The sequence below is a fragment of the Cebidichthys violaceus genome, unplaced genomic scaffold (assembly GCF_023349555.1).
Source record: "Cebidichthys violaceus isolate CVI_PGR_0920_01 unplaced genomic scaffold, fCebVio1.0.p SCAF_10, whole genome shotgun sequence".
Classification (NCBI taxonomy): domain Eukaryota; kingdom Metazoa; phylum Chordata; class Actinopteri; order Perciformes; family Stichaeidae; genus Cebidichthys; species Cebidichthys violaceus.
Window position 1 is genome coordinate 9,659,594 of NW_027176263.1, and position 60,948 is coordinate 9,720,541.

The 60,948-nt window shown below is 42.9% G+C and overlaps 2 protein-coding genes across 12 annotated transcripts; both read right to left on the reverse strand.

Moving 5' to 3' along the window:
• Positions 1–17,547: 17,547 nt before the first annotated feature.
• Positions 17,548–20,452, reverse strand: ly6pge (lymphocyte antigen 6 family member pge). Its single transcript, XM_068717912.1, has 3 exons — positions 20,392–20,452; positions 18,480–18,596; positions 17,548–17,923 (listed from the first exon to the last, which is right to left on the reverse strand). Exons 1-3 carry the CDS (start codon positions 20,450–20,452, stop codon positions 17,730–17,732), a joined length of 372 nt encoding a protein of 123 aa, XP_068574013.1. The 3' UTR covers positions 17,548–17,729.
• A 1,309-nt stretch (positions 20,453–21,761) lies between these two features.
• On the reverse strand, positions 21,762–60,157 carry tacc2 (transforming, acidic coiled-coil containing protein 2). Of its 11 annotated transcripts, none has more exons than XM_068724886.1 (21): positions 53,621–60,156; positions 51,783–52,784; positions 47,427–47,714; positions 36,232–36,338; positions 34,358–35,765; positions 34,118–34,153; positions 32,421–32,478; positions 32,093–32,300; positions 31,627–31,676; positions 31,400–31,509; positions 30,950–31,103; positions 30,410–30,556; positions 29,970–30,062; positions 29,043–29,102; positions 26,186–26,326; positions 26,005–26,081; positions 24,891–24,934; positions 23,406–23,566; positions 23,176–23,282; positions 22,815–22,935; positions 21,762–22,707 (listed from the first exon to the last, which is right to left on the reverse strand). In XM_068724886.1, exons 1-21 carry the CDS (start codon positions 59,716–59,718, stop codon positions 22,642–22,644), a joined length of 10,536 nt encoding a protein of 3,511 aa, XP_068580987.1. In that variant the 5' UTR covers positions 59,719–60,156; the 3' UTR covers positions 21,762–22,641. The 11 variants fall into 11 exon arrangements, with proteins under 11 accessions (XP_068580987.1, XP_068580986.1, XP_068580990.1 ...); XM_068724885.1 differs by having other exon boundaries at positions 34,358–35,768; positions 53,621–60,155; XM_068724889.1 differs by having other exon boundaries at positions 30,021–30,062; positions 34,358–35,768; positions 53,621–60,154.
• Between the last annotated feature and the right edge of the window lie 791 nt (positions 60,158–60,948).

The window sequence follows — 60,948 nt, forward strand, 5'->3', positions numbered from 1 at the left end:
TGTGTACATCACTTGCAGCTGGTGAAGGTGGAGCTCATTTTAACTACTTTATACACTGCATGGTAGTTTAATCTAAAATAATACATCATAATTTATTAGTTGATTATGTAAAAAAATAAATTAAAAGTACAATATTTGCCTCTCAAATGTACTGGAGTTGAAGTATACAGTAGAAGAAAAAAGAATACTCAAGCAAAGGACAAGTAACTTAAATTGTACTGTACAGTACAATACTTGAGTAACTGTACTTAGTTACTTTCCACCACCGGTCTCCGCTGGACAATGCTGTGACTTCCTGTGTGTTTCCATAATGACATTGTTACACAGCACTGTTGACGCAGGAACTCAGAAAAAGAAAGTGCTGCTTTCTTTATATCAGGTCTGCTTTTTAACGACAGCAGCACAACGGAGGCATTCGGGAGGAATGCGCATATCAGACAAACAGTCTATATGAAGAGCGGATAATATTTGTTTACAGCCTAAAACTACCAGATGATCAGTGGGCATTTGTGTGTCTGAACCCTGCCCCAGTGTGCCACAGACCCGTTGGTCAATCATACTGTGCGGGCTGGCACGAGGATCTGAAAGTCCCTCTTGTTTGTCACATATTGACCCACTTTGCCTGACAGCTTACAAATCAGAGCCTGTGTGTGTGTGTTTGGGTGTGTGTGTGTCTTTACACACCCTCCAGCGCCACCTCCCCTCATGGAGCTCCCCAAGAGGCTTCCAGGGCCATACCTCATTTGCACTCATCACAGCAACTTGGGACTGGGTTGACAGGCTCATTTTCCCCACTCTGCATGGAGCAGCACAGCAGCAATGCCGAGGAACAACCAGGCACCCAGAGTGGTTTTATAATTAGCTACTTGCTCTCTGCCACTAATGTACATGGAGCAGGAGCCTCCCTTCGAGTGTGTATGGTTGGTTGGTTGGTCGGCAGGCACTCATGTGCGAGCCAGCGCTGATGATAATATGTAGGTGTATGGCGGTATATGTTGACTGAGGTCACAGTGACAGGCTGGAGTGAGGTGTGGAAAGCGTTCGCAGTCTCACCTCTCAGCGGGTGAGAATTGTGCCTGGGGCTAGTGGCTGATTGCTTTGATGTGAATTGATTGCGTTTCACTTGGCTCTGAGGTGCACAGACCACAGGTATGGCCCTGGTCTTGTTGTCACACGGTCAGTCCGGCTTGAGTTAGCCACCATCTCCCCAAGGGTCTAGAGGGCCGGGGGCAGATGTAGCTGTTGGTACATATGGGGAGTGAGAACTCCGCTGCAGGCTGCATCTCTAGGTAATGCCTCGAGATAAAAGAGAATGGTCCTAGCAAGGAAGTGAAAATTAAAAAAGGGAGAAAATGTCTCTCGGAAGAGGTTAGCAAGGGCACTTCCTCAATCCCTGAAAGAAATGTCCCTTCAATGTCAGTGAATAGAACAAAAGTAAGCTTGCATTACACATGAATTAGATAAACTCAAGTAGGGTAAGTGAAAACCATAATCTGCCGTTTTCATCGTTTTATCCTTAGTTTTTAACATTGAAGCCTTTTGTTGCTAGCTATTCAACATCAGTTATATTATTGCATTCATAAAAACAAGTTCATACTTGCTGGCCCTGGATGTTATGAAGCCACACAGGACTACAATGTGCACAGTGTCTCATCTCATCTCATTCTGCTTCCCTACCACCTCGATGTTGGGTTTTTTCTCCTGCCTCCGTACGACAGACAGCATCTGTTGTTCTGCCGCGCTCATACAGCGGATAGAGTTGTGTAGAGTGGAAAGGTGGAAATGGAGCGATCAATTAGATTTTAACAAATTACTTTCTGTGTGTTAGCCAGCAGCTGTTAAAATCGGTCAACCTTAGCACACTCCCCTCTCTAAAGGGAACGGAGAGGGCTTGTCTGCACTGCCTGCTGTATCATGGCAAACTGTAGAGAAAGTCAGCTGTGGCCTCGGGCGGGAGTGTGCTACACGTAGCGTGGCTGCGGACGGAGATGGAGGGACAAAGAGTGGAGGATGGAGGTGGGTCAGTTGGACCCCAGGGGCCCCTGGTGGAGATGATGCGGGGAGTGAGGGCCAGGAGATGGGCATGCTACATATGGAGGTCCATAGCTACCTCAGGCAAAGGCCGGCCAGGCCATTTGTTCACTTCCTCTGCTCTTAAATATATAAATTAAATATATCCCACTGTATCTATTACATACTTGCGCACTCACAGGCATAGACACACAGCACATGCAGAAAAAGGTGTGCATGCAGAGGCTCAAACTCACTTCACAAAAGGACAGACCTACTTTTAGTCCTACGAGTAATGCCAGTCTTTCAGGGCACAGACAACTCAGCGATTCAGCTCCCTAAATGGTGTAGTTTTATGGTGAAGTGCTACTAATGGCTCAGCAGAACATCTTAAAAGGCCACTTAAAAGCGAGCAGCCCCATAAACTGCGTGACACACAGCAGTGAGACCTGACCACACAATACTCATTTTAGTTTAGACTGAATGCATGGTGTGTGTCTGTGTGTCTGTGTGTGTGTGTGTGTGTGTGTGTGTGTGTGTGTGTGTGTGTGTGTGTGTGTGTGTGTGTGTGTGTTGGAGACATGAAGAGAGAGAGAGCGAGAACAGATACACGGGCGGTGTATGAGGTGTGAGTGGCAACACCATTTCACTTGCTTTGTATCGTCACCTCTGGCTTCGCTCAGGGCATATTTTCCGATAGCTAGCAGATTGGAAATAGGCGACAACGTTTGGATGTGTGATGATGATAGAAGAAGTTATTCACACCTCGGATACATAGATCGATCCATAACAGATCAGATACATATTCTGTATTTTCTGGTAGGAAAACACATAGCACTTACAAAACTACTTTTTCCCTGTTGCAATTCAGAGCAGTAGTCAATAGTTAAAACAGTAGAAAAGAACTACATCTTTCCAACTGCACAGGCCCTGTAATCACCGAGCACATTAGAGCAGAAAGCCTCTACTTATGGCAAGTACAGTAAAATGGCAGAGAGGTTGGCGGAGTCTACCATTAAGTCTTGATAAGATGGATGGTTGCCATGTGAACCCTCACGGAGTTGGATGAAATAAATAAAATCTGTCTCTTAATCCTGACATCGTTTCATGGAGAAAATAAGAACAAATTCTTGTAGCTCTGATCAAGTGATGTTATATGCGGATATTGTTTTGCGGATGATGTCTGGAGAGTCATGAGGACCCCAATCAGACCGAGACACGTCACTAGAAATGTGTCACCCACAAAACCATTGTTTTTCCTATGGTGCCTGCCGCATAAAAGTTCAAATATTCACAACTTTTGAGCGCCAGGCCACTAGTAAATGTCACACTTTGCCCAGGCAGCCAATCAAATCGAGGCGGGCTCTACTACTTAACCACTGCTTTCCTGTTTTGATGCTAGTAGATGTTGAAGGAACAGCAGACGAAAGGTTTTTAATTACGATGAACTATATATATTTTCTCCTCATCCCACAGCAGAGCAACAGCAAGAGCTCGATGTCTGTTTGAATCCATTTTTCACCGTTAGGCCCAGGCTCATCAGCTGTGATGAGTGAAAACCATTATGTAACTATATAACTTCACTATATTTGTGGTAAAGTGGTATATTTTGTACAACTGTAGTTGGATGAATATCAGCCGAATGTTTCCTACATTTGTGTGACTCGTTTTTACCAGTTGAACACATAAGAAAATGTTTTTAGTTTGTTTCCTTTCTTTTATTAAATGTGCATGACTGACAGATGAATTTTTCATCCGGGCATTTCCAAACACCCAAATTAATAGCAAGCTTAAAACGGATTGGATTCTGCCTTTCTGCCCACAGAGTAGTAGCAGTGGCAAAGAGAGGACATCCGCACAACAAACACTGCAGCTCTGACTCATCCTGATAAAGCAAAAATGTAATTTTGCTTATGATGAGAGTTACTCTCCAAATTAATTTCCACAGCAATTAATCTTGATGCCTCACCTATGAGATGCATTGTGCTCTTTGGGAGAGGTGATAAAATGCAAAATAATTGATTATTTAATATATTTTTGTAATGACTAAGCTGTAATAGTTCTTTCGTTTTAATGGAGTTTTTCCATCATGAATGGCCTATGTTGTCTGTGATGTTCAATAGCCTGTGGGCTCTCAGATATTTAATAAATATCCCTTTATTGTGCTTTACGCCATAGGTGAAGTATTGCCTCTTGTGCCTTTCATATCCCCCTCCCATTCAATCACCTACCCCAAGCCCCATAACCCCATAGAGGAGCATTTCTTAATTAAACCTTTATTTATCTACTTGATTGGTATATAAGAGGGGACAGGGTTAAGTCCACCATTCTCTATCTCATATTGGGACTTGACTGGTTTCAGTCCCGAGGGAATAGGTCTTTATAATTTCAACATCAAGCCCACGGAGTGCTATACTTTGCATAGGGTTGTGAGATAGGGGCTTAATGAGAAGGAGGTGAGACGGCCAGTCTTCCTGTGAAGGGATGGAAACTAATGAGATGGGATTTGTGAAACAGAGGAAGGAGTAAAAGATGGAACTGAGGAAAATGATAAAAATATTTTTTACCTTCTGGATGAAGTCATGCAAAGATGTATTGGTCTGGGGCTGAATCATGGTGCCTTTACATTAGCATACTATGGAAGAAAAGCCAGCTGTATTGCTTTAAACATTGTATTTCAGTGGGGCTGTGAGACCAAAAACAATTACATTAAAAGGAGGAAATAACACATTTTTTGAAGGTGAACAAAACAAAATTTCAAATTGAAATATTTGCTCTACACTTCATTTAGAACTCTTTGCAATTATATGAAATATGCATCAAAAGTCACCACTTACTGTCTCGGTAGTCAGCATTTTGTTGTTGGGGTCAGTTATAAAACTGTACTACTGCTCCCCAGTTTGCCAAATTTCACCCCAATTTATTTTAGCTTGACCATCAGTGACGGGTCAAGGCTAGTCTACAGGAGATAGATAAAAAAATCTTTTACAGAAGCTAGCCGAATCAAATGCATAAACAAAAAGATTTCTGAAGGCAGAATTCAGCAAATTAGCTTGTCAGTGGTGGAAGACAATCTAGTTTTGTGCTTAAGTATCAGTTCTATTATTGAACAATATTCCTTAAAAGTCCTGCATTCAAACTATTTAAAGAATAGTTTATATATATTTTTATAATTTGGGATTTTATTGAAGTGGAGTTGTATGAGGTACCTGTAGTTAGTGTATTGCCAGCAGTCGATCAGCACGCACCCAGTTAGGTAAAACATACATTTTAGGTACCCAAAAGAAAGGCTGACCCGTAAAAATCCATATCAGTTTAAGTGTTCAATATATTTAGAATATTTTCGAATGGAGAACTGAACTGAAAGTAAAACGTATCTATTCTGTTTTGTTTAGTAGGCCTAATAGTAACTTGTGTTTGATTGTGTGAGGGACTGATAAATCATGACTAAACCTAAATATTCACTGGTGATTACGAGTGTCTACAGATTGCCAGCAGCTGTCAACATCTCTGAAACTGCTCATTCTGCAAACAAATGTCCAAATTTGGAATCAGTGCATCATACAAAAGCACCTACTTTAAAAGGCATGAACATCCTTTGCTTGAAGCTAAAGCTCCATGTCAGCAGTGCAGTGACATTTCATTCAAAGCTTAGTACCTGAGAGTGTCAAATTTGACACATTAATTAAGATTTAATTTTTGAAAAAAAAAAAAAAGTTAAAAAATGCAAATTAACACATAATTCAATGATATGTTATGGGCACATTTGAGGCTAAGTGACTATGTTCAATTTAAAAAATGTCTGAATAGTCCTATTTTGAAATATTAGGATTTGATTGATTTCTAATGCCACCTTTCGTATTTCTATTCAATGCACACAGGGAGCATGCAGTGGGCCGAACTGCTGAGGCAGCTGATAATTCTGTAGGTTCCTCACTACCAGCGGCTCCTTTTGCATTTCATATATTCATATGAGCCACTGGTGGTATACAAATATTGATAGAGCAGCTATAAATACTCAAAATTCTAAATTTGAATTACTCATTGTGAAGTATATTGAATTGGGTCTGAAAATGTGTTTTTTGGATATGTTTTGTGCTGCTCCAACCATGTGCCATGCTCCACTTTGGACTTATTGTATTTTACTGCAACATCAGTGTCAAATAGAGAGTAGAAAAAATAACTGCAACTAGTGGGAGAGAAAAATGTTCTTGGTGAGTAATTTAAAAGTTAAATCATCATTAAATCCCACAGAGCACAAAGCTGCGGCTGCACTGCTCTCTGCAGATTGTTAACGTGCTTTTCTTCTAGCCACATCTCTCAGTAGTTGTGTTGCAGTTACAGCTGACCTGCTGTCACATCAAAGAGTGAAAAGGGGTGCAACTTTTTTTATCCTACATTACAACCTGTGATATAACTATATGTTCCTATATTCTCTTCTTTAAATACGGTCAATGTCCAAATCATGATTTTTTATTTATTTACTTCATTTTTGCATGTATATTCAATTGATTCTGTTCAAACCCAGTATTTATGCAAAATTGCAGATAAAGATCAGGCTACACTAATATTACTAGTATTAACGTATTTGTAGAATTCAATTCCAGTATTGTTTGCATAGTAATGAACCGCTGGTCTGGTGTTTCTGGTATAGGTACGGGTGAGCATGTGACAAAGTAATGTTCCAGGTGTTCTGATGATTCACATGTACTAAATCAATTAGTCTTAAGATGTTATGTTGTGACAAATTTAATTCCTGTAGCTAAAATATTGGAAGAGAATAACAATATAGGTAATATTTACCATTGTTTTGTGATCATAAATGGGATATGACATGAAAGTTTGATTGTGTTTAAATGTTTTATATTTTTTAAAGAAATGTATACAACTTACAACTCTCCAATGCAAACAAGTTTCATAAATAGATTCACTGTGTAATATCAGCCGAAACCACAAAGGTGAATACTGACATGACAATGTATTAAAGGTTGAGTCAGTCATTTTGTGAACCAAATACTTTAAGTTTTAATAATTTCAGCTCATAGTTTGTGGCATAAAAGATAAGCATCTTGTGCAGGTTTCACCTGATTCTTTGTCAACAGCATGCATCTTTTTTACTAATGTGTTTACACAATTTGCTCCAACAGAATAAGAAAACTCAATCTTAAACAATATGTTTATATTAACACTAACTTAAATCTTTGTGTCTGTCTGAGTTCACAATGTTTTAAACTGTTCTTTATTTAAGTGTTTATTCATGACTGAAAATGAAAACAAAACACATCTGAAGGGCAGTTTTAATGAAACAAGTTTTCAAATGTTTCATATGTTGAAGACAAACTGAACATTTCAGTACAACTTGTTCTTAAATGTTCAACTCAACAATGTCCATTCTTTCCCTCAAAATAATTAAATCATTCCAAAATGTTTTTAAGATAAGTGTATAGAGAGCCAGCACGGCGCTCCCCGCTGCAGTCTGGAATAATGTTGCACGCTGTCAAGCTACAATTACGCACAGCAGATCTGCTGGTTGCATTTCGAGCAACCAGATGATGACTTGTACATTATTAAAACATGAATTATGTACTCTGTGGTGGATCGTCTGATTCATTGAGAGTATTCCCTGAACAAACCATTTCCAAACAGGTTCCGTACATATTGTCTGTAACTGCTCAGCCCCTGGAGGCCAAGATGAGAAACTGCATTACACCTTAAAATAAACGCCAAGTAACCTCTCATTAAACATTCCTTTATCCCTCCTCAACCACCCACCCCAACAACCCTCCTCAACCCCCCACAGAGAACAGCTTAGGTCATTACAGTCTGCTGTCAAAACCTGTGACCGCTCCGCGTTGGAGCCGCCAGGATTAAGGGCTGTGAAAACAAGAACAAGGAGGGAAAGGAGGTGAAAGCTGACAGAGGGAGCAAGGCCTTAAATATTTTCTCTTTCTTCCCTTCTTTTTTCCCCTGCCAGTTGACCGCGTGCTGATTCTTGCAGCTACTTTGCAGCGGACTGCACTAATGTGAAGGGATATGAAGTCACATGGAAAACACGGAGAAGGAGGCTGGTGCGCCGAAAGTGAGGAGCAAGCAACTCATGACTGCCGAGTCGAACTATCGCTGCTCCTTACAATATCCTACGCTATGTGCTTTACCTTTGGAAAAACAACTAAATGAGAATGTATTAAGCGGTCAGCAGGAGCCTGAGACAAAATATATTTTCTGAGATAAAACTCCCTGCTTTTATTTTGACCTGTTTTGTATATATAAATGGACCCCAATGAATGAAATACGTTTTGTACTATTTGGTTAATTGATTCTGACTTTTGATTTATCCGTATAAACTGTCCGAATGCAACAGACCTCATAAATCTGGTGATCCATGCGGGTTAAGACAAGACTTTTGACAACTGAGATCCGGAAGGCAATGGAGCAAGATGTTTAAGTTACCATCTTGAAGACCTTTGCTTCGTTGTCTTTGACGGCACCAAAAGGTGCAAAAGGGCACCAAAGAGTTTCTTTCATACCCACCTGGGCATTTTCTTATGCTATTGTATATCTCTTCTTTTTTGTTTTGTTTTATTAAATGCACAAAATAAAGACCCAAAGAACCACCAACGACGATAAGCGTTAATTGTAGCTGTGTTTTTGGATCTCACTTCCCAATTCCTTGACCTCCTTCCAAAAGTTGAATTTGTTTCTTTTTCTTCAGGTGTTGTTGTCCATAGTCATCATTGCTTTTTTGTTTGTTTGTTCGACCATAGTATCCATTTACTTGCATTGCTAGCAGGAACCAAAAAAAAAAAAAAAAAACAGTACGTCTCTTCACACTCAAGCCAGTTGAAGAGCGAGTCTGTTGCATTAGCCCCGCCTACCATCTCTGGCGAATCATCGACTGATGAGTGATTGAAAATGTGTCAATAATTGAGCACCAATTTCCCAGGAATGTTGCCACAGACACCCAGTTCATAAAGCTGCAAATGCAACGGCTTTCATCAGTGAGCCACGAGCTCAGTCACCATTGTGTTAACTCAGTCAGCGATAGTGAGTATTCAGACCCTTATTTCAATGAAAAACTTTGACATTATCGCTTAAGGAGGTATGTGTGGGGGCGCATACAGTTATGCATGTTTGGGTTTTACGTGCATTCAGAAATTGTCAATGTTGACAACAGCAGCAAATTGCATTCTGAATCAGACACGTAGGGGTTGATGGGTTGAGGCAGCACTCTTGCATCAGACCTGTGTGCGTGTGTTTCTCTTGCTGTATATATGTGATGTTATCTGAAAAACGAGATCAAGCCATGCAGGTGTCAGCAGGCGCGAGGAGAATATTTGACTTTATCTCAACCGTTTATTTCCATGTTGACGCCATAAGGAATTTTCAATTTCAGCCCAACAAAAGATCATCCTCTGCCTTTCCCTTCTAATGGATAAAAGACAATATTCCCTTTTCAAAAACACCGTCCTAACTGCATTAATATGCTCTCCATATTAAAATCGGCTCTGGGAAAACTGGACAGCACAAAGCTGAATCCTGACTTCCATTACACACTAACATTAATTTGAAATGAGTGTACAATCATGTTTCTGTTTGGACCTGCTGTCCTGTGGAGCGGGCCTGTTTGGTGTTTTATTTACAGTCACCCTCGTGCCCAGAACTCTCTTAATCCTCCGTTTGTGTTCAAACACCTTAGCTGGATGCTCTGCGTCAGTCTGTCTCCACGCTGGCTGCTGTGAGCCGTCTGTGCAGCTGGCTGCCAGTGGAGCCGATCTGGCAGGCAGCTCGCTGTTGGGGACGATGCCCGTTTCTGGAGATGAGTGACAGGGAATAGTTGATTAGTATCGTCTGTCTGCATTTCTGTCTGTCTGAATATCTGTCTGTGTGTTTGTGTTACTGTGCACATCTTCTTTACTGTGTCTCCATCTGTCTGCCTGCCTGTCGGTCTCCAAGTTAACAAGGATGTCTTAAACATCTTCATAGAAAGCATTATTCATTTGTCAAGCTAGTTTTTGATTTATTCATGATGTGAAAATATATTTAAATCAATACAAATATCTCCTGAAAGGTTTTGAAGACCGTTTCTTAGAAGACTGACGGCTATCAGAAGGTTATGCAAGTGTGTCATATGGTAAAGATTACAGAAATTGTGAAAGCTTTTACTTTCCTCTAAATGTTCAACTCCGCTTTCAGCCTGTCGCCCCCTGCAGGCCGCACATGAGAGCTGACCCTGTTCCTTGGACCCTTCGCGGTCACCAGCAGGCCCCGTGCTCTGGCTCGGGTCCCTCGCTTCACCCCGCTCCTGAATGGTAGCCCTGATTATCTCATAGCTTTGCTGGATATTCCCTCATCTCCCCTTTAAAAAGGACCGCATTACTTCCAGCTCCCCAAACTTGTCAAAACCAATTTGCTTTCCTATTATTCCCTCAACTGCTTCCACCATGACCCCTCCTCATAGCCCTCCCTCCACAAATCCTCTACCCTCTGTTTTCCTCGATTGAAGCTCCCAACACGACCTGTGCAACCCCTAAACTCCCTCCACCCCCATCCTGTGGACTCCTGTATTTGTTTTGTTTTTTAGCCTCCTAATCTCGTCTGTACCACTCTTATCTGTCTAAATGCTATGGCAAGTTTTCTTTCATGTCCTAGCAAACCTTTAGAGGGAACACAGCGTACGACTGCGAATGAGCCCGTCACTTTCAAGCGTGCACACACACACGCACAGAGGCACACAGGCACACAGGCACACGCCTTTGTGCTAATAAAAGCATACCGTGAGTCGCTGACTACTTAATAAAACCTGTAAAATAGAGATCAATGAACCTGAAAAACTTTTTTCTTTCCCAGCGCAGGCAGCACTTCCACCATCATATCCTGCACAGCCCTTCACCCGCTCCCTGCACCAACCCCATCCCTCTCCCATCAATTAGCGCCTCGCCAGTGACAACACAGAAGATCTTCATTAGCGGAGAATGCTCAATTATATCAGTTGATATTCCTTTCCAAAACTAATTATCCCAGTTGCATGGTACGGTTGACTGAGCCTGCCCTCGCCCCGGGGCGCAGCGGTTACTGATGTGATTTGGTTTTGGCTCCAAGGTCTGCTTTCCTCTCCTCTCTTTTGTTATCCTCCTTTCCCTCTACACTCATTCAACGCAGTAAAGCCTCCCAACTCAGCATAGCCCCTTCCCTCTCCACAGTTCTCCGTGATATTTGTCGACCCTCTGTGTTTTTGTCATGGCGACTTGTAATGGTCGTGTTTCTCCCAATTAAATAATAAGAGCCTGTGCATATGGAAGCATGTCTTGTTCCTCCTTTTAGATGCACCGAATTAGCAGAACTGTGGTAATTCTACAAAAAGCTCATCACAAGAGCCCTCTCTCTATATAATCCTGCTCCTTTGTTCGTCCTGTGGGGGATAGCAAAAATAGACAGCCTGTATCACAGCTATAGTTGACATAAAAATGGTGCAAACACTGTCTTCTCGAGAGAGGAGACTGGGAAGGTGAAAACTGCAGAACATATGGTGGAGATGCTAGATGCTGTATATTGGCTCAAAGCATGTTTACTTGTAATTCATCAACTAATGAATAGCTATGACATCTGATATATGTTGATGAAAACTGCTCATATAGCTCATGAAATCTGTTTGCAGGATGGTGTTTTGAAACAGGTCTTTAAAAGAGGTAGTATTTATAGGTTCAATGATAGTCATACTGTATACACCTAACCTCTATGTTAGACATTAGAAAAGTCTATGGTTCAACTTGGAACTGAGGAAATTACTGCAGAAATTGAAGGCAAAGAACAAAGAAACTGTTTCACTGACTGAAATTCACGTAGTAGGGATTATATTGAATCGACAGGCTTAATTTTCTTTCATCTCAAGCACATCACTTCCATGCTAATCACTGTTTTTTACATTTCTTGACCAGGTTTATTAGAGGAAATATTATCCAAATGTCTAAACATGCTGAACACCTTTCCGAGTCCATGCACTGTTTCCTGTCAGCTTCAGGTTCTCTCGGTGGCTCTGTGCTGCCCTCAAACCAGGGACTGGCCTCACAGAAGGCGATTTAGTCACATTTCAAAGTAGCTAAGGCGGGGAACACACTCATTACACATAATTCTTCTTCTCCTCTTCCCCCCTGCCTCCCTCTTTTAGTCCCCCCCCCCCCCCCCCCACACTCTAGCTCTCTGTATCGCTCCTCCTGCCTGTTTCAAAGACCAAAAGCCCTTATAGTCCTCCGTCCGGAGGTAGATCACTTTAATTCTGCTTCACAGATCTTTTTCAAAAAGACCCGAGACCCGGAGACCTCAGAACCGGTGACCGTTGGGTGAACCTGTGCCGACCAGCCAGGACCCGAGAGCTTGTAAACACAGCCAACGTATCACACGCTCTCATTCCCCCCTGAGCGCTTATGTTCCCTCCCCATAATAGCGCAAGCATTTGGTGTTGAGCAGAGTGTGTTCTTTTTACTTTGGGTGCGTTCGTTGGCGTTTGCAACCACTGGTCATCATGTCCATCCGAGTCAGTTATAATGGCTGTCACTTGGTTGATTTTTTTTAAAAGTACTTTTTTGCTCTGGACACATCTCTTTAAAATGATATCTTTCGATTTTTTTGTATTTATTTTTAGGGACTGCATCCAAAGCTCAATGTTGCCAAGACAGTCTGACCCATCCTGGGAAAACTGCACTTTCTCCAGTGGGGGAGACTGCCCTAGATGAACTGGTGGTTTGCTTATGTGGGCCGGACCTGAATTCCACAAAAAGTTAATTTCCCTGTTTAAGAGGAGTCTCCAACCAATGCCATCTGCCTGATGTCAGTGTCCCAATTTACTCAGACAGGATTTGAGCACAAACAAAAATTGGTCATTACTGAAAAACCCAACCGCCTTCCTAAAAACAAGTGTATGATTATTTTTTTACCTCTTGTATTGACCAGTCTAATCAGTTCTGCTGCAGCCAGCTGTCATTACAAACAGGTCACGCAATCAATACACCAAGCAAATAAATATAATAAGGAAAATGCAACGAAGGCCTTAACAGACAATCACAAAGCAGAAAGATGGAAGCATGGCAGTTTGTGACAGAAGGCGAGTTTCTCAGAAAGATGTCAATCTTTCAGGGGGCACACACAACAACAATTCATAAATGCTCTCTGATAACAGCAAAACAAACACGAACAAACCAAAAATAATCACAGATATGTCAGTGTGCGGGACATTCAGTGGCATTCACATGGATTGAAACCTGTCTGGTTTACTTAAGTTTACTTTACTCCCTTAAAGGGCAGCCAGCTCATCCCTTTGATGACTGACGGTGGGATTTTCTGGTGATAATGTCTTCAGGTGCCAGAGGATTGGGATTAAACCCACTCCAATTTTAACAGCAATGTTGCCATGGCGATGACCTTCAGTTTTAGCTGAGATGACGTACACAGGGGGGAATACAGTGACTGCTGTTTCCAATTTTGAAAACCTCCATCAAATTATAAACTTTGTAATATGTGTACTGGTGAGAGGTGCGGGCGGCACTTCAAATGAGACAACAGTCAAGCAGCAGGGAAACTGCATAGTGCACAAACAGTCCCACTTAAATGAGTCATGACTAACACTGTTGAACAGTCTGAATTGAACTATGAGCCCCAAAAGACAAACTTCCCCTACACCTCAGCAGCACCTTGACCTGTCGACCCTCCATCAGACCTTCAGGTTTATGAAAACTTTCCCCTTCCACCCTAATTAATGTGAAAGGAGCCTTTCAAATAAAGCTGACGGGGGCTGACATTGGGCCCATTCTCTTTGCTGTCTAAGGATGTGAGCACCCAGAACAGGCTCCGGCTGAACGGGCCTGGAGACTCACGGTTTGGGGTCAGTGCCTATCCCCCTCCAGGGCAGTCCGTTCACACTCTCACACCTGCCTTTCAAACGGAGAGCGCAGCAGGAGGAAGAGGGAACCGAAAGAGAGAATCAGTCAAAGCAAGAAGCAGAGGGAGAGAGTTTCCACATTTTTAAATAAAGTACAAACCCCAGCAGACAGCAATAAAACAGTGCAATTATTATCACTATTGACTCAAGCCAATCTCAGCGGTACCCTTGAGGCGTGGTTGGTCAGTATGAATTGCAACAGTTTTATAGATTTGACAGCATCTGCTGAGGACAAAAGTGTGGCTAGACTGCCTCGCGGTGGAGGCTGTGTGAACTACAAGAGCATTAATGCTGGGAAGACGATGCTACTGTAGGTAGGTCAACACACACAGAGAGCGTGAATTCTTATCCATTATTTGAGACTTTTATAAGCTCTCATGTTACTAACACCCCACTCTGTTAAAATCTGTGCTAGTCGTTTAGCTTAACGTACACACATCATATTCCATATGTTATTTAATGTTGCGAGTCTCTTCAGTCTATTCACATTTATTACATTGGCTGTTTATGCATCTTCAAACCCAGTTCACAAAAGTATGTAGCTTCTCTGTAAGCAGTGACTATCATCAGTGCAACAGATGTCACTCAAAGTACGATCATAATATGTTAACCTGGTTCAGCCTGAGAGCAGCTGTTGTGTCCCAGCTGTTAGATTTAAAAAGGTGCCACTGTGGGTTGGGGGGAGTTACCCCTTTTTCTATACAATGACTATTGAATGTAACACTGAATAAAGGCTTATCCAGCTTTACAGGAACTGTGGTCATTATTTTCATTGTGATGTGGTGGTTCAGTTTTAAGCTGTGATCGGTAGGCTTTAGCTTCTATCTTTATAATCTGTTTTCTGGATATGTCCTTCAAACGGATATTGTAGACCCTTGTGTCTGCTTCTCTCTGCAAAGTATTTTTGCAAAAATGTGATGATATGTCTTCAGGGAGTGCAGTTAGTGACAGTTTAGGCTCCATGAAAGATCTGACAGCTTGACGAAGTAGCAGCGAGGGGCAGGGCTTAGCGAAGGGTCAATTGAATAACTACATGCAACAGTATACGTGCAAGGGCAGCTGCAGTATGATCTAAAAGTAAAAAGTAAAGTAATCAATTTGCAGTGCAAGTTTCATCGCAATCCATCCAATGGTTTACGCAAAATCACAAAATCCACTGGAATACTTTGCGCAAGTAAAAGTAAAAGTACTTGTGTAGAAATGTACTCTGATAAAATGATAGTCTACTGTGAGTAAGTTGCTGCGTTACAATTTTTTTAAAAGGGTCAATATGACATGTACCTATCAAAAAAGACTATTTAGGTTACAAAGTAGGAGTGCATTAACATTTTAACATATACACATACATCACAGAGCCATTGTGTCCAAACCAACAATATATTCCTTTACTAGAGATGTCACTTTGCAGCCGTTTACACATCTAATTGTCAATTATACAACGACCCTCCTCAGTGAAGGTCTAGCCTAATTATAATTAAATCAGACAATTAATCAAAACTGATCAACGATAAATAAAAACGTCTATGGACACAACGGACAGGGGCACTAATTATTAAGCAACATATTCAATAACCTGCCACTTCTTTGAATTGACAACATAAATAAATCACCGCCAAAGCAGACTACACAGATAAACAATAAAAGTCAGCACCAGCAACCAGAAAACGCCCCCAATGAAGGCGAAGGAGAGACTGCAGAGGTTTCCCACACCGGTTAGCTGCACACACGTGCACTCAACGTTGCTTTAAATGACATTGAAATGTATTATATTGTCTGATACATTTTTGTACACATATACGAAATTTAGCCTCTGCTTTTAACCCATCACCAACGTATTGGGAGCAGTGGGCTGCTTCTCAGCTCACCTGTCTGAACTCATTTTGCACGGTTCACCTTCTCTGCTGGTTCATTCACACTCGGCCTCGCTGTCCCAATGTAACCAGCTCCAGTCGCTCCGTCTCACTGCGCTCCTCATAGTTTTCAAACATTTTGAGCTGCAGAAAGCTCTGCACCGCACCGTTAGCATTTCACCATTTAGCATGTTTAGCCACACCCAGCATTCACCTGTTGGGCGCTTTTGATTTGGATCACTTAGCGTGCTGGCCGGTTGGTGCCAGGATTAATGAATATACACCCTTTTGTATTACTTATACCGAAATGCAATAGGCCTAATGATATAAATATAATATATGAGATTGTTATTGATTATCTGTAACGAGTGTTACTTCAAATGTAGGGAAGACAGAAAGTGTTCTTTTAAGTATTTAGAAAATACTTAAAAATGTAAAAGTATACAAACAACGACTTTGTTAAAATAAATGTGAAATGTGTAATTTGTTGCTTCCACCCCTGCAGATAGGCAGTTCATCCAATAGTTGTACAAATATGGCGAGAAGTGGTGGACCAGCCAATACTGTCATGCTGCTGGCAAAAGTTGAGGTGAAATAATCTCACACAATCCGTTTTCAGCTTGTTTTATGGACATTGTCATGTTAGGACAGAAACTTTTACATACGCCCAGAGGCAGTAACAGAGAGGCATTTACGTGTGTTTTCATTTGCATTGAATTCTGAACGTCAACATTTTTTATTATTTGGTCTGTAGATCCAGTATTAGTTGTTGTGTCATTCAGTGGTAGAATATTTCTGTACAATATGCTACATGGGCATCCATAGTTTCTTTAAATTAGATTACATTGGAATGTTATTTTCATATGTAATGAGAAACGTAGAAAAAAAGGAATCCAAAAAAGATTTTAGTGTGCAGATTGCTAGAACTTGTTATACTGTATGTCCTCACTTAAGCATTATTTAATTAAATGTTAAACTTAAAAAAACACATTTCATAACGTGAGTTCCAAGAAAATTACACAATAAACAGAATATGTCACCAAAAAGACATTATTCATTTTTTAAATTTAATTTTCTATACAATATATACAGTAGCCTCAGGCCATCTCCCAAACTCTGCTCATAAAGTAATTATTTAAATGACTTCAAACGCAGTGGATTAACCTCATCTGTGTAACACACCTTAAATTAAAGGCTTATGCAGATTTGCAGAGTGTGAGAAGTGTTTTCTCACTGCCTTCCAAAATATCCTGCACAGCTTGTCAGATATGTGATTGACAGGTAGAAGGCTAATGATGTAATGACACACCATCAGATTGAACTCCTTGTGCCGTATTTAGCCACAGGATCATCTTCTGCAACACGAGTTATGCTGAGATACTTAGACATGTAGGTTGAGGTGAAAAAGAAGACGGATGCAGTAAAGCGTAACTTGAAAGGTGATTAGTAAGACACAGAGAGACAGTCTTGTTTGTTTCACCCTGTAGTTTCACACATTGTGTCCTGAGTATCATACCAGAGTGGGGAAACTGATGAACAGCATCTGTTCCTCTTTAAATATGGGAAGAAAAAAATAATTATCTCTGCCTGATACTCCAGCACTCCCCTTAGAATCCTGTAGTTATTAGCTAAGTGAAATTTATTAAAAGACGCATCTACTTGAGTACTGCTTAATGGAATTAATCCAACAACGTGTGTATAATCCACGCAGTAACACTTAGCACCTCAAGCTCTTCCATGTACAGTAACTAATTAATGTAAAGGCTTCTGTTTGGATTAATATGGTAAATCAAAGCAGAGTGGAAATGTAGTACAGCATGTATAATGTCAAATCAGGCAGGGTTATTTGGCATTTTTTGGAGTAAATGAGAACAACACTAGTTGTCATTTGTTTTGCAGATGGACTCTTGTTGGCATCGTGACTTTGAGCCGTATGTCTACTTAAAAAAACAGTGGAACAACAGAGGCAGAAACAGCAGCAGGTAGTTGAGTCTTGGCAGCCGGGAGGCAAAGCTGGTCACATTGCAGTCATCACCGTAGCAGCAGTGAACTCTGACACCCGGTGCTCTGTAACCTTGGCTGTTGGCCTGACTGCAGAAAGACTTGTAGGAGCATGACTTCATCACCCCACCTGACAAAAACGACAGAAATAGAAGTCACTGGTGTAGCAGCTGCTTTACACTGACCAACCAATACACAATTTATGATTTGATTTTTATTTTCTCCGTTTGTTTATGGGTGTCAAGTACACACTACAATGAGCCTGACACCAGAATGTAATCTGGGAAAACTGTAGCATCTACAATGTGTAATTTACAGACAGGATGATGGTCTCTCTTGTTGCCCCATTTTTTAAATGATTAATAAGGTACATTTTATATAAAAATCGAATGCAGGATTAAATTACAGAGTAAAGTTAAATTTGTGAAGAGGAATGGTCTCGGTGACATGAACACATGGTGTCCTAATTAAGGATAGTGATCGAGTAGAGGCTGCAAAGCTCTTCATTTCAAAGCCTCGGACCCCCTGCTGGCTGGGATGTGTCTCCAGACAGCAGCCTGTCCTCCATCAAACACGCACACACATATCCTCACACACAGATACAAATAGAGCTTTGTGTATCTTCATTGTCGGTAGAAAGAAAACTAGTAATACAAAGGCTACTATACTGTCACTGTTGGACTCACTGTCATGGCCCAGTACCACAGCGCAGGCATCAGAGTAGCTGGGACAAGATTTGGAGCCTTGCCGGTTGCAGTCGTCGTTATTGGAGCCCATACAGGTATAACATCGCAGAGCCCCACCTGGAGGACACACAAAATAATTATTGCTACAGTGCACGCTTAATAAAGCAGTACAATAAAACATCATGGCATGTTGAGGGAAAATAGTATACTGACGACTAATGCATAGTTTTATCTCGATGTGTAAAAATCATCATAGATGTCACCACCTGAAAAGCACATTTTAAGGGGAATACAGCACTACGATTTTTAAACAACAGCCCTATGTCACTCTCAGACAGACCTGGTGTTATTGCCACAGTTGATGGGAACTGTTTATGATGCTAATCTGATTTTTCACCAAATATCTCAAAGAACATTTTTTTTAAAAGCCCTGTGTCGGATGTTTTGACTTTCATCAAGGCATGAATAGTCTGCTAATGTCACTGCTGTCATTTTTGTCCTTTAAAAAAACATTTTTAAGACAGCCAGCTGCAGCTACTCTGGCGTGTTAAAGACTGCATTGCATCGCGGCATTATCCAGATAACTCGTTCACATTTATCATAGAATCCGGTCCATTGTTAGTTAAGATCATGCAGTGTCACATAGGCGACTCTCATCTATGACGTTGTCCCAAAGGCACAGTGAGGGTAAAGTGAAAAGAGAGCACTAATTAATCACTTCCTTCACACAAGTTGTCCCTAAATCAAGCAAAGAATTGAACAAGTGCTCTCAGATTTAAAAACACATTTTTCCAAACTTCAGTTAAAGCTTCAGGGGCCCACTTCAGCACATAAAGCACGCAAATGTCTTTCTAAAGCTCTCCAGAGGAGGGATCGCTTATTTGAGAACGAGCTGACCTTTGAAATAGCAGTTGAACGCTTCCTTTTGAAAACCCCCATCCTTCTCCTAAATTCTAAAATGGCCCTTCAGAAACAGACTTTAATGCTGCTTCCTAAGAGGATCAAACCAAGCTGGGCTTATAGGAATCATCGTGACTTCAAACATTCTCTGTAGCAGCACATCTCTTGTCTTGGCCATCAAAATAACCTCCTTCAACACCAGACTTGTCTGTTATCATCCAGTTATCCGGAGGACAGAAAAGTTGATCAGACGCTCAAAGTGTTGTGTCAATTCAGGTAAAGACCAGTGAGGTGAAATTGTCTACACAAGCCAGCAAATCAACTTAATCAGAAACAGTAATAAGTAATATAGTGCTAAAATATCACTTTTAGCACTTTTACAGATAAAAGTGCAACTTTAAGAGTAAAACAATAAAAACAACAGCAAACCAAAATGTCTTTTGAGCAGTTGATCTCTTTTCTTTGCTTCCTGCATGCCCCTCTGTATGTTGACATGACGTATAAATGCCCCCTTGCTGTTCGCACTTGACCCCAATCTATCCCCACAGCACAGCCGCTCCACACACATGCTATAAGTATTAGCCTCCAGGCCTATTAAGAGATTAGTTGTGGGGCTTGCATGCTAGTTACAGAGGAAGATGACACACCGAAAGCAGAACTCAAGAACCAGAAAAACAGCAGCTAGCAAAGCTGACATAATGTTTTTTTTAAAACATGCAAGGAAATTTCAGAAAAATAAAGATAATTGCAGTATTGTTGTATCCAACATAACCTGTCCTGATGTCTGAGAGCAAAGCTACTTTGGACAGATATTCACTCAATGGGTCCCTGCCTCTCAGGAGATTACAGAAATACATAAAAAAAAAAAAAAAATACACACTATTTTGGGAAATTCAAGAGTGGCAAAGGTAGACACCAAGCAATGAAAGATGGACAGAAGGTAGAGGGGACATCTAAAGGGGAGGAAGGATGAGGTGAAGATAGAAAACAATAAAAAAACTATAGTCCTTACTGTTGGTCGCTAGCAGGACTAAAGAAAGCAGGAGCAGTGGACAGTACTGGACAGCTCTCATGGTGCTGGTGGTCCTCGGTCGTCTTGAACACACACTAAAAAGCAGTTTGTTTGCTCCTAAAGCCCCCTGAGCTTAATCTGCTATGAGATGAGCTGATACCCCTCCTGTACTGACAAGGGGATTAGCAGCCCCTCCACTAGGGCCCACAGCTCTGTGTTGAGTGTCAATAGTTGCCTCTTGCCTGGATGGGCAGAAGGACTCGTCCTGTACTTCTCACTGCACCATTCACCACTGTGCTGTGGCCACACCCATCCCGAGTCTGGCTCCTCCCTCTATTGTCCCTGTCTCCACATGTCCAGTTTGATCTTTGAACTTTTACTGGCATTGTGGCCCTGCAGATGTCCATTTGGTTTCTTCAGTGCCAGGCTAATTTGCCACAGGAAGCTTGTTGTCCTGTGACGTACGAGTGCCAGCGTGCGATCAGTATTCGGCCACATTTTGCTGATGCTTATGTAGATGCCTTAATGTACTTTATACGGTATGAAATGTTCCATCTACTTCAGTTGGACATTTGGAAAGATGAACTCCGTATTAAGAGTTACAAATCACATATTCTAAAATTTGAGTTCCCAGAATTGTAGTAAATAATTTTAGGTTGGCTGTCATCTGTTTCAATAGCATTGCTATTCTAAACATGTTATGTCTGTAAAATGCTTATTGAACACTGCACAGCTGTCAGGTGAAGTCAAGTACTCTTCAAGTTGAGTGACTCCGCTCGTCATGTTCTAAATATGTTCTTTGAAACTGGATGTTATTCAACACTATTTGTTATTTACAAGTGGTATAGTATTATTTTCATATGAGACAGTGTGATCCTTGAACGGTTGACATTTAGGCATGGTTTGAAGATTTGCATTTATACTACTGACACTTTAAGTGGAAGAAATTGGTTTTTAACTATCTATCTTTTACTTTCAGTGATCTATTTCAAACTGCCACAACACGTGATGGGAAGGCATGTCCCGTGCAGCTGGGATTTTGTAGCTGGTAGTTTATTGGTTATTGTGGCAATAAATGTGCCTCAGATCAGCCTCACAGCAATTTCTAATGCTATTCTAAGTTTCTAAGTTTATTTCCCTCCTAAATACAAATGTATGTTTATAAATAATATGATTTTAATATATATTACCACAATTTCAGTTTTTTTCCACATACCCCTGTACCCCTGATTGAGAATCACAGATTCAGAAAAGAAACCCCAAAACAAACATGGATAATGCATCAGTGCATCAAAATGTCAGAAAACCATGATCACAACATAATCCTGATGTATCATTGGTCATGCCAGATCAACTAAACTGATACAGTGTGCTGTATTGCCATCTTTTATTGCACTTTGTAAGCAGATGCTGTACAGCAGCTGTGCAGAAAAGTTATTCCTCAGTGTGACACAACGACCACAGCAGAACTAGGACATATCCATCCAAAATTAAATTACTCCTGTCATGTCTAAATAAGGTCACAATTAGTTCGCTTTATATCAAAATAAAATCCCCAAAAATAGTCGCACAATTTCATCGAGAAAGCTATGACAAGTATGACAAATATCTACAAGGTCACATGAGGGAAGCGTGCCAAGGATGACAGAATAACTATCAAAAATGCAGAGGAATCTTTTTCATACTTGGAATTTCCTACAGTATATACAAACATATAACATTACAAGTTCTCCTTTCTCTCCCTCATGCAGTACGCTATTGTGATAGTGTGTGTTCTCTTAGTGGTGTATGAACATTTTTATAAATGAATCTAAATCTCTGTTACTCTTTTTCAAAGTCTTATCTTTTCTCTTGTATCAAGAGGAGACAACAGCAGGAACGGGTAAACAGTCTTCTCTCTCAGTGGCTGTCATGGCAACATCATTATAGATAATTTAACCGACAAACAATGCTCTCGCTTTCCCATTATCACACACGCACACTCATTAGTGATATGATAAATTTTCTTAAAACTTTAAATCAGACCCCTGATACAGTACAATACACTGACACATCAAAAATGTACAGAGTGATTAGGGGGAAGTCGTTCCTGTGGATCCTGTATACACAAAGTCAGTTGGAAATTTAACCCCGAGACCATTTTGGCCTTAAATGTCCATCAGTCCTTGGAAGAGTGTAAAATATTTTGTTTGTGTCTTCCCACAACCACTCCTCTTCTCTGTGAGATTTGGCCTGGGTGTGGTGTGATCGCTAACTCTTGCCCATTTTGGCGATCAGCTCATCACAGATCTTTGTCAACTCCTCGATCTCTTTGTTCTATAAAACAATTGCAAAAAAAAGGTAATTTATATACTTGTCCGCATAGATATTTTGTAATGATTTCACATCTCTTTACACTGCGGGACTGAGGAATTCAGACAGACCTTTTGCTCCAAAGTGCGCTCCAGAGATTCCACCTTCATCTGCTCCTTCCTCAGACTGGCCTGGTGGGCGGCCTGCTCCTGCTTGGACTTGGCCCGCACATGAGCTATGTCTCCATTGGCCCTGGAAACACACAAGTGATACAATGAGAATCAAGTCACCTCTCTTGTGAAATTCTAATGAAAGCATTAACCTTACGTTTGGAAAGCCAATACAGAATGAATCTCTAGAAATCAATAGGAACAGCATTTATCTATATCTTAACATATTTTAGCTCAGCATTATTACTGTGTAGTTGGTGTATTTCCCATTGGCGGAAATAACACTGTCATGGTGGAATAAACTCCCAATAATGAGACTCACTTGTCTAGTTTCTCCTCTGCGTGAATCTTCAGGGCTTGATAGCGCTGTTCCTCCTTGCGGACCCTGGACAGATACTCCTGAGCGCATTTCTTCAGAACCTCTTCATTCTGAAAGGAGTGGGAAATATTTGAATTACTTGCCATAAGGATTGTCAAGCTAATTTTCAGATGACTTACAAGGCCGGGTATGCTGAAAAGACTCATTCATTGTGAATAATGTGTGTCAGTCACCTTGCGGAAGCCCTCCAGTACATCTTTCATCTTCTCGTAACGGCGGAAGAGGTCTGCCAGAGACTTTTCCACGGAGTTGAGGTCGGCCAAGGCCTGGTCCTTCTCCATGATGAGCTGCTGGATGGTGTGGTGGGAGAGAGACTTCTCTTTCTGGTCATCCTCTGATGGACACACAAATATACTGTAGATCAGATCACCAGTCTGTATGTACTGAAGAGTCTGCTGTACCGGGCACATATACAGACACACATACGTACAAACAAACCCTTGATTTTCTGACAATATATTAAAATTAATTTGTGGGTTAGTGTAATTTAGCAGCCTTTTATACTACACTATATGAGTAAGCATGCAAACAAAAACACTTAACAATGGGAAAATCAAAGACACCTGTAAACCATAAAAACAGAACTGGCAGTTTTGGCTTCCAGGTCCTTCAGTATTACATGATAAAGCTTACGAAGTATTTCAGCCCCCTCCCAGCTTTCCCTTTCCTCTCCTGTCACTAGCTTAGACATGACCAACCTGCTTTATTCATTAATTCTGCATGAATGACTTCTGCTACAGTGCAGCTGTGCATGTAAAGGTTCTCAGTATGCATATGTGCATGTGTATGCCGTATTTAATATCAGCAACTGAAGGATTCCATGTAATAAATTTCGAATGACTCTTTTTAACCATTCAAAAAAAGAATAGAATCTCAACATATAGGATGAAATGCAACAAAATGGACAAACAAATGTCACTGGATGAGGTGAAGAAAGTGAGCACATCTGCTCCCCTCTCTGACAGACAGGTGGACAGATGTGAGCTGACACAAACAAGTGAAGGAGAATTCCGCGTTACTCACCTGGCATGCCTGTCAGGGTTATCAAATAGTAAGGGGAGCAAAGATGGGAGCAGAACAGAAAAGAATGGACTGTGTTAAGTCAAGCTGGGAGGGCAAGGCAAGTGAGAGAGCCGAGTGTCAGACACGGGCAGAGACAGATTGTTCCTTTTTGTGACAGTGCTTTGAATGAGAGTACGAAATTAGACAGCAGAGGGAAATCAAATCATCAGGTGGCGAAGAAGGAGAGAGCAGGACTAATGCAGAGAGGGAACCTGCAGCGTGATTTAATGAGTTCAGATGAACTGGACACGCGTGGGCTAAAGGTGAGCGTTTCCCCTCCAAAGACGTCAGGATTCAGTTCATATCACTCAAACATGAGAGCAAGCACATGGCAAAGCTAGCTTGACTGAGAATATAAAAAGAGTACTTAATTCTCTGAAATCTGTGGCAATAGAGTAAGGCACACAAATACAGTATATACTGCTCAGTTTGCAAATAAACAAGTGTAGCAAAAAGTAGTGGCAGAGGTTGGGGAATAAAAGTAATTGGTTTGAAATAAATGTCATGTGTACTGAAAAGACAGAGGGTCCAGTAACTTGGGACCAATGCTCGGCTTATGTTGGCAACTGAGCACCTGTATTTAACACTGAACTCACCTATCATCTGCGCAATCGTCTTCTCATACTCTGCAACAATCCTCCTATGGATGAAAAATTGTGGATTATCAGTATATGGAAGGGGTTATATTAGCATGACAAATTATTTCAAAGTATGCATGTCTCTAAAACCATATAATTTTGTCCAACCCGTATTTGTCTCCACCAATGAAAATGTCTGTTTGTTAGCAAGATGTTTAAATAAAACACATAGCCTGACCTGGTTGGATATTTGAAAGACAGATGTGGATCTGGTACTTCTGATTTGTGCAAAAGGATATTTTATTTGAATTCAGGTAAACGACACTGTTATCCAGCTGCAACTTTAGATAATAGGATTATTGAGTTACTGAAGAGTTTTAAGCGCCCGAAACTATCCTTAGCTTTATATCTTTTATCTATTTGCACTATGTCCAGTTTCCATCTGAGTCTTAAAGCTAGACGTTCCCCCACACTCCAAGCCAAAGAGCAGCAGGGCCCAATAGGAAGCCTTGTTTTGGCAAAAGCAGGTTGCCAGAGGTAAGAGGATTGATTAGCCATGCCTCCCCCTTAGCCTCTTAGCCCCTCCTTATCCTGAGCCCAATCAGTCAAATGAAGTAAGCTCTGTCTTATCCACACTAACTGAGCTGGGGCCAGCTGGACCCACACATCCACCACCTGCTGACGGAGAACAAGGCCTCACATCGCCATCTCCTTGAACCTATATTTGTCGGACATATATTGATCATCTGTAGACGTAAATATGAGTGTAGTTAATCACAGTTTCAATATATTGGTGGTGTATAATCCAAATGACACCTAAAGCCCCTAGAAGATTTTCTCATGGATCATTTACATATATCATCTATAACGATCATGCTGACAGTAGGACTCAGATAGACTTCTTTAACTGGCTCTCCACTCTGCATTAGCTGTGACTTTGTTTTACACTTAAAGCAAGATAAACCAATTGATAGGTTAAACGGTGATGGGCGGAGTCTGACAACAAGACACTAAGCATCCTGACACAGTCCCACCAAACAGAAACACAGGGAGGTGTTAAGTCCTTCCTGTAGTGTATGGGTGGGACCTCACAGTGATGTAAGTGATGACAACCCAAGGTGCTACTTCCTACCTCATCTCCACCACTTCTTGTCGGCTGTCTTCATACTTCCTCTGCCACTCCAGCACTTCTCTCTCCTTTGTCACGATCTGAGAAGGGTGACAAAACAGTTAAGTGTGTGATATTGAATTAATGTATTGACACTGACAGTATTTCTGACTTGTAGGATGAAAAGAAAGAGTCTTGGGTGCACCTCCTCTCGTGCGATTCCCAGCGAGTGGTCCAGTTCTCTGGGCAGATGGGGACTCTCTCCTTCGATGTAGCTGTCGGTGGTCCTGGCATACAGTGAGTTCTTGGACACGCCACTCTCTACTGGAGAAGACACGTCCCTGTGCTGCTCCCAGGAGCCAAAGGAGAGGCGGGAGAGGAAAGGAAACATAACCAGTTACAAACCAGACTGAGCCAAAGATGGGACACCCTCACTGTCAGGGCCACACGCATTCCTGAATCAAACCGCAAGGCAGCATTAAACTACATCAAAATGTAAAACACTACAAAAATCAATATGTAAATGAGATTGGCTGGTGATGCTCCTGAAGACTTGGTCAGCTGCCACATGATTGGATGAAACAGTCTTCATTGCCACAGTATTAGCCAAGTGATTTGGCTGATGCTGCCCCCAGCTGAGCGGTCAGTAGCTTGAATGTGATTGGGTCCAGGCAAGGTAGACAGGAAGGAGGGCAGCAGTTGATACAGCAAGGGCTGCATCATATACAGGAGAGGGAGGATAGGGTAGCGGACTGGGCAGCATGGGAAGTAGATGTTAGTCTCATGTTAAGGCATATTTCAATATACTGGTCTCACCTGTTGTGTCTAGAATCATAGTGTGCAATGCCCCAATTATTTTACTATTACAAAGACTTTGATTTGAGGTGAACCAGGAAATTCACAGGATTTATCGCTAGAAAGACTTTGACTTTGGATAGAGTGTTGAGGTGTATTGAGAGACACTACAAAACAAAGTATGTATGCATGCGTTCATGAGACCATTGCAACCTATGACTCTACCAACACCAACTCCTAACACAATTCATCATATCAAAGTGCAAAAACAATCCTCGTTCCAGCACCATTTTTGTTCCCTTAAAATTCTGCTCTGAAATGGATTTAGTCATCCTTGGGAGAGACGGATTACGGGAGGATTTGATGAAGTGGTCGGGGCTCACAGGAGACAAGGAGCCTGAGATCCGCTAATATGCTGAAAAGAGAGTGTTTGGTCTGGCTAGAGCAGTAATTCCATTGTTGCTCTGAAGGTAAAGACCAGTCAAGTTCAGGTTACCATGGACCTCTTTTATTCAGGTGCTGATTGGGATTACCCTTCCACTTCAGTGAGGTTTAAACAGAAACTTAAAGAAAATCTGACAAAACTAAGTGTTGGCATGACTCACAGTAACTTCTATTCAAAGGTCTGTTTTAAAGAGACAATCCTAATAAAAAACAATAAAAATGCCAGAACCATAAATTGGAATGAAGTATAATAAAGCAACATCCGTTACGCTGAATAAAAGTGTGTCCTTACTGAGAGTACTTTAGGGGGCTTGAGGCTCCCATTGACCACAACCTAAGTTGAAATGGCCCAATCCATTTAGCTCAGAGTCCCATAAAACTGACCACAATTTCTACACTAGAATACTATCTTCCCCAGGTTTGCTGTATGTCTGTACACGCGTATTAATAATTTGATGAAACGCAAGGCCCGCATGACTGGGTAAAAATGCAAAAGCCACTTTTGGGCACATTTACTAATTGTCCTTCAGTAGTGCATATTGCCCATAGAATGTATATAAGATGTGGATGTAGCTACCGTCACGTCACCCATTGGTTTGGGGACTGCTGTTTTGAAGCCATCTTGGTTTTTTACAACTAGAAGTGACACGAGAGGGAGGAGCTAAATACAACTGAACAAGACATTTTATGGCGACCAAAACAGTTACAATGAACGTTTATGAACTAAAAACACAGGAAACTCCCAGGCCAGACAATGCTGTGATGGCTCCCTGTCAATCACAAGGTAGCCACACCCTAAAGCATGCCCTGCTTTTTGTCTATTTTACTCTAAATGAGACTATCATTTCCTGAATAAATATCATGCAGTGAGGTGATAAATCAAGTAAGAAATATGGTAATTTTCTCATAGACTTCCATAAAATCTGACTTCTTTCAAACCAGTGAGTCGCCCCCTAGTGGCTATTAGAAAGAATGCAAGTGTAAGGCACTTCCACATTAGCTTCACTTTTCAGACCAGGAGGTTGTTGCCTGATATTACCAAACAAATTTGTAAAGACTGAAATTACCACAAAGTAACACACACATAAACAACCAGCCCCTGCCCGCTTTGCCCTGCTGCTAATTTAGTCTTGTACAAAACTCCTTTATCAGATCATCATGGATCATATGTCAAGTCAACTGCAAACATTTTAAAACATTTAGTGTAGACTTGGAAGAAAAACTACTTAATGTGAACAAAAAAGGGACAACTGAAGACACAAGACAAAAGCTACTTCATACAGACAAAAATAACCCATTAGTAGACTACTACAAGAGAGATACTAGAAATGACTGCAGAAAACACAACTCAGAAAAATTCGCTCACAGGGACAACGTACAGCCACGGTAGGGTAAACTGTAGTGAGACCTGGAAAAAGATCTCAGACTTCTGGGGTCTACGGGAGTTAGAGTTTACAGTGCAGTCTGTGGCCATATGGACAATTGTTTTGCTTCTGTACTCCAGCATTAAGTGAGTATAGGGCTGAGCGTTAATTAAAAGGCATTTACATTCAAATTGGGTTAACAGCACTGAAGGAGTTATTTGCTGCACTGTACAAAATTGGAGGTACTATGTATGAAAGGGCTGTGATTCCTACACTCTTAACCAATGTAGATATGAACACCATTCACCATCAGCCCTTAACTCTCATTGTTACTTCAAATCTAGTGTGCTGGTGCTCTAAGCCAAAAACAAAGAAAAATGTGTTTACGACCAAATACTTGGACTGCACTGTAGTTGGATTAAGGCCAAGACAGATCACAGGGGTATATGTTACTCTTACTTTGAGTAAGGGTGAACCGTTGATATTCCACCGCCGAGTGCTGGGTTTCTTGAGTCGAGACTGTAAAATGTGTGGGACAACAGTATGAGACATGGAGGGATAGAAGATTGGGAAGCGCCTGCCCTGCTCCAACTCTGACAAGAGTTTTTCCACTGACCATAAAATGTAGATTCACCACTGATCAAGCAAAAAATCTCACTCTTCTTCTTCTACTGTATGAAGGCATGTGCTGTATCAGCACAAGCCCTTCGACCAGCAAAATCAGTTCAACCTAAAATTCCAGCCAAACTTGAAACTGTCACCTACCTGATGTATCGGTTTGTCAGTGCTGTTAGTCTGAGAAAATGACCGAATCACAACACAAGAATGTGACTGGGATTTTGGGGTGATGACAGCAAAGCATCAACAAATACATCTGGGAGAGTTATATCCTCATAACTCCTCAGCAGCTGATATAATCTAGTGTGAGACATTCCCAGTCACATTCATGCTCAGGTAAGCTTCTCATGAACAGGCAACATGCATGTTGCCCAACATGCATAATAAAGGAAAAAGGGACGAAGAAGGCACAGCACTCTTTCACTGAGGAGACAACCTGGAAGAGCTCTCTGCTAGTCGGGGTGGGAGCTTTACACGTAAAGCCATGTTAAAGATTTCACATGTGGGGGATTGTTGAAGAGGACTGCGAATGTAGTGGTGCAGCCACCATGTTGATAAGGCCATGAGCTCACAGTGTCACACTCAGAATGGTGTGATTAGGGGGGGGGGGGGCAGGCTGAGACACACTCATGCACGCACACTACAGCCACACACACGTGCATTTCACACACACCTCCTCTTCTATAATCACTCATTCAAGAGATGCATCTTTCCTCTTACAAACACACACACACTTGCATACAGCAGGTGCAGGTCTCAGCGCAGTACCTGGGGGGGTACAGTGGAGAGGGAGGGGCACTGAGAGATGGTTTTGGCTACCTGCAGAGCCTCTATCCTCAGGGCAGCAAGCACCAGCTCCTCCTGGGCCGCACACATGGGGGGGGGGGGGGGGTGATGGATTTCGGGGGTAAGGAAGAGGGTTTGCGGCCCAAGGATGAGAGAACAAAGGGAAAACATATAAAAACTTGAGTTCAGCGCACACACTTGCTGCTGCTACATTTCACACACCATCGATCTATTCTACACAGTAAGCTAAAAACTGCAACTGAGGCATAGGAGGTGAAAAATGGGGAAATGAAAAGACAGGATGTAGTTAGGTGGCAGCGAGAATAATGTGGAAAAACACACACAAACACATATAAGGGTCAGAAATGGGCCACCAGATGTAAGGTTCATCAAGAGGGGTCACGTCTGGTCTGTCAACACACCTGTAGTTTTTGGGCGAATGCGGTGGGGTTGGTCTCAGCCAGGTCAGGCTCCAGGTACTGCAGGAGGTCGTCACACTCAGACAGCCTGTCTAACAGAGGCATGGCCGGGACTGGAGCAGGGGCCTCCACAGGGCCCTGGTAAGGGGACTACAGGGGCACCGGGAGGAGTAGGTAGGAGGGCAGGGGTCAGCATGGCAAAGCAAAGCGCTGAGTGTTTGAGTGGCAGTATCGGGAGCTGTGTCACTGGGTTCAAGCTGGGAAGCTAGTGTGGCGGACTGGCTATGTGTCATCAGTGACAAAGCTTTAATGAGAATCACCATGACTGATGGCGCTCATGTTAGAGGGCCAAGTCACGGCCTTCTAATAAAGCATGTGCAGTGTGGCACTCTCCCCCCTCGTGACGAAACAATGACATGGTGTAAGTTCTACAAAATCAAAGCTCACAAATTCTCCTCATGTGATGGTGACAAGACCCAGCAATGACAACGTATGTGATAACTGCTCAATGAGTTTGAATATTTACACAAGCGCTCGGCTCACCTGCTCATCCCTCTCCACGCTCTGTGTTCGGCTGAGTGCCTCGCTCTCTCTCTTCCTGCCCTTGTCCCCAGCGGAGCCCTCGGGACCGGGCCGGGAGCTCAGCACCGGTGTCTTCATACCCGCTGTTATCTGGGCCTCCATCTCCTCGAAACTCCTGCTCAGTGTGAGAGACAGAGAGGAGAAAGGTAAGGAGAGAGAGGGAAAAGACATGTAATTTACTGTATATGATGGATGAGAGTGTTAATGAAAACGTTGCTGGAGCAGCTGAACTGCATGCGTTATGCAATCCAAATCATTCTGGTTCACAATTAGCAAAGTGTATACTGTACCAGCAAAGCACTGACAATTGCATTGTAAGACTTTCTACATTACACAGTGAACATACAATGTAATCAAATACTACACAATAAATACACAGAAATAAACATGCAGTAGAGCAGTGTGTTGTACCCTGTGCAGGGGGAGCTGGGCTCAGATCCATGTGCACACGTATTCTTGGTAAAGCTGTCAGACACTGAGTCCAACTTCAAGTACAAAGACGGCTTCTTCACAGACAGTGGCTACAAGACACACAAGAGAAAAAAAACATAAGCTTTCTGAATTCTAATTTTAAATCACGTATATAAAACGAGCCAGTGTTAATAAAGAAAGCAGCAAACATTCGATCAAATACTCACAGGCGAAGCAGAGCCAAGCTTCTCCATGTACTCAATTTCATAGTCTTGCACTGACACAGAAAGACAAAAGAAAGTTTTAGTGGCAGAGAAAGAAATGGAGGGACATTTCAGCCAGTGTTGAGCTCGGTAGTGATGAGGTCAGAGGCTGAAGCAGGACTGTCTGTTGATTATTTCATCTCTGACCCAGATGGGTTGAGCCACACAGCCCCTGGGAAAAGGAGGCTCTTCTGTAGGTCAGAGTGCAGTAGAGAACAGGCGTATTTCACTGCCACAACAAAAATCAATAACATTGCTGGATAAATGAAGAGTAAAGGGGATGGTTGCTGTGCATGACAGTTTATCCAAACATAAGCTTTGAATGTCCTTTGAGCGCTGCCTGTGCTTTGATCTCTGTCAGCACTTATTTGGACACAGGTGGCCCGGGGCACAAAGAGGAATCAAAGAGAGTCAGACAGCTGAGCCTCACCTGGAGTCTGGTGAGGAAGACTGTTCTCATTAACAAAGGAAGTGAGGTCACATGGCTGAGGGAAGTCTTGCTGGTCAGAGTTCAAATCTGCATCCATGTCGTGCAGGGCGGCCCACTTGTGACTGGTGGAGGAGGCCAGCTTCTCCTCGTCTGTGGCGTGGTCGTCCTGTGGGCGGAGGGAGGGAGTTTCATCTGTGGGCGTAGGATCCTGCAACACAATAAGGTGCCAGTGACAGAGTTGGAGGGAAGAGGGCGAAATACAGGCAGACAACAGCGAGAGACTCAAGTGTACAGAGAGATGTACAGGTATGAAGCATTAGGTACGCACCTCGGATGGGTCAGACAATGGGGATTTCTTTGGCGACCTTTTCACTCTGAAAGTATTACTGAGAAAAAGGAAAAACCATCAATCGTCAAGATCCATAGTCACTCAGCGCCTTCAGTACGCAACTTTATTAGATCCGTCAGTCACTGTCTAACACCAAGTATTGTGTACTCGCGTCATATCTCAAATGTGTGTATTGTCGCAAATACTGAAATGTAAACCTGGTTGGGTACATCTGCTTTTTCCTAAAATGAAAACATAATTTGCATTGCGTTACAGTACCACTTACTGTAGTCTTTGTGTGGGTGTAATGAACAGAACAGTGAAATGTTCGTGACGAGGGTTGAATCTAGTTAGTAATTGCACAGTCAGTGGTGGTAGTACTTGAATGTTATGTTATGAATAGTTTACTTTTCACACAGATAGACTAATAACACAGATCCTAGAGAGGAATGTGTTTGGTAATATAACAGGTTAGTTAGGACATTGTTGCATAATCTATCACTGTAGATTAACTGTTAGTGCCTTTTACTTTTGTTAATTTAGTTTTCAATTTATAGATCCCAAAAAACAGATTCTCAAAGGGTTTGTAAAGGAGTGGAAGTCCTTGTATAGCAATTTACAACAGAATGCACTATCCTAATTCAAACTATAAATTTACTTATGAACATATCTAATACATCTGAGCAGAAAATGTCTGCACCTTGTCACTAAAAAACGTTTTTGGCCCAGTATTTTATAGTTAAAGTTATTAACAGAATTAATTAGTAATTAATATAAATGGGACAATAATCCCCCTCCCCGACCCATTTTTTCTATATCTAGAAAAAATATTTTATAGTTTTAGCTTTTTCAACAATAGCCAAAAATGAACACAAGAGGGAGCACAAGCACCTTCTTTGTTACAGACTTGCAGACTGGACACAGTGACATGACAGTTAACACATATCTATAAAAAAGAAAGATATTTTGTCAGCTTCAGGAGGAAAAATGTATTGGGACATTTTACTATGAAACAGAGTTTGTTCCAATATTAACTTTGGAGAAAGTGCTGATAGAAAACTATCAGAATCTGTTCTAAATATTGTAAAGACACAACAAATCACAATGTGTAAAGTTTGTCATTTACACATTGTGTAAGTGACAAAGTTTTGTCACAAAGTTTGTGTAAAGTTTGTCATTCAGCACTGTTGCGCTGACCTCTATCCGAAGGATTTAAGCCTTTTACGCTGCTGACCACACCCAACCATAATGTAATACTGCACTTAAGTACTCTCTGCTGTAAGGTACTAATTGGCTGAATGAGTATAATTTTGTTTGAGTAGTAACACTTTGATGATGTTTAAATGCTCATTGAACATGTAAACACTTATATAAGCAATTATTGAGATAATATACCAAGTATGGCTAATCTAATTGTACTATGACATTTTTCAATTGCCATTTCATAGGCAAGATTGTACTGTAAATAATATAAAGTTACAAGAAAAATATGAAAACAGGTATGTTCTGTTAAAATAAGCAGGATCGGAAAAAAAAAAATCGAAAAAGTCTACATGGAATCATTTGATAGTAGGCACAAAGGATTGTGATGTTTCTGTTAATAGGAAGAGGGACAACAGGGCAACATGCTGCTATAAAAGGAGCCACATGGAAGTAAGAGTCAGAGGGATGGATGGTTGTGTTGTCCCTGTACTTACAACAGACAACAAAGAGAAGACACACCCCTGGACTTCCTGTGACATATGAGAATACACAGACACAGGTGACAGAGAGACAGACAGAGGACACTGGCATAATAGACAAGAGGATCACATACAAACAGACTAACCTCACAAACAGAGACGCTTACGTTTCTTCACATAAATACAATGTTCTGTAAGTGAGTATGGACTCTCCCGTGAATGTGCGGGCCCTGTGGTAATAGACTGTGAACTTACGATTTGATAGGAGTTTTCTTCTTCTTGCCAGGTTTGTTCTGATTTTGGTCCTCCAGTTCCCCAATGTTGTCGTTGTCAAATTCATTGTCATATTCATTGGATGACAGTTCGAAGGGGGCAGAGGCCTTAGGAGGGGAGTTGGCCATCTTATTGGAGGATTTGAAAGGGTCCTCTGAGTCATCAAAGTTATTTGTGTCAAAGGAATAAGACGGTCGGGACAGTTTGGGGGAGTTGGTGATGCCTTTCTTAGAAGTGAATGGATTGAAGTTGGGATCATCCCACTTGTCAGGTTCCACCTTGTAAGAGACTGCAGTAGCAAGGATTTCCTCCTCGTTGCCATTGTGGGTTGCTGGGGGATGGTTGTCCAGCTGCTCCGTCTGCACTTGAGGGGCCTTCTTCAGCCCCAGCTTTGGTTTCCTCAGAGGCATCTTTGCACCGGGCTTCTTGCCCACTTTCTTGGGTGGGGGAGAGGCCTGGTGTGATGCCTCACTGCCCTCCTCAGAGTAGTCAAACTCCAGCCTTACTGACTGACGCTTGGGGATGATGGGTTGCTCTTCAGGGTTGGTGATTGGCTCTCGAAGAAGAGCTGGGGGACCCGGCTCTACAGAAGAGACAGAGGGACTCTCTGGAGGGGTAGCAATGGGGGCACACACGGGGCTTTTACGACCCAGAACAGGGGAATTGGCAATTTTACTACCTCCAGTCTTGAAAGGATCGATGCTCTCAAAATTATCTGGATCCCATTTGTAGGAGGTATTAGGGGGGATGGGGGATTCGTCTCTGCCTGTTGGACTACTCGCAAGAGGGGTCTCCTCCTGGCACAAGGGTAAGGCAGGGATGACAAGGCTCTCCTCTTGGCTGGTGTGGTTGGTCTCCTCCGGCAGGGGAGGAGGAGTCTCCACTCGGCTCTTTCTGGTTCTGCGGAGGGTTCCTCCAGGGCTGGGGGTTGCAGATCCCCCCTCTGCTTCCTCCTGAGGCTGTAGAGGGCTGGCAGTTCGAGGCTTTGCGCACTTCTTGCTCTCCGGGGTGCTACTGGATGAGGCTGACCTCGGACTCTCTGGGTTGGAGTTCTGTCTGAGAAGAGGCTTCTTCTTCACAGACCCAGGGTGGACTTTCTTGGGCCTGTGGAGTGTCCCTGGAGCACTCTCAGTGCCTACGCTGAAGGATTCAGAATGTGGACGGAAGCCTCCCACTGACGATCCGTCCAACAGACTAGCACTGTCTAGTTCTCCTCCCTGGAGGCTGAGTGAGCGGGTCAAATTGTGACTTGTTGAATCTCCAGCATACTCAATGTTGTATTGGCCACTGGCTGCAATGGGCTTGTCCTCATCAAAAATAATGGACGGGGAACGACATGTGGCATCAGCGGAAGACAATTCAGAGGCAGGATGACTGACTGATGTGTCTGCTACTGCAAAAGATGGAGAGACGTAACGTAAAGAGGTTTTAGCTGCTAAAAAAGGCATCAGATCAAACTGAAATAGAATTTAACTGGTTCGTGGGTGAGATGCAGGTGTGAACGTGACAGCCTGCATGGAGATAAAAGCTGCTGCTGGCTGCTGACATCCAATTATAGAGATGAATGTGCTATAAATAATTCAATAAGTGTCTCTCAGTTGGAGAGAAAGTAATGAAAATTAACCAGATAATTAACCAGATGAGAGAAAGAGACTGAGCCGATTGGTCAGCCTTTCCTAGATATCCCAAAAGCCCAAGATGCTTGTCTCAGCAAACAAAGCCAAATTAGAGATACTGCTTTATTCCACTAGATGGCGTAGCAAGACTTTCTTACACCTGTTTTTTTTTTTTTTTTTTTTTGATGACGGTGTAACACAGCATCATACGCACATCAGTGCATGATTTTCTTACCCTACCTTTGTCATCGGACGTTAGTTGCTGGGTTGGGGGATCTATGGGAGAAAGAGCCTTCACTGGGGTTGTGGCTTCAGGGGTCTCAAACGCTCCATCAGAGTCTGAACTCCTATAACAAAAGATGAGCATACATCAGACTGACATCACTTGAACTCTAGTGACTGGATCTGGATTACTGACGCCATGCGACGGTGAGCTAAACTTCTCTCCTTCAGACAGCGGACATCACGAAGGATACATCTTTCTCCCAAGAAAGCAGTTCCGATGCAGTTCTTTAGTGCTTCAGGTCAGCAGGTGCGATTTCCAGCAGTGTGTATGTGTTAAAACAAAAAAAGGCCTTCAGGCTAGTGTGTGTTTCAGTTTTCATTATCTTGTGGACTTTTATGGCCACAAATGAAAACACTGAATCTGCAGTGAGGTGACAGATAATGACACATCTGAGACACAGGATCACCTTACCTCAGCACACACATGCAACACCCACACTAACACAAGACCACCTCAAGATCTACATCACAGATATGAAATAGATAGGGAGAGACTGAGGGGAACACTGAGCCGAAACTGGAGAAATTACCAATTTCTGCATGACAATAGGCTGTAAATGAAAATTACAATGTTATCATCCTGCGCAAAAGGCATATTGATTGGTTTTCCTCAGCGACACACAAACACACACACACACAAAGCAAAGCTCACCAGATAAACCGGACTACTAAGGTCCTCAGCCCCCCGTCCTGTCTCACCTCTGTCTGACCGGTTCCGTGGCAGCACTGATCATGCTGTCATGACGTGAGCCCCAAGAGAGACTCCGGAGGAGCCCAAAAGCCGGATCGGAGCCCGGGCTGTCCCCGTCTCCTGCCCCTCCCAGCAGTGTGTCCCAGCCCCAGCGAGCCCACTGCAGTGGCGACAGAGCCTGCCACGTACTGACTGCCATGGCTGCTGGCGGGCTACACCTCTTCGTACCACGATGCTACTGTCGGACACACAGGTAGACACCCACAGCCTCTTCCTGAGATGAGGACTGAGACCACCAGATCCAACCTTCCCTCTGCCTTGTCTCTTTTACTCTACGGTCTAATACCTCTTTGTTTTCAATCTACAATCACAGTCCTTTCACGTTCCTCTTTGTCATCAGTAGCCACATCAGTCTGCCTCCACTCCTCCCCAGTAGTTAAAGATGCCTCCCAGTCTAAAGGAGACTGGCTGCAGAAGCCCACCGCCTACAAACTGTATATTCTGTCTCTCTCTCTCTCTCCCCCCTTTTCTCTCTCTCCCCCCTTCTCTCTCTCTCTCTCTCTCTCTCTCTCGCTCTCTCTCTCTCTCTCTCTCTCAGCCTCCCTCCCTCTACCCCTCTCCGTCTCCTGCTCCAGAATCATGTTGCTGTAACCACACGGAAGAAAAGGATGTTGCCCACCAGTCAAACCTGCTCTGATGAAACTTGCTCATTACATATACCACCAGTGCATTTGATACTCATATCCTTTGTGTGTTCTTTTTCTGCCTAAATTTAAATTTAAAATGAATTAAGCAAATGTAAAAACATTTTGGTCATTGCAAACACACACTCAGATTGTGCTCGACAAACCCAGGTCATTTTCACAGACACACAGAAACTGAAGAAACATATTTTGCAAACACTGTGTTGCTATGGTAACAGGAGGCTGCTCCCGCCATAAGTTCCACGTTGGCAGTAAAGATGGCGGCACACAGTCCAACACACACAAATGGGGATTGCCTAACTAGTGAGGTCCAGTGAAATGTTGCATGATATAGAAAGCAAATTAAGGCATGCTGCAGATTTTTGAGGCAAGAAGCTGCTTACACACACACACACACACACACACACACACACTGAAGAAACATATCTTTTGATAACTACTGATATCTTAAACAATGAAATGAGTCTTTTGCAATAAACAATATGAAAATGGCAATGGAAAAGGCAATGGGTAGAGGAAGCTGTCATCATTGTGGACCCCTATACCTCCTTAACAGTAACATACAAATACAAGAGCATAGACAGGAGAAGAGACAAGTTAAATGGCACCTCCATGTCCCTATGCTATATTGATCCAGCTAATCTATAGGGATTCAGCTCAGGGCATTGCTAGAGCAATTTAGCATTATATGGGGGTCCTTTGTCACACACATGCAGACATGGATCAAGTAAAAACCTGTAGTATGAAAGACATGGGGGGCCTGACACAGCCATCAATATGCCCCATGCAACCAAAATACAGAGCTGAGACATTACTGTTCATAGAGGAGGCTGGTAATCAAATTATTTTGCTGTCATTTGCAATACGTTCACTATCCCTGGGGTCACATCACAGCAGAGATGGAGGTTCGTCTAAGCCAACAATATGGCAAGAGTAACATATTCTGCTTGCGCTGCAATTTGCTCCACTGACATCTAAACAATACATCAGGCTACACAAGCTCCAATGTGGTATACAAATATATTTACTGTCTGTTTATTATAATTTCATATATTAGATCCCCCACTCAAAATCCTTAAAAAAAAAACGTCCAATTCTTTGGAGAGTGGAATGATGCAAAAATGAAACAGCAAATGGCAAAGTAAGGAGCCAGAGCTGTAATCTCTTTGAGGGCCCTGTGTGTCCCAGCAGGGTGAGAGATTGCCTGAAGTCTGCCTGGAGATCCATCTGGATCATAATGTCAGATGGTCTGACAGGAAGCTCCAAAGACAGGACCCACTTGCAAAGACCAAATAAGCTTACACCAAACAAATTCATCTATGAAGACTTTTGTTGTGTAACATTACAATTATCAGATAAAAGCTGCTCCTTTGAGGATGGATGGAAATAAAACTGAAGACAGTAGGATAATAAGGTAATTAGGGCTCATTTCATTGCTCCGTTCATGTCCTTGCAGAGGACATCTTTCATGTGACTGCAAACACTGTGTTGCTATGGTAACAGGAGGTTGCTCCCGCCATATGCTCCACGTTGGAAGTAAAGATGGCGGCACACAGTCCAACACACACACACACACACACACACACACACAATTGAGGATTACCTAACCAGTGAGGTCCAGCGAAGTGTTGCATGATATAGAAAACAAATTAAGGCATGCTGCATCAGCATTATTCTGTTCACAGCCCATACATTATTCTAATTTAATATTTGATATATATATATATATATATATATATATATATATATATATATTTATATATATATATATTTTTTTTTTTTTTTTTTTTTTTTTTTTATTCTTTTTAATTATCTGTTCCATGCAGAATGGTTCATATTGATTATCTGTATTCAAATTAAAAAAGTATATATATTCTCTATATAATTATACATTGAAATGAAAGCTGTAATTAAAGAAATTAATAGTGTAAATACAAATCAATCTGTGAATGTCTTCTGTGTTAATATAGTCATATTTTTAGCAGCTCTTATGCGACTCGGTTGCAGACAAAACATAATAAGGGGATAAGCAGTGTGTGGGTGATCAGTCGGGGTTTGGGGGCCAATAGAAACAAAGGGAGCAGCAGTTAATAGCAGCCTCTCACAGGCTGAGATGACTGCCTGGAGACAGAAGCTCTGCAGTGTGAGGCAGGGAGACGCTCCATATCTCTGCTTCCAGCAAAATCCCACTCAACCTGTCTAAAACAGATTTCACAGCGCTGGAGGGAGAGCCATCGCCAGCCCCTGGGGAGGGGAGGAACCTGGGCTATGCAGACATGTAAACCCATCACCACCTATATGCACATCGCCTAAAAAAGTTTGAAGATGTTGGCACTTATCTGCTCTTTGCAAAATATGCTAAATCTGAAGTCAGAATGTCAGAGTGATAAAGACTCAACTGTGATTTGATGAAAGCTGATGTAAAAATAATGGAGGCAGGCTGCTGGTCTCCAAGCAGCTGTGTGATTAGCCTCAATGGATTAGCTGCCGCATACCCCCTCCATCGTCTATCGGCTGACAAACTCCCCTAAACCCTGGACTCAACTATCGCTTTCCATTCAATCCTTTACCTTTAATTCCCTTGCTTTCCCTCACCTCCTGCTACATCACTACAATTCATCATCCCTTTGTTATCCTCTCCTCATTTAGTGATCCGTCTCTGCTGTTTAGGCACTTTCAATATCTAGTTGATTTTTTATCTGCTGCTGGCCTTTTGGGCGTTAAAGAATCAGGAGTGCCTGTCTGTGAGGCATGAAAATGGGCGATGTGGAAGTTTAATGTATATATGAAGATGTCACATGCGTTGCCTTGCCAAATGTCAGTGACAAAGCAATGATTAATGAATAAAATGTATAAGTTAAATTAGATTTGATCATAACATTTACATTTCCATATGCCATTAGTAGGTAAATATTTCACAGCATGTACTTTGATTGTATGTTAATAACCGTAAATGTCTTGTTTTGCTATGTTTTGTAAAAATAAGGAAGAGGGTAAAATTCTAAAATAATATAATATGGAGTTGTACTATGAGTCTCTCCTATATAGTACACAGTATACATGTGTCACACCTATGAGGTAGAAATAAAATGACCAACAGAGGGAGCTCCTGTGCTTTTATCCCTCTGATGAATGAGTGTCTGGATATAATGTATTACATCATAGGCAGCACTAAACACCCTGTGAAACACCACAACAACCTATTTTCATTTTACAAGAGCCTCTTCAGACGCAGATGTGATGTGGTGAGCAGGGAGAAACGTGTAGATGCTTTTTGTAGCACAAATCTGCTTTTGTTTTCCGCAAATGATTCACATGGAGAATCACTCTGTACCTTCGACTGATCATAAAAACAGAGCAGATGTCTCTCATCCAGACTGATCCAACTCTCATCTCTTGTATCCCTTCATCCAAGAAATCCACTCAGTCTCAAAACAAAGAAGCCACTGAGGAGAAAAAAAGAGTGTCAGACTAAGATTATCTCTCCGTGTAATACCTCATCTAGCCTAATCTGAGACTTTGACTAAAAGCAGATGGCACATTAAACAACAACAGGCCAGGTCTGAGAGTCAGAGCACTGGTGAGGAGGGGGTTAAAACATCTCTCCATTTTGAAGATGAGATCAGATGCCATACGTACATTCAGTCGTATACCAACCCACCATCAGTGCAGCCACCGACAAACTGGCCACTCATTTTAGATTCCCATGAACTCAGTAAAAGCCTTATTATTAATAGTTGGGATGATGTGGACAGTGCTTTAATTCAACGGTAAGAGCCTGAACTTTGCTGCTGATATTCTTGGAAAAACATTCAGTCCGCTGAGGTCTGAATTTAGTAGAGCTTTGAAATTTAAAAAATGTCTTATGTATTATGCTATAAATCATTAATTTCTACATTACAGACAACCCACACACACATGCAGTCACTCTATTTCCCTTATCCCTCCCCTGTTTCCCCTGATTCTTCCTCCCCTGTGCAGTAGTGTGTCTGAGATATAAATAAAACACAGCAAAGTGGAGCACTCTTGCTACGTCTCTCTCCCTCTAACTCTCTCTCTCTTGCTCTCATCCACTGAGTTATCTCCCTCCACCCCCACACAGCGTGCTCTATTTCAACACCGTCACCAGCTCATGCTCCCAGCGTGGCAGTCTCGTCCTCCTTAACACAGAACAAAACATCACCCCACTAGCGTCCCGGCAGTACCTCCTGTACTCATTGCCTAGTTCTGGTTCCCACAGGCTCACCAGGAGAACTTTCATGTTTCATCCGCATACAAAATAGACACGCTGGAGCACATGTGCCCGAACACGTGCTCCGATTCTTCCATCCCTCTTTACATCACAAAAGCAAACAACAACAATGACGACATGCCCAGTTGGTCACATTGGATTTTACAGCCTGAGAAGGTTTTATGACAGTTCGCATGGAAGGACAGAGTGAAGGAAAGCAAAAACCTGTGTGAGGTAACAGAACACAATGTCTCACCGAGATGATTGTCTTGTCAGGCTTCATCCTGCAACAGTAAATAACACCAAACATGGCAACCATGCCCATAATATTATTCGAAGGTGATTGCATTTTGCATAATAAATCACCGTGCATCCACAATGAACATTTATGCTGCATGGAGGAACTGTTTAAAGCCATGAATAAATAAAAGAAGCAGTTGGAGCTGCTCTCTAGACCCTCTGCTTTTTAAATACGATGATTTTCTAGATTTTGATCACACCACTGAACATTTCCAAACACTGAGTATAAATGCAAGTTAAGTCAAACTCACATGTGTTCTTGAGAGAGACAGGGGGTCTCTCCTTGCTCCATGGACTCGTTGGCTCCCATCCTCGGCTAGCTCTGCCCCCCCCCCCCCCTGCCTGGCTCCTGTTCTCCAGCCACCCTCCACATCCACCTGCTCCCACCACCCCCTTTTCCAAAACTCCTTCACCTTTCAGTCTGATCCTTACAGAGGAGGCAGGCAATAGTCTGTGTCGGAGGAGGTGAGCACCGGCTGAGCTTATTGTGCTGCAGTGCAGAGGATGAGCGAGTCCCGCTCGCATCAGGAGCAAAGCAGTGGATGAGTAAGGGCTCCTCACTTTATGCACCGCATCCCTGTGCCTCTGCTGCTCACAGAATATTCCACTTTCTCATTTGGCGGTAAAATGATGCAACACCAGGGGGAATAAAATCTCCAAGAGTAGAAATTGCACAAAGAGAATAATCCAAACAAATAGGATGAAATAACAATCCTGCTGTCTTGCAGTCTCGCATGAGTGTCTGAGGTGCCTCTTCTCTGTTTGGCTGCTGATATTGCTGAGCTGTGTTGTTGCTCTCCCTGCCACCTCCCCCCTCTCTCCTCCACTCTCTCCCCTGACTCCAGCCTCCTGCGCCTTTAAAAAGACAAGCAGCTTTTTCTCGTCTGCTACCGCGATGCAGGGGAGCCGAACAATAGCAGACCCCCCAGAAAACCCCCGCTGATTAACAGGCGCTTTCCCTTTCTCTCTGTCGACCCCCTTCTTCCTCCTTCCCACAGCAACCGTACCTCACGCCTTTCTCCTGCCACGATTCTCCTCTCTCTGAAAACGTCATTTTTGTGCATCCTTTTCACACAATGGATGCTTCCAACACTCAGCGTGGCCAACCAGAGTGATGCCTGAGGTAAACAATAGACCATGAGAAAATAGTATGTGTGTGTACTATTCAAGTCTGACCCTATTATATTCCCTTTCATTCAAGCCACTCCACCAGCAACTGTGTACCAGCACGCATTGACTAAACAGGCATTATGAGATCAAAAAAAGAGACCAAAATCCAACTTCCCATCAAACAAACATTATCACACTCAAAATGTTGAAGATATAGATTTGAATTATAGAAGCTTAATCCAGAGGTGTCATTCTTTGCTGAAGAGGAAGGGGCATATGCCACATTTCTAAATGAATACAGTCTATGAGTCTAAATCCCTGGAGAGCAGGCTGGGTTGGTGATCTAATTTACTGGCACTCTCATCAAACATTGAACTGCATCAAAGACTGGAAGAGCAATAATTGTATTTTGTTTAGCCGTTCTCTTTCCTTTTAGACGTGTGTGTGTGTGTGTGTGTGTGTGTGTGTGTGTGTGTGTGTGTGTGTGTGTGTGTGTGTGTGTGTGTGTGACAGACACAGGGAATATGTCCTGTGGGATGGAAATGAGAGCAAGAACAGGTTCTGCAAAATTTCCCATTGATTTTCAAGAAGCAATGGGAAAGAGAGGCGTTGGAAATATGAGAAGAATAAATCTATTGTACACTCATGGGAAAGTGAGGAAATGAGAGCTCGCTACAATAGCGACTCCAGCCTGAAGCACTTGGAGTCACAAACTTGCCGTCATCAGGTTTCAGGTGTCGTACCTCAGCCTACAAAGACTAAAAAGACAGATTCTCCAGACAGATTTCAACGTATCACACAACACCCAGTGTTCATGTCCAACCTAACTCCACATTTGAAAAGTTGAGCGTTTGCATGTAAACATGAAGTCCATTAACTGATGTTTACAAAAAATATTGATGTGATTCTAGTCTCGGATGAGCCTGTTGGTCGATGTTTTACAGCCCTAGGGGACAAGTAAATGTGATGCCCACTCACAACTCCCAATAAAGACCTCTGCTAAAGCAAAAATATTGATTGCTATTGCCATCCCTACCCCCATACCAGCTCAAAGATGTATCTGGGGCAGAAAATCACGTGAGAAGTACAAGTTCCTATTCTATCAAATGACTGACATTAAAGTCCTCTTAAAAGCCTGGCCCTGCACTGCTGTTTCAACTGTAGACCAAAGAAAATGAAGAAATAAAAAATTCAACAAACTCAGGCACTGGAAGATATGGCTGTGGCAGTTTTTGCTGAAAGATTCATAACGACGACGCTCAAGAGGAATCAGGGTCACCACAATCCTGCAAGGGGTTTTGAATGGAAATAGTGTATGCTTTTAAGCAGACTGCGATGGTGCAGAACAATTTGTGGTTTCATGGCCGTTCGTTGAATCCTAGTGTGAAGACTTGGCAAAACCTTATTCAGTTTAAGCATGTTAGCAGAAAAAAAAAGTAACCCCTGAAATAGGTTTTGTTTGTGTTTAAACAAAACCAAGTCAGAATTAGATATGATAAGCATGACTTATGAAGGGGGTCATTGTTAAGATGTACCTTAATAGGTATCGTCTCAAAGATTGCCAAAGGCTTAAATTAAAGGAAAAACAATGTACCCCTTAATTTGGCGCTGCTAAGCTCAAGGACCCAAAAACTATTCAAACAACCCTAAGCAAGAAAAGATGCAACAAAGCTCAGGAAGGACCACAAAAGATGGGACCACCCTTCAACAGCAAATTATAGGTTTGGACTCAGTGGGTCATAACAAAATATCAAATTAAAAATACACTGTGACAGTGTACGTGTTTTAGATATCTGTGACAGGACGCTGGTTGCTGATCTGATCCCTCCGATCCTCCTGCTGAGCAAAGCTCACATGCCAAGAAAAGGCTGCATTGCTCCCATAAACAATCACTCGAGGGATCAATTCCCTGAGGCTGTGTCTACAAAACATCCACGCTTGGACTTCATCCGTCTGCACTTACAGTAGATCTTCTTAAAACAGATTTTTTAGATTATTTGAGAGTACAAAATGCGTCCCTGACCAATTAATTATTAACTCAAAAAAGGAAGCCTGACTTGTTTTGTTTTTTATCCTACAGAAGGATTTAATTATTAGTCATGCAACGCTCAATGAATCATTCAGGTTTGTTTTTCAATAAAAGAAATGTCTAGCAGCCCCACGGGAGTTGCTTGATGCCTCATCACTTTATTACCAGTAGCATAGATTGTATGTTTTTGTGTTCTTTGCCTTGCATTTGACTTTCACACTCAAACTAATATACCAGATTAAATGTATAGTTTATACCTGCACATGTTGGTATAGTCACGCCTCTGTGTCTTCAGCAAAACAGGACAATCTGTGGCATTCAATCACAATACTCCATGTGTTGGTACACCTTTCCTCTCTAATGTTACCTAACAGGACTCTCAGATATCATAAATAATATAACAACACTATTCTATCCTTGCCCTCTCAAAATTCTGGTCCTCTATGAGCAAGGGAGTCATTTAAAAAGACAAAAAGTATCAAGTCACAAGCAAATAGGTATAATTCTACACAGAAAACAATACAGAGTGTTGAGCTGGTGTGTCTCCCTGTGTTGCTTTCATATACCTGCAGCATTCAGACAGCAGAGTGCAGAAACAGGCAGGCAGTGGGCCATGAACACTGGGCTCTGTGAGGAGAAAACACCCTCTGCTGGTTGTAAGTAACAGTGCACTGTTAAAGTGGCTGAGTCATTACCTCTTATAATATACAGTAAGTTTATAATGTGAAGTATTTTCTGCGTGTGCTGATAGCTGATGTAATCAGTATCAGTGTTATGAATGAAAATCATTGTGTTTTGTAGCTTCGTGCCATGAATAGGGTGACACGCAAGCAGCTTAAACGGCAAGAAATCAGCCATGATATGTCAAGTGGTTATTATAAGCCTTAATGTGAAAAAGCATGGTGTGTAAGTGCTCTACTTTATCCTGTAATATTTAAAAGATCCACATATAAACATTTTACTCTGATGCTTTTGCTATATCCACCATTAACAAGCCACAATTATACAGTATACATTTTAGTTTCCATGACCACTAAGTTCATACATTTGCAAATCCTGTTTCCTATGAGTTCATGTGGTCGACGTGCATGGCAATGCTAATCTGTAATTGTATGACGTGGTAAAACTGGTTGAAATAGAAGACGAGAGAGTTCAGTCAGCACTCTCACAATTCTATTTCACGAGTCCTTATAGGAATTGTTAAGCATTCACGGAATTGTGCTTATTCACCTTCTTGCCAACAGTTAGATGAGGAGATTGATACCACTCTCATGTCTGTACCGTAAATATGAAGCATGAGCCAGCAGCTGGTTAGCTTAGCTTAGCACAATGACTGTAAACAGGAGGAAACAGCTAGCCTGGTTCTGTCCAAATATCTATCTACTTGACCCTCTAAAACTCAATATTTAACACATGGTATCTTGTTTGTTTCATCTACACAGAAAAAAATAAACATTTTCAATTTCAATTAACAAATTTCGGGGGTTTATGTGGGGTACTATTTCTTGGCAGAGTACCGTCATCAGGCAACCGGCGGAGACTCCAAGTGTTACTGCAACCAGCCAAGATATAGTCCAGCACATAGAGGTGTGGCTAGACAGATTGTGTTACCTTTAGACAGAGCCCGACTAGCTGTTTCCCCCATCTTTATGCTAAGCTAAGATAATTACATGCCGGCCCCAACTACACATTTACCATGTCAATATTTTCACTATACTCTCTGCAAAAAAAAAAAATGAAAAAAGAATAACAATATTTCCCAAAATGTTGAACTATCCTTTTAAGTTAGAAAAAGGGAAACAGCATGGATGACTACATTTCCAGTAGTTTCTCTTTCAGTTCAGGAGCTCTGAAAATCAACATCTACAAGGTAATTCAGTGTACCAGATCTCGATTTAATGCTGTAATTTGACCTGAACCGGGGATGAAAGGATAAGACATGGCTACTTTTCGTCAAGCAGGCTAAAGAGACTAGTGTCAGCAGTGGACAAATCTACTGTGATTATGAACTTCACAGTGACATGAGAAATGACCCAATGAGCTGGTTCAGAAACAGTGACAGTCAGGCAGAGTTAATGTGCATACCTTAAAGGAGGGTGGCAGGGTGCAGAAGCAGGGAAGTGGTCCTCACACTGGGAAGCAGGAGGTACAGGAGGGGAGGCGGGAAGAGGAGGAGGAAAGCAGGGAGATGCAGGTGGGGTTGGTAGAGCTTCAGGAGTGTGCCTCTCTGGGGGTGTAGGAGGAGGAGTGGGAAATTCTGCGGTGTCTTGGAGGTGAGCAGGGATGGCAGGCACGAGGTGGTATTCGGAGGTAGGAGGTGGGGGAGAGGCAGGGACACGGTCGCCTCTCACTGCCTGCTCAGCGAGGGAGGACCTGCGGGGGAGGGAGCACACAACATCAACAGACAGACCAGACACAAGAAGGCCAAGAGCTGCGATTCGGAAAGCACTCCGAGGACACACTTCACTTGCCTCCAGAAAAATGAACCATGATGGAAACTTACCTCAAAGTGGAGAAAGATGGAGCACTCGTCTGGCTGTGCCTAAACCTAACATGCTCACCACAACCATCCTAATTTTAAATTAGAACAAACTGTAACTCCTCTCATTAGTCCCCTTACATGATAATCCATGTTTCCCTTGCTTGCTCTACTTGCTTGAGGACGTCTGGCCTTGTCATCAATGGCCACCTGGTGGAGTGGATTTGGCTCCGATCCAGGCCCATCTTATCAGGAGTGGTAGGCTCCCTAATCTGACGCCCATGCAGCTGTTCCCCACTTGGGGCATGCCTCCTGTTTGGCTCTAAAAATACCCCAGTAGCCTCTTCTGCAGAGGAGAGCTTCACCATACCTCCATCAACTAAAGCACATATACAGAACTCAAGCACCAAGTCAGCTGTCTGCTGAGCAGCACTTTCCGAACGTCCTTTTCCAGCTCATGTCGGACTGAAACTGAGCTCTGTTATTCAACATCTCCCTCTCTCCAGTAAAGTCAGAACTTAATAACATTTAATGAGGGCGTGTGCTTTTCTTAAGGGCGTAGCAAGTCACAGTTTGCGTCTAACACAAATCTGGTTGCCATTATAGGACAGAACTTTCTAATTGATACAGGATGTCTGCAAGAAGAGGAAATGTCCTGCAAATCCATATATGAATTTTTATTTGGTCCCATTCCTCTCATAACAAATCCTCAGTCAGTGACTTACACCAGCAGGCCAAAGCTATACATATGTCAGCATCTGTGGCCAACTTGGCACATGCAGCCTGGAAATAGAAACAACCAAAGCACAACATAGTCCGAGCAAACTGTCATAAGGCTCACTGCTACGTCCAAAGATGGACAAAAGCTGCAACAGAGAAGATAGAAAAATAAATCAAGCGTATATAGAGAAGAGAAAATGGCCGAAAAAAATATGACCCTGGACACAAGTGTGACGTATTTACTGGTTCAATGGCTTTTATGTGGAGATAATGGCAGCTGACCCACTCAGATTAACAACGGGAGTGTTCCAACGTCTTCTTATTCCTGATATGATGTGTATGAACGTGGAGATGATTTATTATCATTACAAAGTGAATGCAACAAGTTAGACAGAGCACATATGCTATTCTTTAGCAACACACTTCTTCACGCCCTTGTAGTTTTACTGTTGGCATTAACACCTGGAGGCTGTCCAATAGTTTTTTTATTGTTAATAATTCAGCAGTGTGCTCCAAGTCACCCCATAAGCAGTTCTTGATTTCAGAATTTACAAGGCCAGTCCAGCGACATATAGTAGTCATTTTCTATCACAGTCCAGATAAAAATATCTGGTTCTGCAACCTCCACACACATTTAGCGTAATCTACGGGAAACAGCTGGACACGAAAGTCCGGGCAGTGTGCTTAATGATAAACAGAGAGTTGTAAATAAAACCAGCTGAAAGTACTTGGAAAAGTGTTATTTTTTACGTGGTAACAATGGGAGGACCATTTCTGTCGTACAGCCAGCAGCTACCTCATACTGTCCAGACACACACACACACACACACACTCGTAGGCCTACTGTACATTCAACAACACATTGTATATATTGTAAACACATACTTCATGAACAAATAATCAAACAATTCCCTTCTGGGACTACAGAGATTCAATTATTACTTAAAAGCAGCCTAGTGTGGTTGAATGAATGACGGACGTGATGTGATTTTCTACCTTATTCATGCCAGCAAAAAAGCACTTCAACCTTCAATTGCCATGGCAACTAGTCTATTTACAGTACAGTGTGGGCTACAGCACATCCTCCTTCCTTTTTACTCCAGTCATTCTCAGTGTTTCATGAGTAAAAATGGCTTTACAAAAGATTGTACTATATTTTATTAAAACTAGTTGCACAACATTTAAAAAAAAATAGTACTTGAAAGCCTGATGTCATACAGCAGATCAGTCAGTGGCCCCGACTAATGTATTAGCTGCTTATTTCAAAAGTCTACCATGCCAGCAAGATGTTTGGAAAACTCACAGACAGTATCTAAACACTACTTCTACTACTACTGTGATGTCTCTCCAACCTCAAATCAGGCAGCTTCAGGGAAGCACGACATGCTCTGACCTGTAACTTTTTTTTTTCCAAGTACACCATTCATTTCGCAACTTTGTTCCTTATTTTCCGCCTTCTGCCTCTTCAGTTTCTATTTGTCCCTCCCCTCCTCCCATCTGGTGAGGTCAGCAGAGACAGAGTGTTATTAGCACTAGTTACCTACAGACCATCTGTTGCATCAACCTGGAGGCACTTAAACCCAAACACTTACAGTAGACACAAACAGAATAAATAGGGAACCTACTTTTTGTCAACTCACCCAGATTTCAACCAGAGAGGAATCCATCAAACATTCAGAGCAAACTACAAGTAAGTGATGGAAATGACTTCTGCCGAGCGACTGCTGAACTCCAAAACACCAGAGCCAAAGTATGTATGTCCCAGTCCTTCTCTTCTCTGTCTGTGGCTCTGACCGACTCTGTCCCACACACTCACGCCGCAGCACATGCTCAAGTGTTTCCCTGAACTCTGGCTTTTGTTCCACTCTGTCTGGTCTGTGCAAATGACTTCAGTGGGGCTGAGTGCCTGCCTAAATTCCTCCCACTACAGGCTTCAGTTCACAAAGCCGCACAGACTGAGCAGGACTGACAGCTAGGACAGCCTCTCGGGGCGGGGGGAAAAACATATGTACACACACACACACACACACACACACACACACACACACACACACACACACAAACACATCATTGACCATGCAGTCACATTTCTGTCTCTGGCACACGTACGTAAGTGTAACTTTATCTATGGATGAAACCTATAGTGGAAATAGCTCTGTCACTCCTCCTCCCTCCTACTCTGAACAAACCTTTATGTCTCCAACAGCAGTGATGAGACAAGTGTTGTGACTGACAAGCAGCAAGTGCTACTCTGGCATGTGGGATGGCTTCTGGGCATGCAGCAAACGGCAGGAGAGATTGACGACTAAGAGAGATAACTGAGGAAGCTGAGAAAATAAATGCAGCATTTTACTGAGTTACAATATATCAAAAAGCCACTCCTCGCATAGTAAATAAACTGGAAAAACAAACCCTTAGATGCACAATGAACATTCTGGTGACATATGAAGTCTTTCAGTAAAAGAATGACATACATGGAAAGTCAGTCAAGCTGGAGCTGTTAAAATGCTTAAATAATAATGAATACACATGGCCGACAAACTGAAAGACACTGATTTACTATCTCTATTTAACTAAGTCAAGAGTTTTAACAACATAAACGCTTCACTGCTGTAAGACTCTGTCTTCTTGTCCAATCCACTGTAAAACCACTGCAGACAGCAACAACCTAGCAGACGTCCTCGCGGTGTCTAAAATCAAACAAACCCACCAAGAGGAATCTCCAAGCACATGGAAATCCATTTTAAATGTGTGACAGGCAGCACTACTGAGCTGTAAAGCACGTGTCACCTTGCCATTCTCCCTTTTCACGAATAAATTAGCTGCAGTACAATGTCTCTTATACATCACTGTAATGGAAATGTTATGACATAAGGTTTAGAGAAAAACTATCAGGTCTAAAAGGTTGTATACAAATCATGTGGTTTGCTGTTGGAAACCCATGTCAACCACAAAATTACAACTCTCCCCGTAAACCTGTTGGTCTTCATGGTAAAAGGCTGCAATCCTGAGATTTTAGTCAATTGAGGATTACAAGGACATGTATTTTATGACTGAGCTCTAAAAGAGCAGCAGCCTCATGGGCAAACATTACTCCATATTACTCACCATTGGTGAAGGAGGTTTTCACTGTCAACTCTACAGTGGGACAATCCGTGGAGTGTTAAAAGAAAGATTTTCAGGAAACACTCCTGTGACTGATTATGTATCAATCTTGTGATTTTACAAAGGCATTCACTCACCCACTGTCCTGCAGCTCCTCAGCAGAGTCCTGGACTGTTTCTGTCTCTGCAGTTTCCTCAGCTGGCACTTTAAATGGCTCCTCAGGTAGGACCTCTACAGGTCTTTCCCCTAGCTCCTCTGGCAGCTCACGGCTCAGCCTCTTCTCTGGTTCTGGGAGCTCTGTTGACGTTTTTTGGAGTCCTAGGATCTCTACTTCAATTTGTGTTGGCTCTGGGAGCTCTTTGGGGCTTTCTGTTGATTCTAGGAGCTCAGTTGGCTGTTTTGCTATTTCTGAGGAAGTTCCTGGCTCCCTTTTTGGCTTTGGGAGCTCTTCTGGAGGCTCTTCTTCTTTCTTGGTTGTTTCTGGGAGCTCTACTTTTGTAGTCTGTGTTGGTTCTGGGGGCTCTACTGTCTGCTGTGTTGGTTTTTGGAGCTCTACTTTCTTTGCTTCTTCTGGGAGCTCTACTGTCTGCTGAGTTGGTTTTTGGAGCTCTACTTTCTTTGCTTCTTCTGGGAGCTCTACTGTCTGCTGAGTTGTTTTTTGGAGCTCTACTTTCTTTGCTTCTTCTGGGAAATCTACTGTCTGCTGAGTTGGTTGTTGGAGCTCTACTTCATCCGCTTCTTCTGGGAGCTCTGCTGTCCGCTGAGTTGGTTTTTGGAGCTCTACTTTCTTTGCTTCTTCTGGGAGCTCTACTGTCTGCTCTGTTGGTTCTGGTAGCTCTACTTCATCCGCTTGTTCTGGGAGCTCTGCTGTCCGCTGAGTTGGTTTTTTGAGCTCTACTTTCTTTGCTTCTTCTGGGAACTCTACTTTCGTGCTCTGTGTTGGTTCTAGGAGCTCTGTTGTCTTCTTTAAAGGTTCAGGAAAATCCACAGGCTTCTTCACAAGATTCAGAGGTGGTATCTCTGTTGTCTTCTCTGCTGCTCGGTCTGGTGGTCGGATCTCGTCTTGTCTCAGAGGGGCAGCTATTTCTTCAGTCGGAGTAAGAAACTCTAGTTGAGGAGACTCCAGAGATGGGAGGGGTCTGGAAAAACAATGCAAGAGAAGAGGGGGTTGGGGAATTTGTTGTTTAGTTTACAGCACATGAACAAGGATTGACTGACAAATGACAAATGTGTGTGTTTGTGTGGTTACGGGGGCTTGTGTTGCCACAAGTGTGTATGTGTGTGCAGAAGTACACATTTGTGTGTTTGTGTATTGTTGCATTGTGTTTAGCACTGTGAGAAAAGGCTCATTCTTGCGCTGGAGAGCAGGGCCGATGTCACAGCTGATGTCATCCTTTGAATATAAAGGGCTGCATTACTTCCATTAGACTTCAAAAGGCATAGTCATCTGACCCGAGCTCAAGTCAAAACAAAGTGCAGCTCTGTGTTTACCTCCTCATTCATATTCATTATCACACAGCTCTCTTTAATATCACTCCAAACAAGTCCTGGACATGGTGTTACTGGAAATAAACGACAGCAATATATGCGTACAAAATACCTGGTAGATAGGCTGAACATCACAGATATACAACCCATGGAAAAATCCAAATAAATGTACATTTTTTACCCAATTCATAATTCTTTAGCTGTCAACAAACCTAAATTGGACTACACATGTGCCTTTCTCTCCGTGATGTAATTGAACAGATGCTATGTGACAGAATGCTAACATGCTACCTTGTGTGATACATTAAGGTTAGGCCCATGATGACCTCCACTGACCTTTCAGACACGTGTGGTTGCACAGCATTTTTTTTGCCATCAACATAGTTTTATCAGCGTGAAGTCTCATGTATACTCCTCTAATCTCAAATATTTTTTTCATTTTTCTCATATGATCATTACAAACACAGATGCATGCTCTTGTGTTTACCTTGAGGTCTCTTGTTTACTCCGAGAAAGGTGTGCAGCTTCTTTTAGAGCTTGTATCCAGTTTGTTTCTGGTTTTCCGGCTGTTAGTCCAGGAGCAGGACTCTCTGACACATCAGCAGCCCCTGTGTTCACAGACACTTGTTCAACAGGAGCTTTTCCAACTGATCTAATTTCACAGAGTGAAGTGTCATTTTCTGATGCCTTAGAAAGACCAAAGGAGCCACTGTCTTTAGCACTCCCAGTTTGACTTATGACATCCTGCTTTGTCATTGCTTCATTGTTCCTCGCTTTTATCTCAATTTGTCCCTTCCCCTGGCTGCCTGCTTTCTCTTCGTCCAAAGCTTTATCTTCCTTTGTGAACTCCTCTACATCAGGGCCTTTTATGGGTGTTTGTACTCCTGGGCTGCTTTGTGTGGCTGTCGTTTCATTGGAGCTTTGGCGCTCGAGAGGCTGACACACTGTATCCTGAATTTCACACTCCTCAGTTTCACCACTGTTGCATTTCACAGCCGGCGCAGCACTGAAATCCTTTTCTAGAGATCCTGCTTGTCCAACCAGAGTACTGAATAGGTTTGTATGAATTTCTCCAGTTTGGTTTTCACCTAGAATAACTGCTGTATGAATGCCTTGACTGTCTGTGCTGAACTTTGATGAAACAGACGTTTGGATAGGTGATGTCTCAGGTTCCTGTGATGCTGACTCAACAGATACATCAGTGTTCTTTGAGGTCTCTGGTTTTCCATGTTGGTCTTGACAGGCAGCTGATAGATTGCCTTTTTGCTGACCTTTACAAACCAGATCACTCGCAAACACAGTGTCTGTATCTGACCCAACTACCCCTGATGCGGGGCGTTCATTCTCATCCACCCCCTGTCTTATCTCACCTACATGAGAGCAAGCTGTTACTCTCCCCATGTCAGCCGAGGCATTTCTCTCAGCCGTCCTTCCACTCTCATTAAAATCACTGGCAAGGTGAGACGGCACATAAACCCTGTCAATCGCTGCTGCAGATTGAGCTGCCTCTCCCTTGGCTTTCTCTGAACCCATTGCTCGTTCATTGCCACTGCTGTCATCACATGTCAACTCATCCTTGTTTCCTGACTGACACAAACTCCAAACAGAGCTGTCTCCTCCCTCTATCACCCCTTTCACCCCTAAAGCTAGTGTTTGGATCTGCCCAACCTGACTTTTAGTCTTTTCTCCCCGCTCTAGGCAGCCACCTGATAATTCCTCTGTGGGATGTCTGGATCCCAGACGCCACTGCTGTTGCTCCTGTTGCTGAGCAAAACAGTTTGGCTCTGGTGTGGACTGTGATTGGCCAAGAGCTGCACTCAAATCTGGTCCTGTGTCCCTGTCGGAGCTGCATTCCAGTGTTGCTGTCAGAGTTTGGCGCAAACTCAGGTCGTAAACAGTGTGAGGTTCAACACCAGACTCTACATTAGCACTTAGTCCATCCTCAGGTAACCCTGCAGGTTTTGCTGGAGGTAAGGAAGACATCTCTGTCTGGCTTTTAGATTCAATGCCACTCTTTCTTTCTCCTTCCTCCTTAATATCCATTACTGTTGATTCAGTCTTTTGAACTGTATGTTCATGTGGTGGCTGCAGGTCTTTAATTCCCCCTACAGCCTCTTTATCTGGCCCATTACACTGTTGTGGTGTGTTGCCTGTCTTTCCTGTCTGCAGCTTGCTGCTGTCTGCTGTTTCCTTTTGATTATCCATTGTCGCCTCCTCAACTTCTTTCTTTTCCTCTGCAAACAGCACAGAGGTCTGATCTCCCGATGTCTTGTTCATATAGTTTTCTTTAATGTCATCATAAGCCTCTTTGGTAGGCAGGTCAGAGCTGCTTCGGCAGCTGATATTAATGAGATCATCCGTAATGGAGGCTTCAGAAATATCAGGTTTAATGCCAATAGAGCCTGTAGTAGTGTGCGATAGAGGAATTACATTATCAGACCCACCCTTTGCCAGTACATCCACTGCACCAGGTGGCTGAGGAGGAGACAGATTTCTGTCTTGAGGAAATGGAATATTTACATTGTTAACTGCAGAATTCTCTAGTTCAGCGACAGATTCCATAATATAATTTCCGTCCTTCAGTTTCGAACAAGTCTCATCTACTTTAACGCTGAAATCACCGTGCTCCAGAGACATTTTTGTAATTTCCCTGCTCTTGTTGCCATCAACCTCTCCCTCGACTTTGGTGCTGTCACCATCGGTGCCGCAGTTATCTGTGTGCTCAGGAAGAGAGATATCACAGTCTGTAATGAACTCCAAGTGACTCAACATCGGGCCAGGACGCCGCAGCACTAAAGAAGAGTTACTGGAACATTGCTCGATAACAGGAATTGACTGGTCAGAGACTGTCACTTCTGAAGTCGCTGATTCATCCTTTGCCAGATCAGCAGAGTGAATTGTGGACGTCATGGCATCCGTGGTAACTAGTTCATGAGGAGGTGTTTGATCCAATTGGGTAGGAGGCTGATAACTGGGGTCATTAGGCTTTGTTTGAAGAGAGGCTTTGCAGATCATGGTCACAGTTTCAGTTTTTGAACAGGACTCAAGGTTTGTAGAGAGCTGCCTACCAGGTAACTCAGCAGAGACATCACTTAAAGGCTTGCAGGTGACATCATCAGCTGGACGCATAGAACATGAGGAGAGAGGATGTTGGTTACCTTCATCACTAATTAAAGGTGACTCCTGAGGCACAGCATGTAACTTATCTATCTCTTTCTCAGTCGACAAACACAGATTTACAGCACCCTTCTCTGTTTCCGCCTGTGATTGCTTTGTCACCTTTGCTGACACCTGTTCAACTGTTGAATGATCAGCCTCAGAGGTGGCTCTTTCTGCTGTTTGTGAAAGGTCACTAGTCTGATTCTTCTCGGCAGCACATGGGGGCTGTTTTGAGCAGGCCTCGCCCACTGACTGTAAATCCACAGTGTTTGTCTTCAAGTTGTCGTGACCTGACGGATCGATGTTAATCTTCTCCTTGGTAACTTTAGTCCCTGTACCTCCTTCATCCAAAAGGACATCTTTCTGTGGCTTTTGAAAGTCGGCTGAGCTCTGTATTGCTAGCTCATCTGTGGCACGAGCTGCATTTGTGGGGATTTCTGGCTTCTTCAAGCCGAGGAAGTCTTGAAAGGTGTAGCTGGCCTCAACCACGGGATGGTGCAAGCTCTCATATACAGTCAGCGGAGGCAAAGAGGCGCAGCCCATAGCTGACACCGACATATCCCTGAGATCCACAGAGGAACTGCCTTCTTGTTTCACAGTGTCCGCGAAGTGAACTCTGTTGTTGCCTCTACTGTTGCCTCTACTGCTGTCACATACGTTCACACCCACAACAGACATAGCACCTCTTTTGCTCTGGTTCTGGGCTTGGAACTCAGCTGCACTATCGGCTGTCCTGGTTTCTGCTGTGCTACTCTCAGGCTGGACCTGTTGATTGCTGCTCGCTCGGTGCTCGGCTGGGATTTGTTGTGAAGTAGTCAGATGCTGAGGTGAGATTAAAGGCAGGAAGACTTGGCTGTAGATTCTCTCTGTCTCTGTGATGGATGACTCCTCACAAGCGTGTCCCAAAGACAGGGCTTCCTCTGCAATCAAATTCTGATTGAGATCAGTCCTTACCCCTCCGTTTGTATTGCTGGAGCTCCGTTCAGGGTGAGTGAGGAGAGGTAAAATTGCTGCTCCATGCTGCTCCTGGCAGGGCTGAGAGAGACGGTCCTGTTCAGTGCAAATGCTCCCAGAGACGGCAGCAATCAGCTTACTCCAGCGCTGTGACCTCAGCTGTGACTCGGCAACATCGGTGGGCGGATGCGTCTCAGTCCCAGCTGATGACACCCTGCTAGCAGAGCCTTCTGGCTGGCTGAATGAACAGTGCTCTCTGGCCAGCCCTCCTTTCTCTCCCACCTCCTCTTCTCCTCCTCCTCCTCCTCCTCCTCCCTTCAATCCCACAGCGCTGTGATCCTCACAATCAGGACCAGTGACTAGCCCAAAGGGAGAAGTATTGATATAGGCTTCTAACCGGAGAGCCTCCTTTTCTCTATCTCCCTCATCAGCTGGTATCTCTGTGTCTGCACTGCGAACAGTTGTCTCTCTTGGTCCCTTCATTTCAGTCTCAGCCGAGTTGTGTGGCATTTTGCTGCTGCTTTCCTCAGATGCAGCCTCTCCCTCTTTGGCTGTGAATGCAAGTGAGCATTTGCCCTGTGAACAGATTAATGCGAGCTGAGGAAGGCTGTCCAGGAGTCTTTCTTTCTCTCCGTCTGCAGAGCTGAGGCACTTTTCTATTCCTCCCAGATCTTTCTCTCCTACTGCTTTCTCACTCTCTGCGATTGCTACAGTGGCTACTCTCACCAGTGAATCACGCCTCTCGCTTTCTCCCTCTCCCTTGCTTTCTATCACTTCTGGCATCGTGGGTGTTGCCAGTGGCAACGCAGCAACCACCACTAAAGCCTCTTCAAGGGCTCTCTCCACGCCGCTCGCTCCCACACAAGTTTGGGTGTTGGAGAGTGGGCTGTGATTCTCATGTGTGAGTATCGCTGCTTCTGAGGTAACTTTAGCCTGATGTGTTTGTGCATCTGATCTCTTATCAGGACAAACAGCTGGATTGATAACTGCAGTTTGGACATATGTCATGGGTGTATTTTGGTTGTTGATGACACCTCCGGTTACATGTTGCTTCCGCTGTGGGCTTTCATCTGAGCTGTGAGTAATACCACATGGGGCGACCGTATGGTTGTGGTTATCTGAATGATGAGGCCTCTGTGAAAAAGCCTGGTTGGACGCAGGTGAACAGATCGAGTCAGTAAGATGATCCTGCCTGCTATGAGAGGATGATAGTGGGGGGTTGGAGCTGGGCTTTCCCCCGGGACTCAGCTGTTGCTTGGAGTCAAACCCATTATCAGGCTGCTCCCCACAAATCACAGATTCGACATTTGCTGTTGAATCTGTGTGATTTCCTGCATTCTTGAGAGGCACCGCCTGTAAATCATTTTCAGGTTGTACTACCGTCTTTGCTTTCTGTTCAGTCTCTGCGTACTTCTCTTCTATCTTTTTCTTTTTCCTTTGTTTCTTTTTTTCTTTCTTCTTTGCCTTTTTGTCCTGCCTGGCCCGTTTGTCACATAAGTTGTCTGTGTTTGACTCCTGATCTTCCTCACTATAATTGTTTGCTCCTGTAGTCGTCACTGATAATGCATCCTTACTGCACTCTGGTGTTTTATTAACTGAATCATCTGTCTCTCCTGTTTCAACTATACAAACGTTAATGCTGCACTCATCGCCACAATTCTGTTTTTTTATATCTACAATCTCTGTTATTGCCTCTGTACCTTTCTCCCTAATCACTGTATTACAATCTAGAGTGCCATGTTCCTCAATGGCTGCATTAGAATTGACATGTTCCTCTCTAAAATTGTCTCTCTGCTCAGAGAACGCAAGATCTTTAAATAAATCTGTAGTTGTTTCTAATTGTGTACATGTGGGTGTTTCCTTCTGCTCCTCTATCTTAATTTCTTTTTCTGTCTTAATCTCTGGACATTTATCCAGGCTCTGTTTTTCTTTTACTTCACTCTCTGTCTTTGCTGCCGTAGCACTATTCCCAGTGCCCAATATGTAATTCCTGAAACTAAACACAACTGTATCCGTCTGACTGTTTGCTGCCTCACTGTCTCCGTGTGTACTCTTGTTTCCATGGACACGGTTGTTATGTCCTGGCTGGACTGCGATTGGAGGCAGTGACGATGACTCATTGGATTTATTAACCATCCCTTCTCCAGTTTTCTTCCCTACATCATTAACCATCTCAGATGTAGTGCTGGGGGGCACTGTGGGATTTAGTATGCCCAGTGAGGCCATTTGTTCTTCACATTCCTGGAAAGCCTCTTGGAGTTCCTGGTCTAGGAGCACGGATAGGGGAGGGCTCACGGGTCGGACAACCGGGTAAGGTGTGGCAGCAGACCGAGGTGAAGGCTGAGCATCTGTGAGAACTGGGTCGCTGTCATGAGGCCTGAGGCAAGGGTAGGGTGACACAGTTAAGAGTCTGGCTGGCAGACAGCTGGTCATTCCACGATGCCACAAAGCGCTGCTATTGGCAGAGACCATGCTTAGACACAGCACTCCACGATATGCACACACAACACACAACTGCACTCAGGAAGCCTATTCTGTGATGTACATTCCCCTACAAGAAATAACAACAACTGTCTCTGAGCATATGCTTGTTATTGAACATGCAGGTCTGTTCATACACACCAAAACGTGGTTAATTTAGGTGTTACACTACCTATGCAATTGTCCAGTGCATAGCGATTTCAAACAATCCTTTAATTATAATTTCCTTATTTTGATGTGACTGCCTGATTTTCGAATTGTACCAAAAGCTTAACGAGGATGTATATGCCTATATTTGTCATGCTTACCTTTAAAGTATGAACATAGTACTACTAGTAGCAACTACTAAGAACCAAGGTGCATCCATATACTGTGCATTAGTAACCACGAAGAAATGTCTTTGTTCTAATCACAGCTGTTGTGTACTGTGATTAAGTATATTGAGCAATACTGTCTATGCCATCATTCTGATGTGTGAGTGTAATGAACACTCAACTCTATGCTGTAACTGTAAATGCTACATGCTACATTACAGCCTAATTATCATTCCATTAAGAAAAAAGGGATGGTCACAAATCCTGTCACCAGACAAACAACCTTACACATGCTCGTGCTTATTCCCCAAAACAAATACTGCCTCATAATATACTGTATATCAAAAGATATCAAAACAGTTATATTGCCCTGCAGAACACTCCCTGAAGTGCAGAGAAAGCATCATCATGTTGGAGTGCTTGGAATATAATGGCTTTAACAATTAGGCGAGCTTTGTGCCATTCAGTTGTAACTGCTGAGTCACTGCTAAGCCATTAGCTTGCAGCACAGGAACAATGCTGTGGGGCCATCTTAATCTTTGAGTCTCACTGAGTGTATAGATCCAACATCATTATTAAGTGATAAGAGTGGCTACTCCTACTCATGTCATCAGCATGTATCTGCCCTCTACAAAATAAAGTCCTTATCTATTTCTTTAATGAACGCAGCAACCACTATAGTCATTAGTCATGTTGAGATGTGAATAAATAAAGTAAGAATTAATGTTGGTAAGCGTCACTGCATGTAAGTGGTTAATACGGTCTCAACATAAAGGCTTGTAGATACAAAACCTCAGCCCTGACAACATGTTACTCACCTCACCGACCGGCTGCTCAAGCCTGCATCTTGTTCACCTGGCACTTCTTGCCAAAAGGGAGGAGCAGCATATTCAACTAAACTGTTTTC

What these genes read in the sequence shown, in the direction of transcription:
- ly6pge (XM_068717912.1), bottom strand. Translation starts at nt 20,452, where the DNA reads ATGAGAGCTGTCCAGTACTGTCCACTGCTCCTGCTTTCTTTAGTCCTG. An exon ending in AGTCCTGCTAGCGACCAACA is followed by an intron (nt 18,597 to 20,391) that starts GTAAGGACTATA and finishes TGTGTCCTCCAG; the next exon opens with GTGGGGCTCTGCGATGTTAT. An exon ending in TGTGGTACTGGGCCATGACA is followed by an intron (nt 17,924 to 18,479) that starts GTGAGTCCAACA and finishes CGTTTTTGTCAG; the next exon opens with GTGGGGTGATGAAGTCATGC.
- tacc2 (XM_068724885.1), bottom strand. Translation starts at nt 59,718, where the DNA reads ATGGTCTCTGCCAATAGCAGCGCTTTGTGGCATCGTGGAATGACCAGC. An exon ending in GCGTGGAGAGGGATGAGCAG is followed by an intron (nt 30,557 to 30,949) that starts GTGAGCCGAGCG and finishes GTGCCCCTGTAG; the next exon opens with TCCCCTTACCAGGGCCCTGT. An exon ending in GCAGAGGAGAAACTAGACAA is followed by an intron (nt 22,936 to 23,175) that starts GTGAGTCTCATT and finishes GTGTGTTTCCAG; the next exon opens with GGCCAATGGAGACATAGCTC.